Source organism: Triturus cristatus, chromosome 1_2 (genome assembly GCF_964204655.1).
Source record: "Triturus cristatus chromosome 1_2, aTriCri1.1, whole genome shotgun sequence".
Taxonomy (NCBI): domain Eukaryota; kingdom Metazoa; phylum Chordata; class Amphibia; order Caudata; family Salamandridae; genus Triturus; species Triturus cristatus.
The window spans coordinates 199,960,199-200,032,287 of record NC_140580.1 but is presented as its reverse complement, the minus strand read 5'-3'; positions in this window follow the sequence as shown (position 1 = coordinate 200,032,287).

The following is a 72,089-nucleotide window of genomic DNA, read 5'->3' as shown; positions in this document are numbered from 1 at the left end:
AATGAATTGAATAGGGCTCTGTTCCGAGGAACGGTATCAGATGTAGAGAAGGTTGTTGATGAAATTCAGTTTTGTTGCTTTGGTCCTGAACAAAACAGTGCAGAGAAGGACACAGTAAATGAGGAAGAAGTGGAAGAGAATGTAGAACCTTCTGTAAGTAAGACATTTAATGATCACATAACAAAATTTGCAATAGTCTCTAATGAAAGACCAAATGTTACTTGTATTTGTTGCCGCAGAACTCATTATAGAAAACAAACTAGGAATGTTGATCTCTACAGAAAGAGTGAAAATGAAGATAATTATAAGTGGAAGGATTTTGCCACATATATATTTCTAGAAAATTGTTTTGAATTGGGTGAAGATCAGCGTATTTGTAAATACTGTTACAACAAGTTAGAGGAAAATAGAATGCCGACCAGAGCTGTACATAATAATTTAGAATTGGATGCTATTCCTGCTGAACTTTCTGAATTAAATACATATGAGTCTATACTCATTCAATGTGTTCATCCGTTCCAGACCATAGTACGTATGGAGCCCAAAACTGGTAAATTACCTCCTTCAGATTTACTGAGAGGTTTAAAAGGTAGAGTGGTGTATTTGCCCTTGGATTTGAAAAAAAATATGGAAACTATTGATGCGGATACTTTGGAAACTGAACCATTAATATTCTGGTTAATGGTGTACCTACAAAGAATAAGAAGATTTGGCAGGAGCTGGTAGATGTGCGGAAAGTACAAAGAGCAAATTTGTATTTGAAAAAAAATAACAAATGGTATGAATCAATTTATATAGAAGAAGAAGAAGAAGAAGAAGAAGATTTTCAAGAAGACACAGAAACACCAACTGGACAAATTGAAAAAGTGGACAAGTCAAAGGAAGAAGAAATTTATGAACATTTTAGCATACATCCTCTTCATTCGAAAGAAGTTATGGGAGACAATATTGATCTCTTTCAGATGAAGAAAGCAAAAGGAACTCCTGTGAGTGTATGGGAGGAGAGCTTGGAAGCTCGATGTTTTCCTCAGCTGTTTCCTAAAGGAAAAGGAGGACGATACGATGAACGTCCAGAACAGATTCCAGCTTCAGAGTATCGGACTACAAGACTATATGCTGAAGATCCCAGATTTCGACAAAGTATTCCTTATTTGTTCCATCTTTTATTTGAAAGCGACTTGTCTGCACTGTCTTATGCAGTAAATCACATTTTAAAAAGTGGAGTACATTTACAAAATGTGTCTGCTAAGGATTTTATGGAGAAAGTGCAGCACCGAGATGATCATTTGGAAACACAACTGATCAATCTGATGGCTTGTCAGCGTGGGACAAATGAATATTGGTACCGACGCCATGGTGAACTAAAATGCATGTTACGGAATTTAGGAACACCAACATGGTTCCTTACCCTAAGCTGTGCCGAGTACGCTTGGGATGATTTACTGGATTTTCTACGAGAGGCCAATTCAAACATTAAAAACATCGAATACAAGACAGCAGGAGAACTGTGCTCATTGGATCCGGTTAATGTTTGCAGATATTTCAATCATAGATTTGAGGCTATGATGTCCTTCATCTGCAATAAAAAAAATCCACCCCTTGGAGAAGTAGTGGATTTCTTTTGGAGAAAAGAGTACCAGGCAAGAGGTGCTCCTCATATTCATATGCTGTTGTGGATCAAGGATGCCCCAAAGTTTGGAACAGATGCTGATGAAGCAGTGTTATCTTACATTCAAGAATATGCAACATGTGCTATACCAAAAAGCACAGAAGAGAACAAGTTAAAGGAGCAAGTTTTACGTTTCCAAAGTCATCGGTGTGGAAAATACTGTCGACGGAAATACAAGAGCAAAGAAAAATACTACACTAAATGTCGATTTGGATTTCCTAGACCTGTTCTTTCAAATGGAAGAGTAAACAGTTTTATGTCAGCTGTGAGACATACTATCACAAGAAAATCACCTAAGAATACCTACAACCTTAAAAGAAAAGAAGAATCAAAAAATATAAATGACTACAACCCAGTCATTTTATCCATGTGGAACGCTAACATGGATATACAGTATGTAGCTGACAATTCCATTGCTGTTGCACGATATGTAACGTCTTACATTACGAAATCAGAAAAAACAGAATTGAAGGAAATGTGGGAAGAGATTTCTCACGAGAAGACTGTCAGTAAGAAGCTGTACAGTTTCAGTTTGAAGATGTTATCGCATCGAGAAATTGGATCCTACGAATGTTCAGATAGGTTATCTTCTGCAAGTCTCTACTCGAAGTCAAGAAGAATAATTTGGGCAAGTTTAGGCCTTGCAGCAATGAGAAATCGGGTACTAAAATCTGTAGGAGAAATTGAATATTTGGTCGAGAATGACCCAGAAAGTACAGATATATTGAAAACAAACATGTTGGACACATATTATCCCAAGAGAAGTCAACATCTGGAGAACATGTGTCTCTATGAAGTGCTGCAGAACTACATTTATTCAAGGAAAGCCACAGAAGACATCAATAATGGAAAATATAAAGTCGTTGGTGAAGAAGGATGTTTGGTGAAGCAAACAAAAGGAAGTTTGATAAATCACCGGAAGCTGAGTTGCGACACTACTGACAAGAAAGAATTTTACTACTTGGCTCTTTTACAGTTGTTTAAACCATGGCGTACAGAGGATGAACTACTGGGAGAATTTCAAAGCTATGAAGATTCATTTAATGCTTGCAAAGACAGCATACAATGCAATACATTCACAACTTATCTGCAAATGTTAAATGAAGAAATTGAACAGGAAACTACAATTGCAGCAGAAATAGCTAGAGACAGTTCTCAGGACAGCCAAAGTTCAGGAACACACAGTCAAGATCCCCTAGGACAACCAATCATTGAAAATGAAGCATCAATAGCCATGAATGAAGTGGAAACGGCTATGAATCAAGCTCAAGAAGAATTTATAGACTTAGAAAATTTGGAAAGACAACTGAATCAAGAGCAGCAACAAATTTATGAAGAGATCAAAAACAAAATTGATCACGGATTTCTACATGTAAAAAAAGAGTGCTCATGCACATCATTTCATCCAATCAGGATGTATGTAAGCGGACAAGCTGGAACTGGAAAAAGTTTCCTAATAAAAGTCATCAGAAGCTACCTACAGCAAAAAACGGATTCTACTTTGTCTTGTGTGGTTACTGCTCCAACTGGGTTAGCAGCATATAACATAAAAGGAATCACCTTACATCGTTTGCTAATGTTACCAGTGGAGCATGAGAACAAAATACAATTCAACAAGCTAACTGGAGAAGCATCCTTGGAAGTTTCAAGAGTATTGAAGAAGATGCAAGTTCTCATTATTGATGAGGTGAGCATGGTATCAAACCTAATGCTTGCCTTTGTGCATTTAAGAATGCAGCAAATTTTGAAGACAGACTATGACATGTTATTTGGTGGAAAACACGTCATAGTTTTTGGAGATCTTTTGCAACTTACTCCAGTTAAAGGACAACCAGTGTTTAATACTGTGACACATGAAGACACGAAGAAGTCATTGGGAAGCATCGGAAATACAAATGTTTGGTCCTTCTTTGAGTACAAGGAACTTACTACTAATATGAGGCAAGCAAACGATGAAGAATATGGAAGTATTCTGAAAGATATCAGGATTGGACTATTGACAGAAGTTGGCAAAAAAGCATTACAGAGTCGGCTGCTACATAATTTATTTCCAAAGGAAGAAATAGTTGCAGAGAAGATATACAAGAACATTGCAGAAAACAAAAGTGTCATCTGCTTAATGCCAACTCTACGTGAATGCTCAATATTCAATGAGGAGCTTTTGAAATTGGAAAAGGAAGAGATCAGGAAATTGGAAGCAGTGGACAAAATTGAGGATGGAAGAATTACTGTCACAGTAACAGGCAAACTGAAAAATAAATTGGACTCACTAGAGAAGAACATCTCCAAAACAGCTGGATTAGAAAAAAATCTATATGTTTGCATGAACTGTAGAGTGTTTTTAAGGAGAAATTTGGATGTTGAGAAAGGTTTAGTTAATGGAGCGATGGGAAGAGTTGTGGGTTTTATTAATTACCAGAAAAAAGAAGGAGTTGAATGTTTAAAAATAAAATTTGATCAGATAGATGAAGTTAAAGATATTTGTCGTTGTACAGTTCGTTTTATGCTTGTGAAAGACTTATATGTACGTAGGAAGCAGTTTCCGTTTTCTCTAGCATATGCTGTAACTATTCACAAGTCTCAAGGATTGACTGTAGATTGTGCATTTGTGAACATTGGTTCAACTGTGTTCAAAGAAGGTATGGCATATGTTGCTTTGTCACGAGTCAAAACATTATCAGGTTTATTCATGATAGACTTTGATGAGTCAAAAGTTAGTGCTGATACAAACTGTGTAAAGGAGTATAATAGATTAAGAAGAAGCTATGCTCCTCATTTAGGTCAGTATCCTGTGTTGGAGAAACGTGTAGTTTCTCGTAAAAGAAAAAATGAGAATATCTGTAGTGAAGATGTAGAGAAGAGGAAAAAAAAGAGGAGTGATGTAATTGCAAGCAAAAAGAAAAAGGAAAATGAAGAACAGGTTGTAGGATGTCATTTTGAAAATAGCTCTGGTGTCAACTGCTACGCAAATGTAGTGCTGAATGTTGCATTTTATCTGGAAAGTTTGCAAGAGCAGATAATAGTAAATCAGGGAAAAAGATTCTGTTCAGAGCTGAGTCTCCTTTTTCAAAAGCTGAGTAAAGATAAAACTCAAATAGAAAGTGCTACTGACATTAGAAAACTTTTAGATGTATGTTCAGGACGAACACAGTTTTCTCAAAATGAACAGCAAGATGCACATGAATTTTTGATGTATTTTCTTCAGGTAGTGGAAGAAGAAGGAGTTCCCATTGACATTTTTTTTGGTCTCTCTTAAAAATGGGAACATAGTTGTGATAATTGTTATAATATATGTGGCTCTATTGTTGATAATGAAACGTTTATTTATTTGACATTGCCAGAGAGTAAAACAGTCACTTTTGCAAAATTAGTTAAAGATGCTAATCATAGCATGAAATGTGGTGAGTGTAATTCTGACATGTTTTCAACATTAATTTTAAAGGAATACGGACAGTATGTAATTTTAATGATGCAACGATGTAGAGCTGATGGTTCAAAATTGGATACTTTAATAAAGAAGTTTACAGGACAGCAATTATCAATTTCAGGAAAAACTTTTGTAACTGTTGCAATAATTTTCCATGATGGACCTACTGTTACTTCTGGACATTACACAGTTTATCTTAAATGTGAAAAAGGCTGGACACTGTGTAATGATTCCCAATTGATTTTCAAACAACGTTTGCCTTTTGATTTAGCAAATTCCTATCTAATCTTCCTGAAACCTAAATTTTAGAGAGACTTGGCAAGATCTGGACAAAACAATTTTACCATTTTACTGGATTACCATTGCAATTTTGTAAAAAAAAGATTTTTTAAATTATCATTTGGCCTAATGGAAAGATAACCAATTGTAATGTGGACTTTTTTAATTTTTAATGAAACTTTGAAAAACCAATAATTTAGAGATTATCGGTAACTTCTGCACATTTTAAATTTTGGAATGTTATTGGACTGCCATTGGAAATTTTTTCAAAAATGTTTTAAAAAATTACTATTTGGCCATGTGGAAAAGTAACCAATTCTATTGTGGACTTAATAAATTATTCAAAAAATTTTCGTGAACCAAAATGTTACAGAGAATCGGTGAGATCTGGACAAATTAAACTTTAGAATTTTATTGGATTACCGTTGGAAATTTATTCCCAAAAAAAATTTAAAATTACTATTTGGTCTAAAGGAAATGAAATCAGATGTATTTTGGAGTTATTTGAGATATAATATTGTGATTATACTTCTGAAACAAACATATCAGACGGTATTTTAAAGAAATAACTATTGGTATTAGATGATATTTTTTTACAATATTATGCATTTCTATAATGTTAAGTTTAAGTAAAAAAAGAATCAGGGCATTTTTAATACAATCTTTGTGATTGGTATTTTTTTTTGCCCGCTGTAAAATGATGAATGCAATTGCTTTCACAATTTATAGTGAAATGCAATATATTCTGAAAACAGCAAAAATAAGGCAAAAATATTTTTTGGAAAAAAATGTAAATATGTGTACTGTATTATAAAATGTTTTAAAAATATTAATACTTTTTTCTTTTTTTCCAGATAGATATAGAAAATTTTCGAAAACTACAAACATTTTTAAAACTATTTTTTAAAAAAACAAATGAATAAATATTTTTTCAGTGAGTATGGTAAGTCAATAATAATAATTGTAGTCTCTCAAGGACAATGTAATGTGATAAATGATTTTTAGTGTTTTTAAAAAAAATAAAAAAAAAAGTACGCGCACCGTACGCGTACGGTAAAAAAAAAATTAAAAAAAGTTTTTAAAAACATATGTAAAAAAAAGATGAAAGATAAGGTTGGCTCTTAAAAGAACCGTTGTGTTCATGCAGGGACAGAGGAAAGGAAGCATGGGAAAATTATTCAAAGCGACAAATGTGCTGATCTATTTTGTTGTTCACTAGGGAAACACTGGTCTCCCTATGGCAAATTAGATCTTTACAAAATGTGCAATGAATATCAACCTTCCGAAATCGAGGGTTCATTTCCAGAGGGCCAGCAAAAGGAGATTCTCCCCCCACAGATGAAGGGCTCACCTGACCTGCAGAAGAAGGAGTCAGCCCTGCAGATGATGGTCCAGGCTGAGCTGCTGTGGATGTACTGGCTCGTCTTTCTGAAGAGTTACCTCCAAAAAGATGACCATGTGTCCTTCTGTGTACATCCTGGAGGTGTCTCTTCATGGTGTGATTCCCAAAGGAATACTTCCTGTCAGGATTACCTCTAGAAAGTACACGCTTACACAGCCTGCAAGTAACTAAGGGTGCATTCACCTTTTGCTGGCCTTCAGGAAAAGTAAAATAATCCCATACATAAGAGGGCTTTTGTTTCCTCGCTCTCTGCCTCAAGACAGTGCTGCTAGTGCTAGCCTCACTCTCAGAAGAGCTCTGCTGTTCTGCCATCGTATCCCAAAGACAAACCAGCTCCTTCTCCCAAGGGATCACAAGCAGAAATGAGGGGAATGGGTGTGGTGTAGGAGAGTTCTAGAACTGAAAGTAGTTTCAACCAATCAAAAGTTGTGTTTCATGATCACATGACCTACCGTACGCTTACGGTACGCTTACGGTACGCTTACGGCAAAAAGTACGCATGCGCGTAAAAAAGACACGCGCTTGCGCGCATGCGCATAACAGTCACTACCCGACACTTCCGCGTAACGTGCGCGTGTGGCGTAAGCGCGCACGCGTCCCACGCGCAGTACGCGCGGCTACGCAAAGTGCGTAACTATACGCAAGCAGCGTAGATAGATTACGGACGTTGCGTAAACCGTACGCTTACCGTGAGCTTACGGTACGCGTACTAAAAAAATATTTTTTTTTAAAAAAAAGTACTGCAAATAAATTTTACATGTTTATTTTAAAAAATATATTTAAAAAAACATATTAAAGAATTTTAAAAATTTAATCATAGTCTTTATAAAAGGTAAGATAATTAAATTAAAAATATGTTAGAAAAAATAGAAGAAAAAAAAAACATTAGCATTTAAAAAACCTTGCAAATTCACTGAAAAAACCATGGGTTTCACACACGTTATAGTTAGGAATTAGCATTTAAAAAACCTTAGAAATTCAGTGAAAAAACCATAGGTTTCACACACGTTATAGTTAGGAATTAGCATTTAAAAAACCTTAGAAATCCAGTGAAAAAACCATAGGTTTCACACATGTTATAGTTAGCTGGACATTTTACTCGTAAAAAACCAATGAAATTGCCCCGTTATAGTTAGTTCAGCTAACTATAACTCGCGCGCCCGCAATGCACTGCTGATGACGTCACATATTACATCACTCATGACATGGTCAATGACATCACTCATGACATCACTGATGACATCTCAAATGACATCACTGATGACCTCACTGATGACATCATCCTTGTGATAGAGTGGCAGACCTCCTCTCACCCTAATATAACCTTTGACACACACATTCAAAAATAGAGACTAAAATTTTCAAAAACAATGGACATACCAATAACAGTTACAACAACCTCTTCAGTAATTCTAAGATCCACATACACATCCACTCATTCACCAACAGTCCAATACAGTCACTCATACATGTACTCACTCATCATATGTACTCATACACCTATACATCCTGTTACACAATGCCACTCATCCATAGAGTTACTCACACACATAGTCACTCGTGCTAATAAAGAATCAAACATACATTTACTTGCATATACAGTTATACACACACCACCATACTTACTTCTACGGAAACTTACACATACTTAGTCTTTTAAACAATCACTTATAGAAACACATACTTATTCATACAGGAACTCTTCCAATCTCTCACCCTTGCATATACTCACATATATACACCAATAGTCACATATACTAGTTTTAAACATATGTAGTTACTCATAAAGACACTATTGAGACAGTCATTCACTCACTAACACACCCATACACACACTCATCCACCCATGCAGTCCTGCACACATGGTCTGTTCAACACATACAAACAGTGAGTCACTCATTCATGCACCTATGCACTACGTAATACCCCCCACCGAACCATGCAGACACTCAGACTGATACTCAAAAAACCAACTAATAACCTATATAGACACCCATGTAGCTACTCACCAACCCATGCAGCCACTTATACACAAAGTGAGAGACTGATACAGATATATACATATTTAAACATTACTCACTAAAACATGTATTCACTATGATACACTTAATCAGTCAGTTAAACAATCAATATTTCAAAAACAAATCATCCATTTAGACACTTATATACCCATTTCTTCTTCCATCGACCTTGAGATATACATATATAAAACATATTTAATTTTCAGAAAAACCCACATTCACTGGATGATGTCATCAGTGAGGTCATCAGTGATGTCATTTGAGATGTCATCAGTGATGTCATGAGTGATGTCACTGACCATGTCATGAGTGATGTAATATGTGACGTCATCAGCAGTGCATTGCGGGCGCGCGAGTTATAGTTAGCTGAACTAACTATAACGGGGCAATTTCATTGGTTTTTTACGAGTAAAATGTCCAGCTAACTATAACATGTGTGAAACCTATGGTTTTTTCACTGAATTTCTAAGGTTTTTTAAATGCTAATTCCTAACTATAACGTGTGTGAAACCTATGGTTTTTTCACTGATATATATATATATATATATATATATATCCTACTGGTGGTTGCCTATAGGTACTTATAGTTAGGAGTAGTTTCCATAGGAAGAGCATATTTTCTTTTGCCAATAACTTCAGCGTTCTTTGACGAATCTTTGGGAAATTTTTAACTTTGTTCGACTCTCACTTCAGCTGCTGTCTTGAACGTTTTGCAGTCATCCGTCTAGTAGGGGCTGAGAAAAAGGGAAGCAAAACGCGTTTTGCCATCAAACAAAGCTAGAGCACAAACTGCTGAGCAGAATTACACCAAATTTGGCAAAAAGTTAGCTGTTGGTCTAGAAAGCAAACTTTTTGTTAAATGTTATAAATCTGTTCAGTAGTTTTGGAGTTATTTAAAGAAATTTCCAGTTGTATATATAGGGACACAGTGGATCCGCGACCCCTCCCGATCTTGTGCTGATATCTGATTGGCTGCCAACACATATAAAAAAAAGAAAAGGAGGCAGGGTAGAAGCACCCTGACCCCTAGGCCTCTTGGGCGAGTCTCACAGGAACACCGCAAGGCCAAAAAGACATCATTTTTTTAAATCTTTGGCAGGAGTTACGCTGAATCGTGATTCCTGCCAAAACAAAAAATTAAGCGGGAACTCCCACGCTTCATTAATTATCGTCTTCCAAGTGGACCAGGTCCGTGGAGAATCAGGTAAAAAAGGAGTGGGGCAAACGGCCCCCCTCTCCTAGGGCTTATTATGGACTACCACCTTCCCGGGGCTTCTTTAAATGTTAATGCGGGAAGGCTGTATGGCCTTCCCCGCTGCCCGAGGGACCACCACGTCCCAGGGACTTATGTCTTTTTAAATGGGGGGGCTCTCGGACACCCAAGCCCCAGGGGCTGCCACCTCCCTGGGGCTTTATTGGAAATCAATGTGGGGGGCCGTGTAGACCCCCCACATCCCGGGGACTACCACCTCCCTGGGGTAAATAGACAAAAAGAAGGGGGGCCACGCGGCCCCTGCATTTTGCCCTAGGGTCTGCCTCCCCCCAAGGACGTCTCTTTCAATGTCCTTGGGTGCCCAACCCCTGGACACTGCAGTTTATATATGGCTTGGCAGAAGCAATACTGCTCCTGCAAAGCCACAGCAAATACTGCTCCGCTTCTAGTAAGCGAGAGCAGACAAAATGCTCTTGCTTACTAGAATCAGAACAGAATTACTATTTGGACAGAGGGAGCTGCATGCTCACCATTATTGATTTCTTATGTGCAGAAAGTGACACCTTCCTGCACATAAACAATCATCCCTGCAACGCAGCCACCCTTGCAAAATGGCAACTATTTTTAGCGCCTGGGCAAGTGAAAACATAGGGTAGCACCAGATTCTTGTGAATACAGCGCATCCTTGCATTTTTTAAATGACGCATCTCGGAGCTGCAAAATTGCTCACAGCACCATGCTGCACTGTTTCCTAGTAAATATAATGTTTAAGTTAGAAAGGAACAAAATGAGGAGGTTCAGTTTGTCATAGAAATAATGGTAGGTGCTGTAGAAAGAAAAATTAGGACACATTTTAAGTGAGTTCTTAAATATCTTCCTCTTGTATTTCATTCAAACATTCTGACAGACAGCTTGAAACATGAACTTTCAACACCAGGAGCTGACTGCCAGGTAACTACCTGGTGATCAGCAGCTTTACTACAGTTTTCTTATGAGCAACTACAGTGCTAACATTCTGAATTTGTGCCAAAAGTGTGGCACTTCTGAACAGTCGATTGATGGAATCGAAGTAAACATCTTCTCAGTATGCTGTAGTAAATAAGGAAACCCAGGAGCTTCAGAACAAAGAAGTCTCCCAAGATGGCCACCTGAGAAAAAAGAGCCCAGATATATAGCACAAATGTCACCCAAATGTAGCCCAAGTAAAGCCCAAAGACAGAAGAGTGCAAAACAATTCATTTATTTGTTTTTTTTGCAGTTTTATATAGTGCAGACTTGACCCGAAGGTACAGGAGTGCTTTACATGAGCATCAGTTACTTTACACAAGGACACATGCATTTTGGTTTTAGGGATGGGGAGATTAAGTGATTTGCCCAGAATGATGGGATGTCGAGCTGACACCGAAACTTGTACCTGGTTCCCCAGCTGCAAAGTATGAGGCTCTGGCTGTAATGTTACATCCTCTCCCTTAACTGTAAAATAAAATCAAGTGATCTACTGGTTAAACAAAAACATTAAGATAGCAAATTATTTAAAAGTGCTTTGTCGCTATTTGAGAACTCAGAAAATATGCCCTCATTTCAGTTGTTTAAAGCACTAACCATAATTTCTATTAGAATAAGAACCTCTCATGTAAAACGGTGCAGAGGGAACAAGTTGACCACGGTGTGCAGGCGGGAGGGGCAGTAGCAGCACAACGGACACAGAGGTCAGGGAAAGGGGCAACAAACAAACCATGCAGTATATGCACAAGAGACTGTAGCAATATAAAAGACCATTGAGGGCAGAAGGAAGAGGCAGTGGGAATACAACCATACATGCCAACAGACCCGATTCAGGCAGGAGACTCCCGATGTTTTTAAGCCAGTGAGGTCTTTATTTTATCTGTCTCCTGCCTAAAATCTCCTCTTTTCCAATGTAACTCAATGGGGAAAATCAGTTCGTTCAGGCTTTTTATTCAAAATCTCCCTCTTACTCAGTCCAAAAAGTTGCCAAGTCAATCAATCAATCAATCAATCAGAGCATTTGTAGAGCGCACTACTCGCCCGTGAGGGTCTCAAGGCGCTGAGGGGGAGGAGTGGGGGAGATGCTGCTACTGCTCGAACAGCCAGGTCTTGAGAAGTCTCCTGATGATCAGCAGGTCCTGGGTCTGTCGCAGGTGGATGCGGAGGGTGTTCCATGTTTTGGCAGCGAGGTGGGAGAATGATCTGCCGCTGGTGGTCGTTCGGTGGATGCGTGGAACGGTGGCAAGGGCGAGGTCAGCGGAGCAAAGCTGGTGGTTCGGGGTGTTGAAGGTGAGTCGTTTGTTGAGGTATGCTGGTCCGGCATTGTGGAGTGCTTTGTAAGTATAGGTGAGGAGCTTGCAGGTGATCCTCTTGTTGACGGGGAGCCAGTGCAGGTCTCTCAGGTGGGTAGTGATGTGGCTGTGGTGGGGGATTTCGAGGATGAGGCTTGCGGAGGGGTTCTGTTTGCATTGAAGTCTTTTCTGGAGTTTGGCCGTGGTTCCCACATAGAGGGCATTGCCGTAGTCCAGCCTGCTGCTAACGAGGGCCTGGGTGACCGTTCTTCTGGTTCCGGTAGGGATCCGCGGTTTCGCCATTGTGCAGCAGGGTCCTGATGTCATCGGTGGCGGCGATGAGGGCGGTTTCGGTGGTGTGGTTTCTGCGGAATCCAGATTGGGACGAGTCCAGGGTGTTGTTCTCCTCGAGGAATCGGGTCAGTTGCCTGTTGACAATCTTCTCGATGACTTTTGCCGGGAATGGGAGCAGGAAGATGGGCCTGGAAGTTCTTGAGATCCTTTGGGTCTCCCTTGGGTTTCTTGAGTAGGGCTTTGATCTCAGCGTGTTTCCAGCTCTCAGGGAAGGAGTTGGTCTCAAAGGAGCTGTTGAGGATCTTCCGGATTTGGGGTGCGATGATGGCAATCGCTTTGTTGAAGATGTGGTGAGGGCAGGGGTCAGATGGTGAGCCGGAGCGGATGGTGTTCATGATTTTGATGGTGTCGTCGTCGTTGATGTGTTTCCAGGAGAGCAAGAGGCCGGTGTGGCTGGGAGGCAGTGAGTTTGAGGTGTCGGCGGCTGTCAGGGGGGTCTGGGTGTTGAAGCTGTTGTGGATGTCCGTGATCTTGCGGTGAAAGAAGTAAGCTAGGGAGTCGCAGAGTTCTTACGACGGCGGGATGTCGTTAGAGCTGGGGTTGGCGAGTTCCTTCACGGTGTTGAAGAGCTCTTTGCTGTTGTGCGTGTTGTTGTTGATGATATCCTTGAAGGAGGTCCTTTGGGCAGTTTGAATAAGTTCATGGTGCTTGCAGCTGAAGTTCTAGAGGCCTGCGTGGTTGTCCGGTGTCCGTTTGTGGCGTCACTGCTTCTCGAATCTTCGGCAGGTCTACTTGGATGCCTGGAGGTCGGTGGTGAATCAGCTGGCCCTTCTGTCAGTGTATCTATTTGAGGGTTTCTTGACCGGGGCAAGAGTGTTGGCGCAGTCGTCAATCCATTGCCTGAGGTTGCGGGTGGCTGTATCGGTGTCGGTGGGGTCGGGTGGTGGGTCTCGGGCGAGGGTGGTGATTACCTGATCTTCAGTGACCTTGCTCCAGCTGCGGTGGGGGATTCGTTGCGGGTGGTTGTGCGTGATGTGTTTCTTGAAGGAGAAGTGGATGCAGCGGTGGTCGGTCCAGTAGAGTTTGGTGGTGTGGCTGAAGGTGACGTGGTTGCTGGAGGAAAAGATGGGATCAAGTGTGTGTCCGGCGGAGTGGGTGGGTGTTATGACGAGTTGTTTGAGTCCGAGGTTGGCGAGGTTGTCGAGCAGGGTGGTTGAGTCGCTGTCATCTGCGTTCGAGGTGGAAGTTCAGGTCTCTGAGGAGGATGTAGTCTCTGCTGACAACGTTGGTGATGGAGTCGCTGAACTGTGGCCAGGGTCCGGGGGTCTGTAGATGAGGGTTCCTCTGAGGGTGGTGTTGGGATCGATGTGGATCTGGAAATGCAGGTGTTCGGCGGTGCTGAGGGTACATTGGGGTACATTGCATCACAGAGGGCAGGAAGAATGGACTAGGGACATGGACTAGGAGAAGAGACGGCAGGCGGGACATGGGCAGGGACACCAAACTGACCTTACATGGCAGGCATCAGCCGTTGCTGCAGCACAATATACCACACAGGGGAAGCGGGATAGCAGTGCAGCACAATGGACCATGGAAGGCGATAGGGAGGGAACAGTGTCATGCGCATGGACAACAGAGAGCAGAGGAGATGGAGACAAGGGCAGCAAGCTGACCATATCAGACAGACAGGAGGGACCGTTGCAGCATACCAGGCCATGAAGGGCAGGAGGGAGGGGGTAGGGTCACTACAGGGGTAACAGATAAGGTAGGAGGGAGGGAAAAGGAGTCTACACATGAAAAGCAGAGAGCAGGAGGCAAGGGAGCAGGGCAAAAGCAGCACGCTGACCATGGAATGTTGGCAGGATGGGCAATGGAGGCACAAAACTCCATGAAAGGCAACAGTGAGACTATATTGGCATACACACAGACAATGGAGGGAAGGTGAGAGGGGGTCAGGGGCAGCAAGCTGACCACACAGGGCAGGTGGGTGGGGCAGCACAGAAGACCATGCATGGCAGTGGGGAGGGTTAATGGCAGTACAATGACCATGGTGGGAAAGTGGGAGGAGAAGGGGCATGCCCAAAGGACCATGGGAGACAGAAGGAGGGGTATGGGCTGGACACAGACAAAAGAAGGCAGGGAAAGGGTTTCACAAAATAGACCACGCAGGGCAAACAGGAGGAACAGTTACAGCACAACAGAGTATGAAGGACAGGAGAGAGTGGCAGAAAAATTGGCCATGGAGGACAGGAGGGAGGGGATGGGGCCATGGAACTTAGACAGGGAAGGTGGATGTGGCAGGTACAGGCAGATTGATCCCTATAAATTTACTTGCCACCCAAAAACCCATACCAACCCTAAACCCTAAAAAATCCCGTACCACCCACAATGTCATACCCACCCGAAACCCTAAAAATGACTTTGCCACAAGTCCATGCCCACCATAAACCTTAATAAATCCCTTACCACTCAAAAACTAACACCCAATCTAAACCCTTAACATTCCCTTGCCACCTAAAGACCCATACCCACCCTAGACCATAAGACATCCCTTACCACACAAAAAGCCATACCTACCCTAAACCCTAAAAACTCCCTTGCTACTCAAAAACCCATACCCATCCTAAACCCTGAAAAAATACCTTACCACCAAAAACCCCACCCCATTATAAGCCCTAAAAATTCCCAAGCCACTCAAAAACCCATACCCACCCTAAGCCCTAAGAATTGTCTTGCCATCCAACAACCCATACCCAGCCTAAACCCTAAAAAATCACTTGCCACCCAAAAACCCATACTCACCATAAACACAAAACAATCTCTTACCGCTCAAAACACCACACCTTACCTTAACCCTAAAAATACCTTACAGCCCAAAAAGCCATACCAACCCTAAACCCTAAAAATTGCCTAGCCACCAAAAAACCCACACCCATCCTAAACACTAAAAATACCTTTCCACCCAGAACCCATACCCCCAAACCCAAACATATCCCTCACCACCCAATAACCCATACCCACCCTAAACCCTAAAAATTCCCTTGCCACCCAAAAACCCATAAGCACCCTAAAAAGTCCAGTACTACCCAAAAATCCATACTGAGCTAAATATAACGTATGCCCCTGCAATGCACTGCTTATGACCTTACATATTACATCACTCATGACATAGTCAGTGACATCATTGTTGACATCATCCAGTGAGTCTAAGTATTTTGTAAGAGATTATGATTGTTCAACATATATACTAAGGTACTACAAAAGTTAAATTAATATACGAGATGTGCTACTAATGATTGACACTCCTTATAATATATATTAGTGAGTGGCTGTGTGATTGTATGTATCCTTGTTTGTATGGGTGTGTGAGTGGCTGTATGGGTGTATACTTGGGTGTGTGAGTAGCTGTTTGGGTGAGTGAGATGCTGTGTGAGTAGCTATATTGGTGAGAGAGTGGGTGTTCAGTGGCTGTATCGGTGAGTGAGTGGTGGTGTGAGTAGCTCTGTGGGTGGGTAAGTGTGTCTGTAGTGACTGTATGGGTGAGTGAGTGGGTGTTGGCATGGCTGTATGAGTGCATTACTCGGTGTGTAAGTGGCTGTGTGGGTGAGTGTATGGCTGTTTGAGTGGGTGTTTGTTTAAGTGAGTTATTATATGAGTGGCTGTGTTGGAGAGTGGATCTGTGAGTGCCTGTATGGATGTGTGAATGGGTATATATGTGGTTGTATGGTGTGTGAGTGAGTGTGTGAGGGCTTGTATGGGTGAGTTAGTGGCTGTGTTGAGTGGCTCATTGGGTGAGCGAGTGGGTGTGTCCATGACTTTGTAGGTACATAAGTGAGTGTGTGAGTAGCTGTATGGGTGAGTGGGTGGTTAGGTGACTGGCTTTATGGGTGAGTGGCTGGTTACAAGAGTGACTGTATGGGTGGGTGAGTGGTTGTGTGAGTGGCTGTACAAGTGAGTGAGTGGGTATGTGAGAGGCTCTATGGAGGAGTGAGTGGTGTATGAGTACTGGTATGGGTGTGTGAATGGGTATGTGAGTGGTTATATGAGAAGTTGTGTGGGGGTGTGAGTGGGTGTGTGAGTGGTTTTGTGGATGTCATTTGAGATGGCATTAGTGATGTCACTGACCATTTCATGAGTGATTTAATATGTGAGGTCAAAAACAAGTGCATTGCAGGGGTATAAATTATACTTGGATTATTTTAGTGTCACACTCATGTTAATGGCTCAGGTAACTATAACTGCTGTATTTCACTGGTTTTCTACAAGTGACATCTGAGCCTAACTATAACCTACGTGTAACCTTTGTTTTTTCAATTAAACAAAATATATATATATGTGTGTGTATGTGTGTGTCTGTGTGTGTATATATGGATGTATATGTGTATATGTATACATTTCTAACTTTGGATGTCGGGAGATCAAGTTCTATAGATATATATCAAGGTTGTTCCTCCGAATCCTGTCTCATCTCACACCAAGGATTGGGATCGGGATCAGGGCCCAAAGAGACAAGCGGCACAGCTCCAGCCCAGTTTCTATAAAGTAACATAATTCTTTATTAATTCACAAGATAAGAAAATACATATATATATATATATTCACTTAAAAAACCATAGGTTTCACACATGTTATAGTTAGCTGGACATTTCACTCGTGAAAAACCAATGAAATTCCCCCGTTATAGTTAGTGCAGGCAACTATAACTCACGCGACCGCAATCCTCTGCTGATGATATTACATCACTGTATTTAGTCACTTATTCACCCATGTCTTCTTCCATTAATCTTTAGCTATACATATATTACAAATATTTATTTTTCATAAAGACACATATGTCATCAGCAGAGGATTGCGGTCGCGTGAGTTATAGATGCCTGCACTAACTATAAAGGGGGAATTTCATTGGTTTTTCACGAGTGAAATGTCCAGCTAACTATAACATGTGTGAAACCTATGGTTTTTTAAGTGCATTTGCAAGGTTTTTAAAATGCTAATTCCTAACTATAACGTGTGTGAAACCTGTGGTTTTTTCAGTGAATTTGTACGGTTTTTTAAATGCTAAGTTATTAATATATATATATATTTTTTTTAATTTTACCGTGCGCGCACCGTGCGCGCATGGTGGGCACGCGGTGCGCTTCGCGCACCGTGCGCCCACTTTACGCAGTTCGGACCGTGCCCGCACGGTGCGCAACGTTCGCTGAATTTTTTCCGTTTCCACCGTGCGCGCACGTTGCACACACTCCGCGATTTTTCGCAAAAAAAAATAAAACTTTTTTTGGCCCTTGGGGGTCCTTCTGGGACCTCCTGACAAATGCTAGGGGGTCAGGAACTGTCCAGCCTGCCCCCTTTTCACGTTCTCAACCTTTGTTTTTCACCCCCTCAGAGTGGGAGAGACAAAATGGCGGCCGACACTTCCTGGTTTCGACCGATTCAAATGTTTACTAAGATCTAACAACCAATCAGAATTGCGCTCGCGCACGGCAGGGTGCGCGCACCCAGCGCGCACGGTGCGCGCGTATAGATATATATATGCTTTTAAATGCTATTTTCTCAGGAAATACTAAACAGATTTACACCAGACCTGCAAAAGGCACTTCTTTGACCTTATGGCTACCTCTCTGCCAAATTTCACGTAATTCTGTTCAGCCGTTCGGGCTGTAGCTGCGACTAAAGTCCCTATGGAAAAATCCATGGGGAAAACGTGTTTTGGGACCACCCCTTTTTCTCGGCCCCCGCTTGACGAATCCCCCCGAGACTTTCAGGGAAGGAGCGGAGCGGAGCGCCCCATTAGTTTTGAAAATTTCGTGAGGATTCGTCAACCGGCGCCAAAGTTATTCAAAATAGAATTTTGAGATTTCCTATGGAAACTCGGTCCTAACTATAACTATCTACTGGCGACCGCCAGTAGATAATATATATATATATACGCACACAGACATACATACATACACACATATATATATAAATATATATATATATATATATATATATATATATATATATATATATATATATCTCCAATAGTTCAAATCACCCCAGTGAAAAGATGACGACGCCATGTCTTGCTCGATAATAAAATTTTAATCGTCAGCTGCTGGACGCGTTTCGCCTGTCCTGCAGGCTTGTTCACCAACAGTCAACAATAAAGTTCATCACCATTTTGAACACAGAAGGGTCATGTCACATGACTAAAACTACCACAATAGTGTATTCGAAGACAGACTCGTAGTCTCCACAAAAATAAACGCCTAAATGCATTATATAGCCGTCTGAAATACTGCAACTTCAATAACATTGCAAATTCAACATGTTATAAATCATACTTGACTCGTTTATATTATTTGGCTATTCTTGTTTTCATGTGAACACAACAAGAGAAAACGAGGAGAGAGTAGTTGATGCCTCCAACCATGCGTAGATACTCAAAGTTATAAACTTTGTTCCGCAAATCTCAAAAAGATTATAGATAACATTTGATGTGAAGCCCAAGTGGGCTTAGCAATGAGGGTAGATAATTAACAAACAGATAATTTGTATGTCCCTTCTAATGTGTTCCACCCTATGTGAAAAAACATTTTATTTTACATAATATTCATGTCATGCAAACGCATGCAAAATTAAAAGCAAAATGGTTAAAACAATAAAGGGAAGAAGCTAGCATCCTCTAAGAAATCTACAAATGTGTATGGAGATCATCCTCCATATTCAAACCTGCTGGTGCTTTGCAATTTAGTTTTATTATGTATGAGGAAACTGATGGCTCGTCTGAATGTCAGCTGCAGTCTTTGTTTAGACAGAATGCTTCTCACTTTTTTGATCTCGAGGGAGGATATTCTTTTTAACAAAAGCAACACCAAAAAGAAAAAGGAAAAATCTAATAACAATGAGTGCAAAATGATAACTACTTATAATGCCCAACACATAAAAGTGAGAAGCATTCTGTCTAAACATTGTGCGGAGTGACCCAATTCTGAGTAAAATTGTTCAAAAAAGACCGCAGCTGACATTCAGACGAGCCATCAGTTTCAAATAAATGCTGGTCAGCAATGTTTTAAAAACTCCCCCCAGCAAAATGGCAGCAACTATGTGGTTATTGAAAAGAGAAGGATTTGTGAAATGTATGAAATGCAAAGCTTGTGTACATGGCATCAACACTGCCAAGTACACAACCGGCTTGGCTGATAAAGAGTTCAAGATCAGAGGACACTATACATGCAAGACCGATCATGCTGTATATGTGTTACAATGTCCTTGTGGATTGAGATACGTGGGCAGCACGATTTTACCTGTACACAAGCTGGTGCTTCAACATTTAAGGGCCATTAAAAATGGCGACAAGTCCTATCCAGTAGCTCGACACTTTGAGCGATACCACCAGCAAAACATAATTGGGCTGTCATATTTTGTCATTGATTCTGTGAAATCCAGCATGAGAGGTGGGAACCGGTCGCCAGTAGGTAGTTATAGTTAGGACCTATTTTGCATGGGAAATCTGCAACATTCTATTTAGAATAACATTGGCGCCGATTGACGAATCTTCGTGAAATTTTCCAAACTTTTGGCCAGCTCCGGTCCGCTCCTATCACGGTGATTTGTCAAGTGGGGGCCGAGAAAAAAGGGGGGTCCCAAAACACGTTTTCCCCATGCATTTTCCCATAGGACCTGTTGACGCAACTATAGCCCGAACTGCTGAACGGAATTACACCAAATTTGGCAAAGAGGTAGTCCTCAGTTCAGACTCATGCCTTTTGCTTAAATGGTGTAAATCCGTTCAGTAGTTCCTGAGAAAATTAGGGTAAAAAAGTTAGTGATATCTGGGCGGAGCCTAACCACACATCTCATCGTGAGATCTGATTGGCTGTCAGTACTTCATCCAAGAAGTGTTGGCAGCCATCTTGGGACCAATATACATGATAGCACCTCATTAAAAAGCATTGCAGTTAATAGAAGGTTTTAAGACTTTAGTTACATTATAAATCATTTGTTGATGGTACCATACTCATTTTAGGAATTGTGGTGTGTTCTAGGTGATTTTCCCATGTGAAAAAGCCTTCTGCTGTGATATCATGAATCATGTTTGAGAGAAAACTATTTTCTCATGCTTTTCCCACAGAGGTTTGGAAGGTGATCTATAAGCTAAACTGAGAGCATATTTTCTGTAAATTCACATTATCTTTCTCAGTGATGTGAGAATGAAGTCTGACATTCTCAGTAAAACATGTACATCCAACAAGGGCAGAGAGTGTCAGTTGATTCCTTTGTGTTCTACTGCAGCTTCCCAGAGTGTTCTAAAGAACAACTAGAGCGCTAACAGTCCTACTTATGACAAACGTATTGCACACCTGAAGCCATCTTGATTGGAATAAAGTGGTAACTCTTAAAACATTTAATTTAAAAAGGAACAAAATGAGGGGGTTCATTTTGCCATAGAAAGTATGATTAGTGCTGCAGAAAGAAAAAATAAGGCACATTTTGAGTGACTTCTCAAATCCTCTTCTATTTCATTAAAAAATTCTGACATGCAGACTGAAACATGCACTTTCAATACCAGCAGCAGAATTCCCTTGTGAGCAGTAGCTTTACTATAGTGATCTAATAAGCAACTAGAGTGCTAACATTCTGAATTTATGGCAAATGTGTGACACATCTGAATGCCTTCTTGATGGAATCAAAGTAAAAAACTGAAAGTATTTCCTACTGAGGAGACTGTAGTAAATGAGGAAATTAGGAAACTTCATAACAAGTAAGTCTCCCAAGATGGTCACCAGAGACAAAAGAGCCCAAATGTAGCCCAAATATCACCCAGATGTAGCCCAAGTATAGCCCAATGACAGAATGTCCCAGAGTGTTCTAACGAACAACTAGAGCGCTAACAGTCTTACTTATGACAAAAGTATGGCACACCTGAAGCCATCTTGATTGGAATAAGGTGGTAACACTTAAAACATTTAATTTACAAAGGAACAAAATGAGGGGGTTCATTTTGCCATAGAAATTATGATTAGTGCTGCAGAAAGAAAAATTAGGGCACATTTTGACTTCTTAAATCCACTTCTATTTCATAAAAAAATTCTGACATGCAGACTTAAACATGCACTTTGAATTCCAGCAGCAGAATTCCCTGGTGAGCAGTAGCTTTACTGCAGTGATCTAATGAGCAACTAGAGTGCTAACATTCAGAATTTATGGCAAATGTGTGACACATCTGAATGCCTTCTTGATGGAACCAAAGTAAAAAACTGAAAGTATTTCCTACTGAGGAGACTGCAGTAAATGAGGAAATTATTAAACTTCCTAACAAATAAATCTCCCAAGATGGCCACCAGAGACAAAAGAGCCCAAATGTAGCCCAAATATCACCCAGATGTAGCCCAAGTATAGCCCAATGACAGAATGTCCCAGAGTGTTCTAACGAACAACTAGAGCGCTAACAGTCTTACTTATGACAAAAGTATGGCACACCTGAAGTCATCTTGATTGGAATAAAGTGGTAACACTTAAAACATTTAATTTACAAAGGAACAAAATGAGGGGGTTCATTTTGCCGTAGAAATTATGATTAGTGCTGCAGAAAGAAAAATTAGGGCACATTTTGACTTCTCAAATCCTCTTCTATTTCATAAAAACATTCTGACATGCAGACTGAAACATGCACTTTGAATACCAGCAGCAGACTTCCCTGGTGAGCAGTAGCTTTACTACAGTGATCTAATGAGCAACTAGAGTGCTAACATTCAGAATTTATGGCAAATGTGTGACACATCTGAGTACCTTCTTGATGGAATCAAAGTAAAAAATTGAAAGCATTTCCTAGTGAGGAGACTGCAGTAAATGAGGAAATTAGGAAACTTCATAACAAATAAACCTCCCAAGATGGTCATCAGAGACAAAAGAGCCCAAATGCAGCACAAATATCACCCAGATGTAGCCCACATGTAGCCCAATGACAGAAGTGTGCAAAAAACTTATTTTTTGTGTATTTGCAGTTTTATATAGTGCAGACTTGTCAGGTATTGGAGTGCTTTACATGAGCATTGGTTACATCACACAATATCAAATTAATTTTGGTTGTAGACATGGGGAGATTAAGTGATTTGACCAGAATCAAAGAATGTTGAGCTGAAGCAGAAACTCCAACCTGGTTCCCCAGTTGCAAAGTCTGCAGCTCTGGAAGTAACACCACATCCTCTTTTCTAAGTGCAACATTTAATCAAGTGGTCAACTGGATAAAAAAACATAAAGATTACAAATAATTTAAAAGTTATTTGTCGCTATTTGAAAACTCAGAAAATATGTCCTCATTTTAGTTTTTTAGAGCACTAACCATAATTTTGATGCAAATAAGACCCTCTCATATATGTAATTTCTAAAGGAAATGCTCTAGGTATTACAGTTTTGATTGCATCAAGATGACGTCAGGTGTTCCACACTTTTGTAATAAATATAGAATGTTAGCAATCTAGTTGTTCATTGGGATACTGTTGAGAGGCAGAGGCCAGGGGCACGGACTTTGAAAATTGAAGGCAGGTAGGAGAGTGCAGAGGCAACAATTTTACCACACTGGGCAGGCAGGAAGGACAGTGGCAGCACACCAGACTATGGAGGGCAGTGGAAAGGGGGGCAGGGGCAACAAACCAACAATACAGGACTGGCAAGAGAGGCTGTGGCAATATAATAGACCATTGTGGGCAGAAGGAAGAGGCAGTGGTAGTACAACCATACACGCCAACAGACCCGTTTCAGCCAGGAAACGTCCAATGTTTTTAAGCTCAAATGGGCTTTATTTGATCTGTCTCCTGTCTACAATCTCCTCTTTTTCAATGTAACTCAAAGGGGAAAATCAATGCCCCAGTTTTTTTTCAAAATCTCCCTCTTACCAAGTTCAAAATGTTCGCAAGTATGGTACATTGGATCATGGCAGACAGGAGAAATTGGGGGAGGGACTTGGACTCGGATAACAGAAGACAGGAGGGACATGGAGAGGAGCACCAAACTGACCCTACAGGGCAGGCATCAGGGTTTGCAGCAGCACAATTCACCACACAGGGCATGTGGGACGGGAGTGCAGCACAACAATCTATAGCAAGCAATAGGGAGGGGACAGGACCATGCACATGGACAACAGAGAACAGAGGGGAAAGAGGCAATGGTAGCTAGCTGACCAGAATGTACAGACAGGAGAGAAAGCTGCAGCATAACAGACCATAAAGGGCAGGAGGGACGGATCAGGGGCATTACAATGGAACAGACAAGCCAGGAGGGAGGGAATAGGGGTCTGCACATGGAAACAGAGGGCTGGGGCCAAGGGAGCAGGGCAGGAGCAGCAAGATGACCATGGAGGTCAGGCAGGATGGGCACTAGAAACAAGACACACCATGGAGAGCAACAGTGAGACTATGATGGCATACACACAGACCATAGATGGAAGGTGGGAGGGGGTCAGGGGCCGCTAGCTGACCACACAGGGAAGGTGGGAGGGGTCATGGCAGCACAGAAGACTATGCATGGCAATCGGGAGGGTTAGTGGCAGCACAATGGCTATGATGGGCAAGAAGGAGGGTGCAGGGGCTTGCACAAAGGACCATGGAGGATAGAAGGGAGGGTCAGGACCTGGACACGGACAAGAGAGTTCAGGGGAAGGGGCCTCACAACAGACCGCGTGGGGTAGGCAGGAGGAGCAGTTGCAGCACAACAGACCAGGGAAGGCAGAAGGGTGTGGCAGTAAAATGGACCATGGAGGACAGGAGGAAGGGGATAGGGGCATGGCATGTGGAAAGGCAGGGTGGAGGTGGCAGGGACAGGTTACAGTCATCTGACAATGCTATGCAGGTGGGAGGGGAGTGGCAGCTCAACAGAACACTCAGAGTAGGCAGGAGTGGCAGGTCCATGGAACATGGTGGGCAAAAAGAATGGAGCAGGGGCATGCACAAAGACATCGAAGGGCAGGGGAAGGAGAATAGGGGCAGTAAGCTAAGCACAGAGGCTAAGCAGGAGGTCAATGATGGGCCATAGAATTGGGCAATGGAGGGCAGGAGGAGTGGACTGGTACATCATGCTAAATGGAGGGCAGTGGCAGCACATCAGACCATGCATGGCAGGACGGAGGAGGCTAGTCCATGGGTTCAGACAACAGAGGATAGGGAGGAGGTGGATGGGGCAGCAAGTTAACTGTTCAGAGAAGGTGGGTATTAGGAACTTTATTGTTTTTAAAATGTGTGTCTGTGCGAACTATTTAAAATATGAACAAGTATGCAGCATAATCTCACTTTTATTCAGGAAGAAGAGGACATTTGTGACTGTGACTCCGGGCTCACTTGGCAGAAACACTCCCTGACCCTCCACACCCCATCGCAAAATGTAATGCCCGTGAAAAGGGTAGGTGGACGCAGTGTTATATAGAACATAGTCCTGCGAGCACGATTGAAAATGAAAACTAGATATAGTATATGGTATAAACTATGCACCAAAAAGTGTGATATAAGATGAACCAGGGCGTGAAATATAATATGCAATACATTGTGCGCAATGACAGATTCATTGGAGAGCGCGAGATAGCACAGGCACTAGCGCGTGCTATGCGATATGCGCCTTGGAGTTTAATATGCACAGGGCAGTGTTGTGTAACCTAACTAGTCTCTAAAGTTGAAATATAAAATATGTGCTGGGGAGTGTAACGTTGCATATGCACTGTGACAAAGATATGGATCCCAGATTGTAATATGTAAGGCATAGCGCTGTGCATTATAACATAGGCATCGAGGAAGGCACGTTAGATGGGGTAATATAACCCGTGCGAAGGCAAGTGTGGCATGACATATTCACGGGGTGGTGTCACAGTGCACATGGGCTAGAGAGTGTCATAGCATACGCACTAGCTGGTGGAATACAACACAGAGGTGTGTGGCACTCGGCGGGCACTGGTGGGTGTAACACAGCATTGGCCTCAGCCAGGAGCACACTGTGACTCTCAAGTGAGGTTTGTCTCCTTTCCAGAGAGTAAAATAAAAAGTATTACACATCCGGCGGTGGATGTGTGTTTTATTAACCGTGAGGGGGGTTTCTTGCATAGTTTGGTCGAATTTTTGTCGAATCCCCTTTGAATGGCTTGGTGTGCGTGTGTATTAAATGCGCCCGTCAATAGCTACCCATGTTTGTATAAATAAACGGCAAGGGTGTCTACTTGGAGAGTACCCACCGGCGGGGTGCCGTGATTAGGCACGGTAGGGCGTCAGACACGTCAGAGCTTCACTAGCAGTGTAAATACATTCCACGGGGATTCATTGTATGCATAGTCGCCTTTTAATGAATATCACGCAAATCGTCATGGTGGTAGGTACATACGGTTTGTCCAGCATGTCCTAGGTGTTTCTATAAATATATTTTTTTTTAAAATAATAAAAAACAAAGGCCGGCCCCGGGGATGGGGTCCTCGGACCATAAGTGACCTGAGTAGGGGGCAACGCAGCCCCCCTCCTAAAGAATAAAAAAAAAAAAGGCCATGACCCGAGGGTTGGGGTCCCCGGGGCCAATTAAGGCCTTGGGAGGGGAGTCACGCGGCTCCCTTCCAAATTAATTTTTTTCAACAAAAGAAATTAGGGTGCATGCCCTGGGGGATGGGGTCCCCAGGGCCAATAAATTAGAAAAAGAAGGGGGGCCACACAGCCCTCCTTCTTAAAAAAATAAAAAAAATAAAAGACCGGCATCGCGCCGGAGGCCACGCCCCCTCCTTGCAGCACTCTGCAAACGCACCCCCTGGCCAGTTGCAAGTTGTGGAATTAATTCCCTTTCTATACTGAGGGTCCCTGAGGGCCAACTAGCCCAACAGGTATCTCCAGTATGCACCAGGGAGCTGCGTTGCAGACAGGTGTTCTGAGGCCACGTCCCTTTTTACACCTCTATGCAACGCAGCTCTGTGGCGCTTACTGGAGGTACCCAGTGGGCTAGTTTGACCCTAGGGACCCTTAGCATTCAAGGGGACTTAATCTCTCAACTTAGAACGGCCACAGGGCGCGTTTACACAGTGATGAAGGGAGGGGACGGGGCCTGAGGTGATGTGTGCAAACACGCCCTCTGGCACGTTTTAAGATGGGGAAATAATTCCCTTTCAAACTTGAAGGACACTGGGGGCCAACTAGCCTACCAGGTGCTTCCAGTAAGCGCCACTGCTCTGCGTTGCAGAGAGGTGGTGCAAGCCGTGCCCCTTTTTACACCTCTCTGCAATGGCGCTTACTGGACGTACCTAGTGGGCTATTTTGCCCCTAGGGACCCTCAGGATTCAAGGGGACTTAATCTTCCAGCTAAAAACAGCCACAGGGCGTGTTTACACAGTGGTGAAGGGAGGGGACGGGGCCTGAGTAAACGTGTGCAAACACGCCCTGTGGCGCGTTTTAAGTTGGGGAAATAATTCCCCTTCAATCCTGAAGGACCCTGGGGGCCAACTAGCCCACCAGGTGCTTCCAGTAAGCACCACTGCGGTGCGTTGCAGAGAGGTGGTCTAGGCCGTGCCCCTTTTTACATCTCTCTGCAACACAGCTCTGTGGCGCTTACTGGAGGTACCTGGTGGGCTAGTTGGACCCTAGGGACCCTCAGGATTCAAGGGGACTTAATCTCTTAACTTAAAACAGCCACAGGGCGTGTTTACACAGTGGGGAAGAGAGGGGAGGGGGCCTGAGGTGACGTGTGCAAACACGCCCTGTGGCACATTTTAGGAGGTAGTTTTAATCCCCTGCCCTATTATATACTAGGGGCTTACAGAGGAGGTCTTGCTAATCACAGGGGGACCCCAACGCATAGTGTTCCCTAGTGTATGTAGGTGTTTTCACTGTATTCTGAGTGTCTTTTAACATAGCACTGGCTCTAGGACTGGTTAGTCAGACTCAGTTACCGCCTGTATCCGTCTGAAAAAGTTGAGGGTACAGGATGATTTTGCAACAAGGCTTCTTTCTGCTCTTCTGTTTGTTCTTTCTGCACGTTATCCTTCTTCCTGCACTTTTCTTCGTCTTTGAGGACTTCAGTTGCTTCTTTCTGAATTTCTTTTTTTTCTTTCTGTGCGTTTTTTCTTCTTTCTTCACATGTCCTATCTCTGTAGGCATAGTTAGAAATTTGTATTTAAAAAACCTTTGAAATTCACTGAAAAAGCCATAAGTTTCAGGCACGTTATAGTTAGGAATTAGCATTTAAAAAACCTTAGAAATTCACTAAAAAAACATAGGTTTCAGAGGCGTTATAGTTAGGTGGACTTTTCACTCGGACAAAACCATTGAAATTCCCCTGTTATAGTTAGTTCAGCTAACTATAACTCGCGTGCCCGCAATGCACTGCTGATGACGTCACATATTACATCACTCATGACATGGTCAGTGACATCACTCATGACATCATTGATGACATCTCAAATGACATCACTGATGACATCACTCATGATATCATCCTTGTGATAGAGTGGCAGACCTCCTCTCCCCCTAATATAACCTTTGATACACACATTCAAAAATAGAAACTAAAATTTTCAAAACAATGGACATACCAATACCAGTTACAACAACCTATTCAGTAATTCTAAGATCCACAAACACATCCACTCATTCACCAACAGTCCTATACAGTCACTCATATGTACTCACTCATCATATGTACTCATGCACCTATACATCCTGTTACACAACACCACTCATCCCTAGAGTTACTCACACACAGTCCCTCATGCTAATAAAGAATCAAACATCCATTTACTTGCATATACAGTTATACACACACCACCACACTTACTTCTACAGAAACTTACACATACTTAGTCTTTTAAACAATCACTTATAGAAACACATACTTATTCATACAGGAACTCTTCCAATCTCTCACACATACTCACTTATATACACCAATAGTCACATATACTAGTTTAAAACATATGTAGTTACTCATAAAGACACTATTGAGACAGTCATTCACTCACTAACACACTCATCCACCCATACAGTCCTGCACACATGCTGTCTTCAACACATACAAACAGTGAGTCACTCATTCATGCACCTATGCACTCCGTAATACCCCCCACCGAACCATACAGACACTCAGACACTCATACTGATACTCAAAAAACCAACTAATAACCTATATAGACACTCATGTAGCTACTCACCAACGCATGCAGCCACTTATACACAAAGTGAGAGACTGATACAGATATTTACATATTTAAACATTACTCACTAAGCCATGTATTCACTAAGATACACTTAATCAGTCAGTTATACAATCAATTTTAAAAAAAATCATCCATTTAGACACTTATATACCCATTTATTCTTCCATCGACCTTGAGATATCCATATATAAAACATATGTAATTTTCAGAAAACACACATTCACTGGACGATGTCATCGGTGATGTGATCAGTGATGTCATTTGAGATGTCATCAGTGATGTCATGAGTGATGTCACTGACCATGTCATGAGTGATGTAATATGTCACGTCATCAGCAGTGCATTGCGGGCACGCGAGTTATAGTTAGCTGAACTAACTATAACAGGGGAATTTCAATGGTTTTGTATGAGTGAAAAGTCCAGCTAACTATAACGCCCCTGAAACCTATGTTTTTTTCAGTGAACATATATATATATATATATATATATATATATATATATATATATATATATATATATGCAAAAAAGAAGCAGAGAACTCTGGGTAGTTCTCAAGTTTAGGTGGAAAGCAGCTCCTGTATGGAGCACTCTCAACACCAGCGACACTCTAGATCTGCTCACCTGAAATGACTGTTTTTCTATCAAAATCTTTAAGCATAGGATTAGCACAGTGCCATCCACGCCGAGATAGAAAAGGACAAAGTATTTTGCCATTTGTACAGCAAAGTCTTTAAGCATAGGATTGGCACAGTGCTGTCCTTGCCGAGCTGTAAAATGACAAAAGCCAATTACCACTCCAGGCACAGTATTACAGCTTTGAATTGGTAAAATACCAATCAAGCCAACCTGAAATGAGTATAAACAACCCCTGACACAGTGTTTCGCTCTAATTAGAGCTCTTCAGAGAGGTATAGCTTTGGCCAGACACAAGGGAGCACCCAGTATAAGTCAAATAAATACCCTTTCAGGCATAGAGTGACAAATAAATTATGCAAAAACAGAAGCAGAGAACTCTGGTGGAAAGCAGCTCCTGTATGGAGCACTCTCAACACCAGCGACACTCTAGATCTGCTCACCTGAAATGTCTGCTTTTCTATCAAAATCTTGGCCAGACACAAGGGAAGGACAGCATTGTGCTAATCCTATGCTTAAAGACTTTGCTGTACGAATGGCAAACAGACATTTCAGGTGAGCAGATCTAGCGTGTCGCTGGTGTTGAGAGTGCTCCATACAGGAGCTGCTTTCCACCTAAACTTGAGAACTACCCAGAGTTCTCTGCTTCTTTTTTGCATAATTTATTCGTCACTCTATGCCTGAAAGGGTATTTCTTTGACTTATACTGGGTGCTCCCTTGTGTCTGGCCAAAGCTATACCTCTCTGAAGAGCTCTAATTAGAGAGAAACACAGTGTCAGGGGTTGCTTTTACTCATTTTAGGTTGGCTTGATTGGTATTTTACCAATTCAAAGCTGTAATACTGTGCCTGGAGTGGTAATTGGCTTTTGTAATTTTACAGCTCGGCAAGGACAGCACTGTGCTAATCCTATGCTTAAAGACTTTGCTGTACAAATGGCAAAATACTTTGTCCTTTTCTATCTCGGCGTGGATGGCACTGTGCTAATCCTATGCTTAAAGATTTTGATAGAAAAACAGACATTTCAGATGAGCAGATCTAGAGTGTCGCTGGTGTTGAGGGTGCTCCATACAGGAGCTGCTTTCCACCTAAACTTGAGATCTAGCCAGAGTTCTCTGCTTCTTTTTTGCTTAATTTATTCGTCACTCTATGCCTGAAAGGGTATTTCTTTGACTTATACTGGGTGCTCCCTTGTGTCTGGCCAAAGCTATACCTCTCTGAAGAGCTCTAATTAGAGCGAAACACTGTGTCAGGGTTTGCTTTTACTCATTTCAGGTTGGCTTGATTGGTATTTTACCAATTCATAGCTGTAATACTGTGCCTGGAGTGGTAATTGGCTTTTGTCATTTTACAGCTCGGCAAGGACAGCACTGTGCTAATCCTATGCTTAAAGACTTTGCTGTACAAATGGCAAAAGACTTTGTCCTTTTCTATCTCGGCATGGATGGCACTGTGCTAATCCTATGCTTAAAGATTTTGATAGAAAAACAGACACTTCAGGTGAGCAGATCTAGAGTGTCGCTGGTGTTGAGAGTGCCCCATACAGGAGCTGCTTTCCACCTAAACTTGAAAACTACCCAGTGTTCTCTGCTTCTTTTTTGCATAATTTATTCGTCACTCTATGCCTGAAAGGGTATTTCTTTGATATATATATATATATTCACTGAAAAAAACATAGGTTTCACACATGTTATAGTTAGCTGGACATTTTACTGATAAAAAACCTATGAAATTCCCCCGTTATAGTTAGTGCAGGCAACTATAACTCACGCAACCGCAATCCTCTGCTGATGCTAATACTGTATTAAGACACTTATTTGCCCATGTCTTCTTCCATTAAATTTTAGCTATACATATATTACAAATATTTTTTTTTCATAAAGACACATATGTCATCAGCAGAGGATTGCGGTTGCGTGAGTTATAGTTGCCTGCACTAGTCAAGTCAAAAAAAACTTTATTTCGGCTTCAAGCCATAAAAGTTCAAAAAATAGTATTTACAACAGGGAAGAATTAATCAAGAATAAAACCATGGTGCTGAATATAAGTACAGTCCTTAATCCATAATACATAAGAGTAAAAACAGATTAAAAAGAAAGGAGAATGATTTCGATAAAATTACCTTAATGAGGTAGTAATTGCCTTCTGATTAGCCACATAGAAAAAAGAAATTTGGAGATCGCAATAACATAAACGGGGGTCGAATCGTATTTTAACAACCTGAAAAAATCTCTATGATTCGAAACCCCTAAGTTCTTAGCTAGCTGGATTATCCATTTTCTACGTGGGATTTTATATGCCGGACAGAAGATTATTGTATGAACCTCGGTTTCATCAATGGCACCGCACCCAGGACAGGATTGTGTGATTGAGCCAGCCCATTTGTTAGTTCTTGAATGGAGGGGAAGAGACCCGTATCTAAATTGTAGGTATAATTTTTTGGCAATTACCGGGTGAATCAGATCTATTGCGGGCTCAAATCGATACCCAAGCTTGGCCTCGAGAAAAACCGAGGTCAAGTTTGGAGTATTAGCCGATCGTATGATCTGAGTCAGCTTGTATTCCTCCAGGATTTTTGCCAATGCTCTTTTTGGGAGAGAGGAGCAAGTGGCCTCAGGTAAGAGCCATAGGTCTTCTCTCCCAATCTCCCTAAGAAATTTTTTAACATAGGCTAACCAGGGAATAGTGCCTGCCCTAGGTAGCAATAGAATGGACTTCAGTTCCTCCTGAAAGTTAACAAGTTCGGGAGTGCTCCATAATCGTCGCCAGTACATTACAGGTCTGGAGGAGACCATGTCCGCAATTGGTTGGATACCCAAGTCCATCCTAAGTGGCTGAATAGGAGTGCTTGTCGGTAATGCAAACAAATGTCTAAAAAAACGATTTTCTGATTTGGTTAAAATCAAAACTGGATTATGGCCCCATAGTTCAGCACCATATGCTGCCACCCCCCTAGCCTGAGATTTGTAGATCTCTACCAGAGGGCTAATTAATTTTAGATGACTATTCTTAAACATTTTTAAAATCCCCCCTGATATCTGGACAAGTTTTAAATTTACTTTGGAGATCTGGGTGGCCCAAGTCATTTTGTTATTAAGGGTCAAACCCAGATAATCAAAAGTATTCACCCGTTCCAGTTGCAGGCCGTCCAGTTTTGGTATTGGTCGATTGGTGGTTTCTGCATGGAACACCATGTATTTGGTCTTATTCACGTTGATGATTAGATTCCTTTTCTTGCAAAAGGAGGCAAAGCCATCCAGGACTCTAACCATACCCATGGGTGATCTAGACAAAAGCAGCGTATCATCCGCAAACATAAGTGCGGGAATTTTCCTGCCTGCGAGCTTGGGGGCGTCTATATCGTTTAGGGCCAAAATGTCTTCAATCAGTCCATTCAAGAAGAGGGCAAAGAGAGTTGGGGCTAAAACGCAGCCCTGTCTGACTCCCTTTTCTACCTTGAATAGTTCCGTCAGTTCTCCATGGAGTCCAAATCTGACTCTGGCGAAGGTGTCCTTATGGAGACGTTCAAATAGGTCGCAGAGGTAGAGAGGGACACCCATCCCCTTTAGCAACTCCCAAAGTTGGCTGCGGTCAACCATGTCGAAAGCAGATTTTAGATCGACATACGTAAGGTAAAGGCTGCCCCCTTCTAGGATTATGCTTTTCCAATGGATCATTTGCAATCTAAACAATTGGTCCACAGTAGACATCCTAGCTCTAAATCCCGCCTGGAGAGGAGTCAAGATTTTAGATTCCTCCATCCAGGTTTGTAATCTTGCCAGGAGGATGCGGGCAAAGATCTTCTGGGCAACATCTATTAGGCTAATGGGCCTGTAATTAGCCGGATCGAGTGGAGATCCCTTTTTGTGTATCGGTATGATCTCGGCTCCGGCCCATGTTGGTGGTAGCGGCATCCCTAGTAGTATTGCGTTGAAGAGACCAAATAAGTATGGAGCCCAAATATCAGGTTCACTTTTAAAAAGGTCGCCGGGAATTCTATCTAAACCTGGGGCTTTGTTAGGAAGAATTTTAGTAAGGGCAACTCTAACCTCATTGAGGGTACACATCGGGGGTAAGGCCTGGGTTGGGGTTGGGCAAGGACTCAAAAGGTGGGGGTGAGTGCCCAATTGTGAGGTTTTCGAAACATAAAGTTCTTGGAAGTATGTACGCCATATTTCCGCCCCTAGGTTGGGTTGGAACGCTCGGGACGAACCAGACTTCCCGGATTTAACTAAGTTCCAAAAGGTTTTTTGATCCCTATTCTTTAGTGCATGAGAAATTTCCTCCCATATGCTAATTTCCCACTCTTTTTTTGCATCGGTGGTAGTTTTCTTAAAGCGTGCCCTTGCTTCTTTTATGTTTATCTTAGAGCCATTTCTAAGAGTTAATAAAAGCAGGGACTTTGCTTCCCTACAAGATTTGTCAAACCAAGTAGCATTCTCCCTTTTGGATTGTACATTCCTCTTGATAGCCTGGCTAAAGTGAGTCTCAAGGGTGGCGCATAATTCTATATGTATTGCTCCGATCCGCTCTAAATCAGAGTATGCCTCTAGTGAGGTTTGCGCTCCATGCACCAACTTTCCTGTCAGATAGGGCAATCTTCTCCCATTTAACTCTTCGCAAACCATCAGTTACAATCAAGGGGACTACACTAAATGAATCAGTGGAGGGAAGGTGGTGATTTATAAACCCCTCCAAGGTAACAACAATGGGGTTGTGGTCACTTTCACTACGTTTAATGACTTTAAAATCCAGGATCCTTGGCCATAATCCCATGCTAAGCATCAAATAATCAATAATGGAGGTTTGGCCGTTTCTTTCGAATGTTGGATTGGCTGGATTGTCTGCAGGAAACCTACCATTGCAAGCCCTTAATGAAAAAGTAAGTGTAAGTTGGGTAAGTTGAAGCACCAATGGCGTCCAAGCCTTCGTGGGGTAGGTATTAGAGGGCGGTATAGCCCACACCTGGTCCTCTTCCTAAGATACAGGAGAAATTAACCCGTTCAGGGGTTCGTAATGGCAATTGAAGTCCCCACCGATTATGAGAGAGTCGGCTTTGCTAGTCATACTCAAAAAGGCATCCAAACTGCTCAAGGTGGTGGACTCCTTGCCATAACACACAGGACGGGAATATATATTTATAAGGGTCAGTACCTGATTTTCCAGTGTAGACATAACTAGGCACATGATATCCGGTGTGTCAGTGTTAATTCTCCTAAGTGCACATCCCAGATGAGATCGTACCCAAATAGTCATCCCTCCAGAAGGCCTTCCCCCATTTGGCCTTACTGCTGATTCCTGCACTAACTATAACGGGGGAATTTCATAGGTTTTTTATCAGTAAAATGTCCAGCTAACTATAACATGTGTGAAACCTATGGTTTTTTCAGTGAATTTGCAAGGTTTTTTAAATGCTAATTCCTAACTATAACGTGTGTGAAACCTATGGTTTTTTCAGTGAATTTGTACGTTTTTTTAAATGCTAAGTTACTATACGCCATTCGTGGCGTGCGCGCCCACTTAACGCAGTTCGTTCCGCTTCGCACACCGCGCGCCCACTTTACGCAGTTAGTGCCGTGCACGCACGGTGGGCACGCGGTGCGCTGGATGGGCCATGTACGCACGATGCGCTTCGCGCACCGTGCGCACATGGAGGGCATATTATGCGCTTCGTTGTGCAAGGTAAACTTTTACATTTTCATTGCTTATATATGCCATGCACAAATGGTGACCTTCGGGCGCCATTTTCACACGGGGTGGGGAGAGTATGGTTAATTTTTTTTAAAAAAACATTTCCCTTTTCATAGTTTTGCTATGCCATGCACAAATGGTGTCCTTCGGGCACCATTTGCACACGGGGTGGGGAGAGTGTGTTTAATTTTATTTTTTAAAATATTTTTTACCGTACGTAAGCGTAATCGGCGATTTTTCGAAAAAAAATTTTTTTGATTTCTTGCCCTTGGGGGTTCTTTGGTGACACCTTCATCAAGGCTAGGTGGTTAGAAGCTGTCTAAACAGCCCCTTTACATGTTTTTTCCCTTTGTTTTTCCTCCCCCCCTCAGAGTGCGAGAGAGAAAATGGCGGCCGCCGCTTCCTGGTTTCGACCGATTCGAATGTTTACTAAGATCTAACAGCCAATCAGAATCGCGCTCGCGCACGTCACCGTACGCGTACGGTAAGCTTACCGTAAGCGCACGGTAAGCGCACCGTAAGCTGCCACAGATATATATATTGATTTAAATGCTATTTTCTCAGGAACTACTGAACAGATTAACACCAGACCTACAAAAGGCACTTCCTTGACCTGAGGACTACCTCTCTGCCAAATTTCCAGTAACTCTGTTCAGCCGTTCGGGCTGTAGCTGTGTCTAAAGGTCCTATGGAAAAATGCATGGGAAAAACGCGTTTTGGGACCCCCCTTTTTTCTCAGTCCCCGCTTGATGAATCCCCCCGAGACTTTCAGGGTAGGAGCGGAGCGTAGCGCCCCACCTATTTTGAAAATTTCGCGAGGATTCGTCGACCGGCGCCAAAGTTATTCCAAATAGAATGTTGCGGATTTCCTATGGAAACAGGGTCCTAACTATAACTACCTACTGGCGACCGCCAGTAGGTAATATATATATATATATATATATATATATAAAGTATCACCGTCCCGTCTGTTCTCGAAATTCCAGAAAAAACAGGTACAGACCACAGCGTGTTGAAGATTTCAGTGCAGTTTATTGCTCAAAGTTATCAGCAATTTTGGCTAAGTAGCAGCATTACGCGTTTCGACAGTAAACAACTGTCTTGATCACATGACATGCTTGCGGCCAATCAGAGCTTTTATATCGGTGACCAAACAGTGAAAACAGACACTAGTTGCCGCCAATTTTTGAAATCTCAATTGTAACCACAATACAAAATATTATTTAGCATATTATTGGAGATTTTACAAATACGTATTTGTATACGGACAAATGTGCAAGGATCGCAGTTTACAATAAAAGAATAAATATGTAAACATAGTGAAAGTGCAAGTGCTAAAAATTTAGTTTATAAAAGATTAAATTCCAACACCGATAGCAATGATTAAAATACATGTTGATAAAATATCCATATTAAAATCATATGAAAATTAATCAATGTAGAGAAGCTAAATGCCTATGCTGTGCATTTATGTATTATATAGGAAACTCATACAATGGCAAAACTGGAAATGAAGAAAACAAAGGAATGAGACTGAACATTGCTCATATTCTATCAACCTCCTGTGAGGTTGTGATATATACTTCACATCCAACTGTATATCTCATATAAAGTGCTAGTGCTAGAGAGATATGTTTTGAAGTTGATAGTATAGTATGCCTATAGAGAGTTTACAAGTAATTAATACGCACAGATGAAAGCAGATGCTAAATAAGTATTAAGCCAAATATTTATGCCTGTATCGGCGATCATGTCATTAATAGATTGTTTAAAATCTTAAGTAAAACCGGGGCCCCAGTAAAACTTTTGATAAAAAACACATCTAAAAATTCGATAAAAGCCTGATAACATAGCACAATATAAAGGTTTAAAACATGGATGGCAGATATACATCAAGGTAGTAAGACAGTATTTAAGTCCCAGATAAAAAATACAGGAATAAGCTATAGGAAATGGTGCAATTCTTCACTGTTATTCAGACCATTAGGCATTTTGGAATCTAGAGTCAAGATGTAATATGACTCTAGTTGCCGCAGTTTTTTCTCCCTATTGCCCCCTCTGATGGATTTGGGTATCATACCTATGACGAAGTAGCTAAGGTCATTGAGATTGTTGTTATGCACATGTTTGAAATGACGTGCTACCGGGTAACTGGGGTCTGAATTAACTATTGCTCGCAAATGCTGTAGGATCCGATTGAAAACTTGAAGTTTAGTACTTCCTACATATCTGAGTTTACAAGTACATTGTAAGACATAAACTGCAAACTCAGTACGGCATGTGAGCATTTTTGAAATTGTGATAGGATTAGATGTCACCATTCCTGTAACTTCCTGAGTATTGATGCCGAATTTGCAGGCTCTACACGAGCTGCATTTAAAGAAGCCTTTTTTGGTAGTAGTTAGCCAATTGCTAGTGGCTTTGGTAACTTCTGGACTTGATCTTACTAATGCGTCTCTCATGGAGGGAGCTCGCCTGAAAGTAATATTAGGCAATTCGGGCACTAATTGGGACATAGTGAGATCTGTTTTAACAATAGGCCAATTTTTGTAAATAATCCTTTTGATTTGTTTATTTTGTTGACTGTAGGGTGTAATAAGTCTAATGGCATTTTCAGATTCTGTCTTTTTAGTAGTGGAAACTGCTTCATTTTCTTCTACATTAGCACTGCATGTGTTTGCTTTGTTCATAGCTATGAGGAGTTCCTTTTTGTTATACCCTCGATGGATGAATCTATTGAATGCCTCACTTTGGCATATCTTGAGGTCCTCATCAGTATTACATATTCGTTTGATCCTCAAGAATTCTCCATAAGGGATGCTTTTAATCAGATGATAGGGGTGAAAGCTCGTAGCATGTAATATGGCATTGCCCGCAGTGCTTTTTCTATGTAGTTTAGTATGAATAGAGTTGTCCCTGATGTAAATTTCTGTGTCTAAAAACTGTGTGGACTTGTCGTTTATATCTGTCGTGAAATTCAGGTTTAGATCATTGACGTTTATAGTTTCAACAAATTTAAGAGCTGATTCTTTGTTACCCCTCCATATGACAAACACATCATCTATAAAGCGCCACCATCTAATGACATGAGTGTCAAACAGCTCCTTGTGGGTGGCTCTGAGGACACGCTCCTCCCACCAGCCTATGTGGAGACAAGCGTAGCTGGGGGAAAAAACATGCCTCCATCGCCACCCCGCGTAGCTGCTGGAACACTTCCTTGTTGAAAATAAAGAAGTTGTTTGTTAAACATATGTTGATCATGTCAAGTAACATAACATTATGTTGATAAAACATACTGGGGCGCTTAGATAAATAATATTGATTGGCAGCTATGCCATCGACATGTCCAATGCTTGTATATAAGGAATTAATGTCCATAACCAAAAAAATATATTCTTGATGCCATTCAATGGTTTGTAGTTTGGATAAGAAATGGTTGGTGTCTCGAATATATGAATCCAATTTTTCCACGTGTTCGTGTAGAAAGAAATCCACATATTTGGACATATTCTCTAGGAGTCCCTTTTGAGCTGATATTATAGGTCTCCCTGGGACTGGATTGATCATTTTATGTACCTTAGGGATAAAGTAAATTACCGGGGTAATAGGATGATCATTTTAAAAAAAATCAAATTCATTTTTAGTTAGCAGTCCCATTCTTTTCCAATTGGATAGGTCTTTGAATACCTTTTCTTTGGTTTTTTTCAAGTCATTGAAAGTTGCTTTGACATAGCATTCATTATCTCCCAAATGTCTGTGTGCTTCCGCCATATACATTTGCCGTGGCCATAAGACAATGTTACCACCTTTGTCCGATTTGTTAATGATCAGGTCTTCATGTGATTGAAGTTTTCGCATCAATTTGGAGTATTGTACTTCCTTATACTTTCTTTGTTTGTTTGTGCGTAAAGTTTTTAAATTCAATTTTTTTAGATCTTCTGTAACACAGTCATTGAAAATATCAATCGCATCCCGGGGCATCATCGGGATGAATGATGAAGGTGGTCTGAAAGGTGTTGGGATAATTAAATTGTCTTGTATGCCCATTGCTAACATATCTTCTTGTGTTGTTTGAGTGGTGTTAAGTTCTCCTTGTGCTAGGGCGTGTACGGAGCGGAGTAATGGGATATCACACACTTGAAAGAGTGCATCAATGGAGTTGGTAGTTTCAGTGGTGGTGATTTTTTCCAACACCTTGTTTTGTTTGAAATGTTTTTTCAGTTTCAATTTTCTTATAAATTTAAAGACATCAACTCTTGTTTGTGGGTATTTCAAACGTTCGCCTGGACAGAAAGATAAACCCAGTGAAAGTAGTTGTAGTTCTGCTACCGTTAGTTCAATGTTGGATAGATTTATAACGGTGTTATCTGGGGCTGATTGGTTTGGTTCCGTCATTACCATTTTCTCCCCCTGCTCCCTCTGCCTCTTCCTCTGCCTCTGGGCTTTTCTCCTTTGTTTTCTCCTGATGTTGTTTTCCCGGCATTTGTTCTCTCGGGATCGTGTGAGTGTAATGTGTGGCGGCGATCGTCTATGAGAAACCCCAATTCCTCCGAAGGAGTATAATCTGTTGGGAGTCTTGTTAGATGGCTGTTTGAGGCACTATCATCGGAATCACAATTACTGCTTACAGGGCTGGTATCAGTACTTGGTGTGTTGTTCCTTTCTTGGACTTCATTGTTAACAATAGTATTTTTAGCAGTCAAAGCTTGTCTTTTGGCATTGTCGAATTTTCTTGAGAAAGTGAATACCCTTCCGGTTTCATAGTCAGTTTTGTCCCTTGAAAATTTCCATATTTTTCTTGCTTTGATTGTTTCTTCGTGTTTGGTTAGTCTCGTTTTTATGTCCTCACGATATTTTTTAATGAAGTCCTTCTGCTCATGTGCATCCAATGTGCTATTTAAAGACTCAATTTTCTTTAGGATCTCATTTCTATCAATCTCTGCGTACTTTATTAAGATTGATACCATATTCATGGATGCTTCCAGATTATTGTTAGCCCATTCTTTCAGCATTGAGGGATTAGGGCTTTCAAATGAGGGTGCAGTTAGTATTCTGAGACCCCGTGGGACACGGCCCACTTCTCTATATTTCTCCAGGCTTTTTTTCTCCCACCATTTGGTCAATTCAGTCTTTAATAGTTTTTCTAAATTTTTTAACATCGTTTTAACGTCATGATCGACATCTGAACCATCCTTGTTTCCATTGTGGGTTATGTCGGTAATAGGAAGACTCGCAAATAGAGCATCTGCTATAGCTTCTCTGGCTCGCAGCGCGTCTGCTGATGTAGCCATTTTGTAATATTAGTGTTGCTGTGTGTGGCAAAAAGTATCTGCACTCCTGCGCTTGTTTGACGTTGTGAATATATTGCACTCAGCGCTGATGATGTTACAAACACGGATCTCAATCACCCGCTTGTGAGCCACTTGTGAGGTGTCGCTAATGCCGCTTACCCTTCCAGAGTCACTCCTTCTTCTCGCCGGCGTCCTCCGACCTATATATATATTGTATGAAAATTATTTATGATATATTTGGTGATTTTATTTGTCTATGGTGGTTTAAGGGGGGCTTGCTTTAATATTGTTAAATATTAGAATAACAGTTTTGGCCATTGATATTTTAGTTTGTTGGTTGTTATGTTTAGTCTGTTTGTCGTGGGATTGATAGTTTTTCTATTTTTTTTCTATTTTCTTTATTTTCAGAGAGAAACAAATATAGAATATACATATATAGTAATTACATAAAGAAGCTACAGTACATGATACATAGTCAGTCAGTCAGTCAAGGAAAGCTTTATTCGACTGCATTTTTTAACAATCATAAAAGCTTGAAACATTCATAAGAATACATACAATTCATAATATTACACATAGAAAAATAACAAAAATATAAAATTCAATATAAAAGTTAAAAACAACAATGATAGGAATCAATCTAAAAAATGTTGATTGCCCATTCCATAATAATTCATCATGGTTATAATTCATAACCTATCATACTTGTTCTAAAATGCAGTATTTTCTTCAAGAACATTGCCATGCGCCAAGCTACATGTTCGTTCTCCAAGGACTGAAGTTTGACCAAGGCCGGGTGGCATTGCCTTAGCCCCAGTTGTTTTAAAAGTGGAAGAATCCACACTTTCCTTAACGCTATATAAAATTTACAAAATAAACCTACGTGTATGGAGGACTGCTCAGCCTGATTGTCACACGGACAGGGTTGCAATGTCCGTGACCAATCTTTCTTTTTTGGAAAAGTCACTAATATATGAACAGTACCTAGCCTGAACTAAGTTAAAAGCCGCCTATCAAAACCACCCGGTACAGATTTTAATTATGGTTCAATTTCAAAAGAGGTTAAAATGAACTGATGTTGTTTTAGGCTAAGCTTTAAAATCTCTTCTGACATTCTTAATGTACCCAGGTGCTGGAGACCTTCCTTTCTTAATTTCTGTCCGGGGATTTCTTGCCTGGAGTTTGGGTCAGTAAAATATTCTGCGTGCCATAGATCGATCATAAAATTACCCACGTACCTAACCCAAGGAGTTTTTAAAACCCCCTCTAATTTAAGGCAATCTTGTACTATATATCTATTACATGATACATAGTCAATTTGTTGACCTGCAATTAATTAATCAACTATATTAACAGAAGTACAAAGCAAAAAGCAGGCAGAATGAGAGAACAAAAAGGTATCCATTTAAACTTGATCGTAATCTTCTACAAGTATATGTTGAAACTGTAATATCTATACAATAAGTGCCTTATAATATATAAAAGTTCCCCATTTAGTTGAGCCTGCCCTTTTATCTTCATCTGCTAGTAGGCCATGTGGTCAAGGCACACCTGAGGCCCCGATTGCAGAGGTTCGAAGTGGGCATGCTCCTAGCAACAGATGCTGAGATGGAAGAGGAGACTGAGCCTCTTCCTGACCTCCTGTCTGCCCAGGAGCAAGATGGGTCAGTGGACGGAGTAAACTTCTTTACTGCCCTGACCCCTGAGCAACAGAATGACTGCCACCAGCTGTTGGGGCAGTTTTCTGATTTGTTCTCCAAGACCCCTGGTGTCACTCAGTGGTGTGTCCATGATGTGGACACTGGGGACAGTCCTCATGAAAAGCACAAAACTTACAGAGTGACTGACAGGGTGAGAGCTTGCATCAAGGAGTAGGTCTCCAAGATGTTTGTCTTAGGGGTGATTGAGTCCTCGAACAGTCTTTGAGCCAGTCCAGTGGTGTTGGTCCCAAAGGCTGCCGCACCGGGTGCCACGCGAGAACTTCGGTTCTGTGTGGACAACCGAGGACCCAATTCAGTCACCAGGACTGACACACACCCCATCCCCAGAGCTGATGAGCTCATTGATCGGTTGGGGGCTGCACGGTTCCTCAGTATGTTTGATTTAACGTCTGGGTACTGGCAGATCACCTTAACTGATGGGGCAAAAGAGAGGTCAACATACTCCACACCAGATGGGCACTACTAATTCCAGGTTATGCCCTTTGGGATGAAGAATGCCCCTGCCACCTTTCAGAGGTTAGTCAACCAGGTGTTGACTGAGCTGGAAGATTTCAGTGCCGCCTACCTGGATGACATCGCAGTGTTCAGCGCCAGTTGGGAAGAACATCTGCGCCACCTCTGGGAAGTGTTGATAGCGCTGCGGAGAGCAGGCCTCATGATCAAGATGAGTAAGTGCCAGATCAGGCAGGGTTCTGTGGTGTACTTGGGACACCAGGTGGGTAGTGGCCAGGTGGCACCCCTACAGCCCAAGATTGATACCATTCTGGCTTGGGAACCCCCCAGACCCAGGCAGAGGTGAGAGCCTTTTTAGGACTTACAGGATGTTTGTCAAGGGGTATGGCAACATTGTTGCACCCTTGACAGAGCTGACTTCCAGGATGCAGCCCAAGAATGTGAACTGGACTGATGTTTGCGTTGCCGCTGTGGTGCGCGTTCTAGGGCCTGCCCCCACTGTGGTACGATGTAGGAAACTACATTTTCCTGTTGCTAAATGGTGGCTGTGGTGTCCTGTAAATGTACATTAGGAACTGCAATATGTTTTCTTTGTATTTTCCTTTCATTGTTCATTTTCCTTTATATGTTCTCCTTTTTCCCTGCTGGATGTAACTATAGGGGACTACATATCCCAGAATCCCCACACAGCAGTCACTTTGGGTGTGGTTGCCTATGGGTGTGGTCATATCCCAGAATCCCCACACAGCAGTCACTTTGGGTGTGGTTGCCTATGGGTGTGGTCTGCCTATAAAAGGAGCCACACCCATTGGGCGTGGCTCACTATTCTGGATCCTGTGTGGAAGCAGCCTCTCTCTCTTCTGCTGACTCGTGAGTTCATTCCAATTTACTTTCAGCCTGCAGGTAAGTCTCTGTTGTTTGAAGGCAACAGAGTAACTTCATTTCCCCGTAGGGATTCGGTGCGCTTTGGAGCTCATTTGCTGCATTCAGTGTTTGGCAGCACACTATCGTGCGCTTTGGGGCTCATTTTGCAAACTACATTTTGGCAAGCATACAATAGTGCACTCTGGAGTTTCTTTTGACTATTGTCTGATTACACTCACACTTCTGATTACGTGTTTTGGAATTCATTAAAACATTGTGTTGTCGAGCATTAGGTCCAGCAATTACGATTTAGAGCTCTGGCTCATTTTTGTATATTGAGTTGGTGAACATAGGGACTAGTGCTCTGGGTCCATTTGGCATAGTGTATGTGGAACTTTTGGATTAGCCCTTTGGTGCTTTTGGTATGTTGATTTTTCAAGCGCTTGGGCAAGCTCGCACAGGGGCTCATTTGTGTACTGTGTCATAGTTATGAGTATATGCTTTGTATATTATTAAACTTCACTGTTAGGAAGGTGTGATTGTAACACATTCCTTGGAAGTGTATTTTCTGTATAACTTGAATCACGGGCTCGTGATAAAGTAGGGACTCATTAGCAATAAGACTCCGCGTAGCAGAGTCTGGTACCTGAGAATTATTTATACTGATTCTTATTGTTTGTATGTTTATCTGTTTGTTTTACAGGTCTCCCTCCCAGCTGTTCCCTTCCTCAAACCCTTCCCCCCACTTGGTCACTCTAACTTTCAGTGCTGTAGTAGCATACTGAATTGGAGGTACCGAGATGTTGGCCCATAGAGCAACGTACAGACTCCGAGGAAGTGGCGCTCTGACAACTGATGCCTGCCAGAAAGCTTTTGATGCCCTGAAATCTGCCATGTGCATGGCGCCCGTGCTTCAGGCGCCCAACTTCTTAAAGGAACTAATTGTGCAGACCGATGCTTCAGAGCATAGCGTGGGGGCTGTGCTTTCACAGATGAATGAGGAGGCCCTAGACCAACTTGTAGCCTCCATTAGTAGGAGGTTACGTCCACGGTAACAGAGGTGGAGTGCAATTGAACGTGAGGCTTTTGCTGTGGTCTGGGCACTGAAGAAGTTGAGTCCGTACTTTTTTGCTACTCACTTCTGGGTTCCGACAGATGACAGGCCCATCAGATGGTTGATGCAGTTGAGGGGTGAGAATCAAAAGCTGTTGAGGTGGTCCCTTTCCCTACAGGGGATGGATTTCACGGTGGAACACTGCCCTGGTACAGAACACGCCAATGCTGATGGTCTATCCAGATTCTTCCAATTTAGTGAAGAGAACTCCCAAGGGGTGGGTAGTTCTCCCCACATTTCAGCTGGAGGGGAAACGTGTTAGACTTAGCACCATTGGCGTGAGTCTCCCTTCCACTTTTTTTTGCTGTAGCCTCATCTGTTTTTGTTGGTCTAGATGCTTTGGGCACTTTGCCACTGCCGATCAGTGCCAAAGAGAAAGTGCTCCCTCTTGTAAAATGATGTAATGGATTAGTGATTCCATGATTGGTTATTTTATTTACTTTCAGACCCTAGTACAGTGCACCATGTGTGCCGAGGGCCTGTAAATCAAATACTGCTGGTGGGCTTGCAGCACTGATTGTGCCACTCACAGAAGCAGCTTGTAAAATATGGATCAGGCCTGCCATTGCAGAACCTGTGTGTAGTCTAGGACTACCATGTCGATTTGGCAAGTGCACCCACTTGCCAATCCCTAAACCTTCCCTTTTCTACATATTCGTCACCCCTAAGGTAGGCCCAAGGGCAGGGTGCATTGTAAGTAAAAGGTAGGACATGCCCTGATGTGTGTGGCATGTGTTGATAGTGAATTACAGCCAATTTCGTTTTTCACTATTGCAAGGTTACCTGTTTCCATAGGCCAGAATGGGCATTTTGATTATAACATCTTATAATCCTAACTGACCCAGGGGACAAGGTAGAAATTTGAGTTTAGTATGCCTGAACTCAAAATGTTAAAACATCTTTTAGTGAGGGTGATTTTTACATTCTGTGTTTGAAAATACCACTTTTAGAAAGTAGGTATTTTCTTGCGTAACCATTCAGCATGCCTCTGCTAAGTTTGCGTATTCCATGTCTGGTTTGTGAGTGACAGGAGGCTAGAGAGGGCCTTGGCTCCAGCACTCTGATGGGTCAGGGCTGGGCTGAATAGGACCTGCATTGAATAGAGAGTAGGGGGTCGGAGATTTCCTTTCACTGACCCGAGCCCTCATAGAATAGAGAGTAGAGGGAGGAGATTTCTTTTCAGCTACCTGGGCCAGGTCTGCTCTAAAATAATGCTATCTCCACCTCCTGCCAGGAAGCTGCACTCAGGAGGACAGAACTGGTTGACTAGGTACAGACACTCTCTGCCTTCAGGGACAAAGGATTTGTGTGTATAAAAAGGGGGAGCCAGACCCAGAATTTTAGATCACTTATGGAAAATCAAGAGGCACCTTTGTCAAGGAGAAGAAACCGGAGAAGCTGAAGGAGGATTGCTGCCCCTGTGCTGTTTGCTGTCTGGGGTTGGCCTGCAGTGATTACTTGTTGTCAAGGAAAGGAGAAAAGGACTTTGCTGTTTGCTTTGCTATCTTGAGGAAGATCTCCAAGGGCTTGAACTGAGCTTACCTCCTGTCTGAAGTTTCAGGGACACAAAGACTTCACCACCAGCTCCCCCTAAATTACCTTGCTGGGAATTCTACCTGCAGTGAGGGACCTGCTGTCTCTGAGAGACTGCGTGTCGCTGGGAGCTGGAAGCGCGACGCAACGAGGAAAAGCCTGTCACTGCCACAGCAGTTGCCGTCGCATTGCTGAAGAAGCGTGCTGCCGCAGCTGTTCGCCACCGCATCGCCGACGAAGCACGTCACATCACCAGAGAAGCGTGCCACCCCCGTAGAGGTCGCCGTCGTATCACCGGAGAAGCGGGTCTCAGGGCCTGTAGCGGCTCCAAAGATCATCGATTTTGCCTCAAGGCCTTCGGGCATGAACGCACCACATCCACATTGTCGCATCGCATCAAAGACGCCATTTTGTCGTATCACACCGGATCATTGCATCGAGGAGCCATCTTGTTGCATCGTAACCAGAACGCAGTAAGAAACCAACGCATCACCTCCTCTCTGGTAAGGAACCGAAGCATCACCTCCCCCGCGCTGCAGTACAGAACCAACGCATCACCTCCCCTGAAGCAAGGAACCGACGCATCACCTTCCCTGCAACCCTTTTGTTTGTATTGCGTGACGCATCCAAGGTACTTTGAGAGTAAATTGTCGCATTTACCATCTACATTGAACTAAGCTATTTCTACCATTTTAAAGTCATATTTTTATTACAGTATTGTGGATTTTTGTCATTTGATCTTGTGTAAAGCCTAGTAAAGATTACTTATTTTTCTAAACTGGTGTGGTGACCGTTTGTAGTGTTTTCACTGTATTACTGTATGTGTTCACAAATGCTTTACACACTGCCTCTGAGATAAGCCTGTCTGCTCGTGCCAAGCTACCAAGGAGGTGAGCAGGGGTTATTTTAGGAGTGTATCCCCCTTTCCCTGACTAGAAGCAAGGGTCCCTATTTGGACAAAGGTGCAAGCCATTGCCAACTAGAGACCCCCATTTCTAACAGTAACCAAATCTTGCGCCCTCTAGTTTTAGAGCAACTACCCTTACAGTTATACAAAGCGATTTCTTGCAAGAGGCGACCAAACCATGCCTGATATTTAGGAGGTTTTGGATCCTTCCATTTTGTTGCAATCAGCAGCCGAACTACTGCCACTGAAATAAAGATAAAATCCCTTTGCATAACATCTAATTCTACCCGACTGTCATATTCATAAAAGCATCATGGGGAAGACTAATGTACACCTCCTTTTCTATCACATCTTGCAAGAAAATCTCAATTCTTGTTTTTAAAGGTTGACGTTTTTCACAATCAAAGAACATGTGTACTATTTTGTCTGGTCTCCTTGTGCATCTAGGGCATTTGTCATTCTCCCCCTTCCCTCAATCAAATAACGTTGCTGGTGTTAAATACAAGTTAAAAGCTGTTGTATAAAGTTAAGCCTTCAAATTAGCTGAAAGGAAAGTCTTCATCCCCCGGGGGATTGACATATATAAATCTACATCCCTATCCCCAAGCCTCCTGATCCAATTGCCTTCTGCCTTTTCTAAATCATCAGGGAAGGTAACATGTAGGATTTTTTAAATAGACTATCTTAGATCCACCTGAACAGTTTCCAGGAGAGGGATATTATTTAAAATTACCGACTCACTGCGAAGTTGGGTAAATAATTCCTTCACCTGGACATACTTAAAGTAACCCCTGGAGAATATCCTGTAATCTTGCTGTAGAAATAAAGATGAGCAACATTTGGATGACTTACGGATGTCCCCAATCCTACTGATACCTGATTTTTCCCAATGTCTGCCAATTACATTGTAAAACATATCCAGGAAAGGGGGAGATCTCCATAGGGGTGTATACCTATTATATCTCAGGATCTACATTAGTCAGCCAACCTTATTCCAAACTTTCTTGGCTGCTGTTAGGCATTTAAAGCATTTTTTTAATAGCAACTAGGATCCACTTGTCAGGAAAGAACCCCATATGCAACTTTTCCTATAGCCATTTGATATATGGAAGGGAGAGCAGAGCAACATTCCTGCCCTTCGATATTAACACTATGTGCTGTAAACACAACTCCCATCTGCTGAAGAAGAGCAGACCAAAAATAGAGTAACAAATTAGGAACAGCCCACCCACCCCTTTCCTGAGGAAGTATAACATGTTTTAAAGATCAACTTACTTTCTGGTACTGCCACATGAAGTTAATGAACAAAGGGCCAGATGTACAACCATGTCCTTTAGCAAGTCGCATATTGCGCTCAATTGCGAGTCACAATTTGTGACCTGCAAAATGACATGTACAACAGTGTCAGAGACACTGTTAGCGATTCTCAATGGGGTCGCAAATTGCATGCCTCATCAATATTCATGAGGAACTCGCAATTTGCGACCCCATCGGCAATTGACCTCCTTAAAGGCCAGCCACAGTTTGAGTGACGTATGGGCCTTAAAGAAACTCTCCTACCATGGGTATACTTATTTTTCTTGCCCACATCAAAAGCTTTTTCGGCTAGATTACTTCCTGGTTTCAACTACTATCTTGGGTAAAACCTGGTTTAAAAAACTACAGGGACTATTTTCAGATCACTATCCCCTATTTTTGGATATGTTGGGCTGGATGGGGAGGCTAAGAATCAGGTAAAATGGACCTTTGATTGAAAACGTCTATAATGAGACATTTACGGAGTATTTTAGGCGATGGACAATATAATTTTTTTTATTTAAATCACTATAGTACTTCTTGTGGTGTTGTTTGGGATGCTTTTAAGGCTGGATTGAGGGGGAAGTTATCAGCTTTATGGGGGTGGAGGTAGAGGTAGAACAGCGTGAATATTAATGTGCTACATTTAAAAAGGCTCTAGTTGCTGTATTCTAAGGCACTTTGTATTTTTAACAGAGCTCTCATCATGTTCCCACTCACCTCAATTAACTCAGTAAAATGTTTTTAAGAAAAATATTCTTCATAGAAACAAAGCATAAGAAATCAGTGCTGTTGCAAATTGGAACAAGTACAGGTACAGGGCTCACGGTGTGTGCTGAGGCTGAAAGCAGGAAGGACACGATCATGTATAAACAGATACATGCAGGCAGCCCTGGAGATAAAAGCGTAGTATACCTAAAATCCCATGACAAATAAAGGGAGTGGGTTACCAGACATTTCCCTGTAATATAAAATAGGTGGTAAGACTGTTAAACAGCTGAGATGAGATGTGCCATAATCCTAATGATTACAAAACAAAAATAATGGGATACTGAAATCCTTTCTGTGAATACTAGGTAAAGTAATGTTAAAGAGTTGAGTTTGATGTAAATCAATTTATGGACAAATCTTACAGATCAAGAATTTATGTGAATGAAGTATTAACTGTGTTTTCATTTTGGTTTTAAATAGTGGAGCACCCTTCTTTAGGTCATGATAATGACAGACAAGACTGTAGGTGAAATGCAAAATAGGTCATAAAGAGTCCTAACCCCGCTTGAGTGTTATTCTGTCTGTGAAGTACAAGGTTTATTCAGAAAATAAGGAGACAGGAGTAGGCACCTGGACATCTAGACTGCCACTTGCCAGTGACCTTCAGTTCCTGCCTGTTCCAGCCCGAATTAGTTGCTGCCTTTCGACCAAGTGACACCACCACTGCTCAGGTTTTCCTGCCCGGGCTTTTTCTGCTCACCATTCTTCCCTCCCACAGAGGCCCCACCCTCCCCAGGACCTATATAATGCAGGCAGCAATGAGACTCCACAGTGGCGTGCCAAAGGCAATCTCATTTGCACCTGTCTGTGTCTAGACCATACCTAGCGCCTAGAACCCTGGTCCCACGACAATCAAACTAAACACCAAAACCACAAACACAGCAGCAACCAGAGCCAAGGAACATCACAGCTTCTCCTACACCATCCTCTGCAACCTCAATAACACACACCGGCAAACAGAGTGCTCCCATGCATCTCCCAGCACCAAGGTAGGACCTTTCTCAAGCACCCATTGAGATTACACCTGCTACACCTGAGATGCTGACACCACAACCAATGCAAACTACCAGCCCACGCCAAATGCCCATCATGCTCCTCCGATTACTTGGGAAACAATCGACTGAAATCTGGGTCCTCCTCAACAGCAACACACCCACTTCCTGACCGAAACATGGCCCAAACCAGCCTCCTACCCGAACATCACAGCAGACATCCCACCTGCCCACAAAAACATACACCAGGACCAAACCCAACAACTAGATGGAGGACTTACGATCATCTACAAAAACATGATTCATTGCACTACCTCCACAGAAGTGGACACCAACCTCATGGATAACCTCCACTTCAAAAAACGGATGGGCTACAATGACACCTTTAAGGGAACCCTCACCTACTCTCCCCTGTGACGCCAAACTAAATTCTGTAACCACTTCACAGACTTCATCGCTCCCCTCTCCATCAGGTCAACCAACTACATCCTTCTCAGGGACCTCAATTTCAACCTGGAAGACACCACAGACCCTACCTCCACATCCCTCCTTGACCTCCTCAACAACACAGCTCATCCAAAGAACAACCAACACAGCAGGCCACACCCATGAACCTATTTTCTCCTCCAACAACCGTATCACCCCCACCCACACAACCCTGCTTACATGGTCCGACCACTACCTCATAAATTTCAAGGTACCTGCCCAACAAGGCACCCCACCAGAAAAACCAAAAGGACCATCAGGACACTGTTGCAAATTACCTGAATAAAACTGGACAAAGACCCTACAGGAACACCCACCCAACCTCACCGGAAACCTCAATGTCGACACCAAACTCTTCAATAAATGGCTCGCCGATTGCGCCAACTGCACTGCTCCTACCAGTAACAAGATCTACATGAACAGCAAATGGCCCAGTCTGTACACAAGTGACCTCAGGGAGTCCAAGCACCACTGCAAAAAACTTGAGAGAAAATGGAGACTTGACAAAAACACCACTGCAAGATTCACATCCAAAGTCCCCCTTCAACCTTTAACACAAACTACTACAAGATACAAAGAAAAACGCCAAAATTCTCGGACTCAAAGCCTGCTCCAACAATGGCAAAGAACTCTTCACCGTGGTCAAGGAATTCTCCAATCCCCCAGCTGCCAACAACAACATCATCCCATCTCAAGCACTCTGCAAATACCACTCAAACTTCATCGAACAGAAGATTGCCAAGATCTACAACACAATTGATCCACAGCATACCGATATAAACGCCTCGACCAACCAGACACCTCCTTCATCACCAAACAGCAGTTAAGCAACTACAAGTCCCTCTCAAAAAAAGAAACCACCACCCTTATGAATACAATCCACTGAGGAGCCCCTCAGTCCCATGCCCCCTCTTCATATACATCCTTGGAAGAACCATCATACCTCCACACAAGCTTTCATTAATATATTTATAACACCTGCCACCTTTCCATCTTGCTGGAAAAAGGCAGAAGTCAATGCTCTACTGAAGAAACCAACAGCAGATCTTAACACCCTCAGCAGCTACAGGTCCATCTAGCTCCTGCCTTTTCCAGCTAAAGTCAATGGAGAAAGCCATCAGTAGCCAACTTTCAAACCATCTAGAACTTCATCAACTCATAGACAGCTCTCAATAAGGCTTTCGACCAACCAGAGAACAGAGACAGCCCTCATTGCGGCAACGGATGGTATCCAAAGCATCCTTAACTGAGGAGAAACAGCCGCACTCATCACCCACGACCTCTCTGCTGCGTTCAATATGTTCTCCTACAAGTCTCTCATAAGAAAGTTTCAGCACTTGTGTATTGCGGACTGGCCCTCAAGTGGATATCCTCCTTCCTCACGGACAAAGCTCAACAGGGTAGACGTCCCCTCCGAATCCTCAGAACCCAAAAAACGAATCTACGGAGTCCCTCAAGGAACATCACTATTCAACTTCTCAAAGATGCCTCATTCGCAGACATCATCAGAGCCTACTGAATCAACAAAGTAGCCTACACCAATAACACACAGCTCATCCTCTAACTTACCAACTCAACCAGCACTGCCAAAGCACATTTTCTAACTGCATGAGCAATGTTATGGCTTGGATGAAATACAACTGCCTCCAGCTCAACACAGACAAAACTGAAGTCCTAATCTTTGGCAACAACTCTTCCCCTTGGACACCTCTTTGTGGCCCTCTGAACTTATACCCCCACCCACCCCTTTAGGACCATGTCAAGAACCTCAGGATCAACCTTTCCATGAGCAGACAAATCAAAGCTGGATCCTCCTCATGCTTCCACATCCTCCGAATGTAATGCAAGATTTTCAAGTGAATTCCACTGAACACCAGACGAACGGTCATCTACGCTTTTATCACAAGCAGACCTGATTATGAAAATGCCCCCTACATCGGAATCCCAGCCCATGGCCTACGCCGACTCTAAACCACCTCAATGCCACCACCAGACTCATTGTGAACATCCCACAAAAAAACATATTTCTCCACACCTCAACAGTCTCCACTGGCTTACAGTCCAGGAAAGATGTAATTTTAAGCTACTCATGCATGTATAGTATGCTCTCCACAACACTAATCCAGCTTACAACAACTACTGCCTCAACTTCTACCAACCCACCATACACCTTCGCTCTGCATTCCAAGCAAGAGCACACCTGCCTTGCATCAAGAAGACCAGAAGCAAAGGAAGCTCCTTCTCATACCTCACAGACAAGACTTGGAACAACATCCTGAAACATCTAAGAACCTCCCCCTCCATCATGGTCTCCCGAGGGAACCTCGAGACATGCCTCTTCCAGGCAAAACAGGCATGATCTCCTCCCCTGCCCCAGTCATGCCCTTCTCAGTGCATGGATACCCTCACAGGTGATTAGCCACACTCTACAAATTTAAATAACATAACATAGCATAACACATTCGGGATGTGGAAGAGGAATCCTGCCATTCATATTAGGTGTGCGTCTGCACCTTATTTTTCAGGATAATCCCTGAAACATGTAGCAGATTTAGAGAGTTAGATTTTCTTTATATTGAACAGCAATTTAGATCAATTCCCTCCTAACCAGCAATTGTCTGTTTTTACTTTCCAAAATAAAGAATGAAATTCTTCATTGCTGAAACAGAAACAAACTATTTATGGATTTGAAAGTGTGCATGCAGTATTACTTTGTTAAATAGAACATTCTTACTACACAACATCTACTAAACCTTATGTATTACTTATATTGCAGTGAAAATTAAGATGTTTCTTCTATTTTCAATGCAAATAAGTTTCTAAAATAAGGATTTAACAGACTTAAGTCTTCCATGGGCAGAAGGGTTCTGCATTGAGATTCAATCCTATAAAGCAAAGCTCATTGTCGTCAGGCATCGAATACTCTATGGCCTAGACTTAATGGAGAGCCTTTGATTCATATTGATTCCAGTTTTTGGGTAAACTTCTTTATCTTCAAAACAAAATGTCTCTTCTGTGGATTTCTTTCCAGGCTCCAGCCAAGTCTTTTCTTTCTCAATATTTAGCGGTTGAGAAGAAGAATATGAATTTCATGTTAACATGAGGGCCCAGATTTACTATGATTTATCATTAAGATTGTGTTACTTGTGTTGTAGCACCAAAGCAAAATCATTTTTGCCATTTACCAAGCCAAGCAAAGTTGATTTGCGTGGCTTTTTGTGATTTAGCAAATGTAAAGTTATAGCATAGCACTGACTTGCATTACACTGCCACATGTTTCTGGATAAAGATGCACCAGGAATAATCACATTATCTAAAAACACATAAGATTACTGGGGACATTTCTACATGCTCCAAAACACAGCTGTAGTATAGAATACACACTGGACATTTACCCAAGTAGGTAGCACTTAGCAACTAACCAATAGAATGTACTCTACTTGGGTAGATATTTGTATGAAACTGTAGACTCCTGTTGAATGAAAGGGCAGGTGCAGTTCACTGTGGCCGAGTCACTCACACAGATAATGTTACAGACACTTACCCACTCACACACCCACTGACAGACCTACTCAGACGCTGATATACCCACTTACAGACCTACTCAGACACTCACACACCCACTCACTGATACACTCAGACACTTACTTAGACACTCATGTACCTACTCATAGACCCATACAATCACTCACAGACCCATTCATACACATACACCCACTCACAGATTCATTCAGACATTCATGGACCCACTCACAGACCATATAGCCGTTCATAAAGATACTCACCGACCCACTTAAAGACTCACATAACCACTCACAGGCCCACTAAGACACTAACACACCCACTCACAGATCCACTTACACTCATGCACTCACTCACAGACTGAGTCACATACTCATGGAGGTACTCACAAACCCACTCAGACACTCTCACACCCACTCACAGACCCACTGAGACACTCATGCACATACTCACAGACCAACTCAGAGACTCACACACTCACTCACATAACCAGTGAGACACATATGTAGCCACTTTCATTCTCATACAGACACTCACACACCCAGTGAGACTCTCATGCACTCAATCACACATATATTGAGACATTCATGCACTCACTCACACACTCAATCTCAATCAGTACAGGTTACAGTTAGGAAATACATTTTGAAAAAACCTTAGACATTGACTTAAAAAAACAAAGATTACAGGGGTGTTATAGTTAGTAAAGCACATTTAAAAAAATCTTAGAAATTCACTGAAAAACTAAAGGTTACAGGAACATTATAGTTAGAAAACAGTACAAAAAAACATAGAAATTCATTGAAAAAGCCAAAGGTTACAGGGGCAGTATAGTTAGGCCCATATTTCACTCCTACAAAACTAGTGAAATTCAGCAGTTATAACTAGCTGAGCTAACTATAATTTACGTCTCTGCTATGCACTGCTCATGACCTCACATATTACATCACTCATGACATGATCAGTGACATCACTGTTGACATCTCAAATGACATCACTGATGACATCATCCACAGAAGTACTCAATCACCCACACACCCACTCACACCCTTATACAACCTCTCATACATCCACTCACACACCTACAATAAGCTTAACTATAACATCCCTGTAATCACCCACACACCCACTCACACCCTTATAAAACCTCTCATACATCCACTCACGCACCTACAATAAGCTGAACTATAACATCCCTGTAATCAGTGAATATATATATATACTGAAAAAAACAAAGGTTACAGGGATGTTATGGTTTGGAAATGGAATTAAAAAACCTTAGAAATACACTGAAAAAACAAAGGTTACAGAGACGTTATAGTTAGGCTCAGGTTTCACTTGCACAAAACCAGTGAAATTCAGCAATTATAGTTAGCAGAGCTAACTATAACTCACACCCCTGAAATGCACTGCTTGCGACCTCACAAATTATATCACTCATGATATGCCTGTATGGATGATTCAGTGGGTGCATGGCTGACTGTATAAGTGAGTGATTTGGTGTCTCAGTGAAGGTATGGGTGAGTTACTAGTTGTGTGAATGTCTGTGACAGTCTGTCAGTTGGTGTCTAAGTGGTTGTAGGGGTGTGTGAGTGACTGTATGGTTGAGTGATTGGTTGTTTGAGTACCTTTATGGGTATTTGAGTGTCTTTGTGGGTGGGTGAGTGCCGGAAGGGATGAGTGAGTGGGTGAGTCAGTGGCTATATGGGTTGGTGAGTACATGTGTGAGGTACTGCATGGGTGAGTGAGTGTGTGTATGGCTGTGTGGGTGAGTGAGTGGATGTGTCAGTGGTATATGGTTGAGTAATTGGGTATGTTAAAAGCAGTATTGTTGAGTGAAGGGTACATGAGTGGTGGAATAGGTGAGTGTGTGTTTGTTTTAGTGACTGTATAGGTGAGTGAGTATGTGTTAGTAAGTATCTGTATGAGTTACTGAGTGGGTGTGTGTACGTATCTGTATATGTGAGTAAGTGGCTGTATGATTATCTTTATGGGTGAGTGACTAGGTGTGTGAGTAGCTCTATCGGTGACTGTCTCAGTGTGTGAGTGGCTGTATGGGTGTATGAGTAGATATGTCAGTAGCTGTCTTAGTGAGTGGGTGAATCAGTGGCTGTATGGGTGAGTGAGTGGATGTGTGTGTAGATCTATTAATTAGTGAGTGGGTGTCTAAGATCTGGTATGGGACTGTGAATGGGTTTGTGAATGGTAGAGTGGGAGTGGGTATATGAAAGGTTCTATTGGGTCATGAGTGGGTGTGTCAGTGATTCTGTGGATGATGTCATCAGTGCTGTATTTCAGATTGGCAGGGTATGCTCAGGTGTGAGTCCCTTGCTCACTTTGCCACTGGATTCAAGCAAGCCTGGCTGATGACGGCTGAAATGCCAGAAACCGGTCCTAGGAAGCTTGTTTCCGGTCCAGGGAAGACATGGCTTGGCAGTTCGGGCTGGACTGTTCCCATGAGGCACAGGGTCAGACTGATTTGCATATGGCCATGTCTGAACTGGGGTGGCAGAGTGGGCTAAAGAATGGTGATGGATTAAACCCAGATCAGTTGACTGGAGGTGAGTGCTTGCAATGTTCAACACTCCGTCCATCATTTCCTTTGGTTTTTGCCGTATTTCAGATTTCATCAGTGATGTCATCAATGATGTCACTGACCATTTCATGAGTGATGTAATATGTGAGGTCATAAGCAGTACATTGCAGGGGGGCGACTTATAGTTAGCTCAGCTAACTATATCTGCTGGATTTTACTTGTTTATTACGAGTGAAACTTGAGCTTAACTATAACGCAGACCAGCTCTCAGCAATCCCTCTGTCTGGGACTTCCTGGAGGTAACAGAAGGGGTTTCTGGCCCCCAAGGACCCTTAGCACACAAGGGGACTTCATCCCCCAACTAGCAGTGCACCAGGAGGTGCATTTGCAGGGTGGTGGAGAGAAGGGGCTTGGCCCCCAAAGTCCTCTCAGCAATCCCAGGGTGTGGGGCTTACTGGAGATAACAGGCCCCAAGCACCCTCTGGTGGAGCCAAGGGGACTTAATTCCCCAACCAGCAGTGCACTAAGAGGCACGTTTGCAGAGTGGTGGAGAAAGAGGGCATGGCCCCAGAAGTCCTCTCATCAATCCCGCTGTTTGGGACTTATGGGAGGTAACAGGAGGGCTTGTTGGCCTGCAAGGACCCTCAGCATTCAAGGGGACTTCTTCACACAACTAGTAGTGCACCAGAAGGTGAATTTGGGGAGTAGTGGAAAATGGGGGCATGGCCACTGACCACCTCTCAGAAATCCCGCTGTGTGGGGCTTCCTGGAAGGAACAGGAGAGTTTTCTGACCTCCAAGGACTCTTAGGCGGCAAGGGGACTTCAGCCCCCAAGATGTAGTGCACCAGGAGGCATGTTTGCAGAGTGGTGGAGAAAGGGGTCATGGCCTCAGAAGACCTCTCAGCAATCTCGCTGTGTGTGACTTACTAGAGGTAACATGAGGTCTTATTGGCCCCAAGGACCCTCAGCAGCCAAGGGGGCTCCATCTCTTAACCAACAGTGTGCCAGTAGGTGTGTTTGCAGAGAGATGAACAGAGGGGTCGGGGCCTCTGGCGACTTGCCGATATTTTATTATTTTTTGCTATTTTTTATGTATTCATGGAGGGGGGCCGTGTGGCCCCCTCTTCCATGGGTCAATGTTGCCCTCAGGGACCCCATACCCTGGGGCCATGCCTATTGTGAATAGGGGAGGGTGGCTGGTGGGATATATGTATCCCATCCAGCTTGATTTTGCTAAGTAGAAGATTTCCTATTCATAAACTCTTTCTGATATTCCTTTATACATTTTTCAATGTGCACATTATATCCATTAGTGTATTTAGTAAAAACATTGCATGGTTATGCAGAACAGTTTTTGACTTACTTACGGCATAGCTGTTACATTAATGCCCTTAAGCACCTTCACCCTCACACATGTAATACATTTGGACAGATTCCATATATGCCTGCAGTGTGTGTGTGAAATATTGCATATCTATGAGCCACACATCTCTGAATGCTTCTCCTACATTGCTATGAGCTGAGGTGTTATCGGGCAGGACTTGCCATATTTCCTATTCGCATTCCACTATTTGTGTCTCAAATAGTGGTAGAGCAGGTATACAATGCTGGTGCCATATACCATCAATATGCAAGTTCATTTCACTACCAGAGCACCCAGGATTCACTCTTGTTTGCAGCATTTGTGGTTTAATATTCTCATTAACTTTTTGAGCCAAACACTCAGAGACAGACCAATACAACCTTTTTAAAGCCATCACTCTGTTTGTCTTCTTATCTGCTCTCTATTCTCTGTGTGTAATAAGAACATTGTTATTTCCAAAATAAATACATTATCCCACAACCCTGGGATAGAATCCGGAAAGATAATATCACCTTCAAGTACAATATAAAATGTAAAGCCCATAGACATCAAACAGCCAAACCAGCACACTATTTTCTAAATCCAGGTACGCTATGAAGGGCTAACCTATCGCTAGCCTTTTTTATTATATAGTAATGTTAATTAATATGTAACCCTTCTGCCCACATTAATACTAATTCTATAACACTCTGTGGTCGATAGTCAATTGAGCTCAAACAGGCTTCACAATAACTCACGTATACTGATTAATTCTCTCACACTCACTTAAGATATATCTCAAATGGGTCTTGTCCATTGCCCAGTGACATACAAGTACTTAAATAATCCGTCTCCAACCGAATAGACATGCAATAACTGAAGAGCTCTGTCACATACAGCTGGCCAATTTGGAGTACTCTAATCTAGTCCACTACTGCAGGTCCCAACTTGCTATATATACTATGATCGCTTCTTTACATCTCACAATTACATTCAGCTATGGAGTACCAGTAACAGAGTTCATCACAGCAGATCTCCAGTCCATTTCTTTCTCCAATTGTGTCTGTTCAACAGGGTCAGACTGCGACAGAAAATAGGTATAGGCACCACAATAAAAATGGCCTCATTAGTGTATTAGAAAGCTAAAAATATGTTATTAAATTGGGACAGTTTTGAACATGTAAAGACGCACTGTATCTGTGTTTTGCAAGGCATGGAAGACCTCCTGGATTTGAGTTTGCTGCAGGTCATGGTTGTTTTAATATCTGTGAACTCAACAGTGAAAAGCAGCCTGGCAGACCATAAAGCAGGCCCACAAACAGGCAAAAAACACAGCCCACACCCTGATCTGTCGGACCAGCCCAGTAGGCACTGCCTGATTGTCCTGTAGGTCAGTGTGACTCTGCTGCTCAAGACTATAAACTTTAAACAAAATATCAGGTTGGAAATATCAGTGCAGTAAGCAACTGAATAGGCTATGATCATAGGGAAAATCATAAAGGAACATATAAAGCTGCAGGTTTTCTGAGAATTAAACTGCATGTCTATCTCTCACACCTCTCGTCAACTTCAATGCTAAGGACTGCATCCTATAACACGATAACTGAACCTCAATGGTCATCACTCATAACATGGAATCACTTCCCACATGGAATCAAAAGCAAATTCAACTCCTTCCTAAACACACAACCTACACACTGTAGCTTGATGCTGATGAAGGCTAGTGCTTCATTACTGATCCTGGGGTTGGACTCAAAGGCCGCAGATGTTGCGCCTAAATCTCTGAAAGGAGCAGCAATCCTGTAGCCCATTTTCTACGTCCATATTAAATGCATTTTTAATGCAGATGCAAGTTGTAATTTGTTTTATGTTGAACATATGCTCATAATTGTATATTAAATATATCTGTATATAATTTGAATCTACTAGACAGAAAACAGCTGGGTAAACCTTACATTAAGTGCAAAATATGTAGGACTGATCCAGCAAGCACAAATTTCAGAATGATTGCGAAAAAGATAATAGAAACCTAAGGAGGAGATATTAATTGTGTCAGTCTGTGCTGGAGGCCACTGTACCAAAAGCTTTAAGGGCTTACTTCATTCAGAGAAAACAACAGCTCAATGAAGATTTTGCCATATTGATTAAAAGACCATCTAATGCTTTGATCCTGGATGTCAAAGATGGCTGAGGAATTGTGTGCAGAAAAGTGCAATAAATCAGTCAGGTATATATATTCGAAGTCCTTTAAACTCTACAATATTTCAGTACCAAATTGAAAGAGGCACCACGAGGCGAGCAGAATTGGGATCACACGAGACATCTCTAAATCAACCGATATCAAGGTGTTGCTAGGAAACTGGGCATAGCAGAAAAAGAAACGAAAACATGAGAAAATCCGAGCACACTGTAGCATCATTTATCAGTGATTGTTTAATCCTTCACATCAAGCAAAGGTGATTATGAAATGTCGGAGATTAAATTAGGGACAATAAAGTGTAGAATTCAAATTAATGAAGTAGTAGTTGTTATAGGCACTCCATGAATTTCGCTAAATTGTTGCGCATTGCAAACCATGGTTAGCCAATAATTGGTAAAGTCTGCTGTTGAAATAGTGGCTCACCATTACTGAATCGCGTCGTATACGACACCACCTTCATGCTGCTGGCAGTAAAGTTCAGGTCAGGTCTGTCTAGAGTGGCACATTAGGCGAAAAACGCTGGACTGCAATGCGGCCTGAGTGGTCACCTATAACAGAGATACATTCAATTATACATTCGTCCATTTGCATTTGTTGCTTTTCACACCTAAGTGTGACAGTTATGCACAGACATGAGTCCTGTGATCACTGTGCCACAGGAACTCAAGCTACGCTACCTTGACGAGGCTTAAGTAGGACAAAACCTGTTTGGAGTTCCCTTTGATCCGGTCTGGAGGTGTCCTCGACCGGCAGTCTGGGCTGGGCTACTCAGACTGGAGCAGAACCAAGACAGATTTAGACATGTTAAGTCTCTGTTGATAGTGGCACAGTGAGTGAAAAAATGATAGACTTCACAGTGGTCTTGTGTGATCGCCACTGGCTGAGGTGAATTCAACCATTCCCTTCATCCATTGTTGTTGGTGGCTTTTGGCGAGTTTGTCTCCTGATTGTCACCACAATTCTCATGCATCCACAGTATTGCCTTTATCATCCCTTATGACTACATCCCCTTGCCTCTGTTCACATGACTATTTCCTCCAGTCCCGATCAGTGAATTTGCCCCTATTCCACTGCTGCTTGACAAATTATAGGCCTCAGAAAGGCGCCTTACAATTTACGGGGCATCAACCAGAGACCCATTTTAGAAGTGTCTCTGACATGCAGGGATATTAACCCAGCACTTCACGAAGGCTTTTATGCCGAATTGTGACAGATTTATGTATTTTTATTTATTTTAAACGTTTTATATAGTGCTGGCTAGACCGGGGATATCAGAGCGCTTTACATGATTAAAAAGTATAGTACAGGAGTAACAAAAATTGTACATAAAGAAGAATTCAAACAGGCTAGGGTAAAAAAAGAGCAAATAGAATAAATACAATTTACATATGTCAGAGAGGCAAAACAGAGCTATCTACAAAAAAAAAAAATGACATTGATACAGGCAAGACCGAGCAATCTACATCAATGACATGGATACAGGTAGTCGCTTTTTGTACAGAGACACAAGATGGATGTAGGATCAATGATAGGAGGGTAGGAGGTGGGAGGGCGAGGATAGTGGAGTAAAGAATGTATAAAGGAAGGGGAGGTAGGAACTACGGGGAGAGAGTATGGAGGGTCAAGAAAAGAAAAGGCGAGGAGGGAGAGGGAGAGGGAGAGGGAAAAGGATGGGGGAGAAGATAGAACAAGAGAGGAGTGAAAGGATTATGGACCCCTATATTTGTTGAGCAGGTGTAGTTTTAGGTCTTTCTTAAAGCTGAAGTAGGAGGGGTTACAACAAAGGTCTTTGGGGAGGGTATTCCAGATGTTAGGGCGTTTCCGGAGAAAGAGCTAGATTGTGTGGTTTTCTTTTTTAACCGTGGAGGGACCAGGAGGAGAGCGTTGGTGCTTCTCAGTGGACAGGCGCAGCCCGCTTTGTTAAGTTTATTAGTGAGATAGAGTGGGGCATTTTAATGAAGGGTTTTGTGTGTAATGCATGCAATCTTATAGGTGGATCTGCCTTCGATGGAAAGCCATTTAAGGGCTTTATGGGTTGGGGAAATGTGGTCAAAACGTTTGCAGTCGGAGTTTAGGCTGGCCGCAAGGTTGAGCACAGATTTGAGTGGGGCTAGGTGAATTTTAGGAGTTCCAGAGAGGATAGCGTTACCATAGTCAATGTTTGAGATGGCAAGACATTGGACAGCCGATTTAAAGTCGTTTGCTGGAATGAAGGGTTTCATTTGCTTAAGATGGCGGAGAGTGAAGAGTGCTCCTTTGGCCGAGTTTTTTATGTGGTCATTAAGTGTTAGGCAGTTGTCAATGGTGATACCAAGCAATTTTACAGAGGTGGATAAGGCGTGGGGACAGTTGAGGGCGTTAAGGTCAGAGATCCGTGTTTGGATAGGTAGAGGATTGTTTTTTGGAGAGAAGAGAATGGTTCCAGTTTTTTTAGAGTTGAGTTTAAGATGATTTGAGTGGAACCAGGATTGGATCTTAGACAGGGTGTTGTTGAGTTGCAGAACATAAGCGTTGGGATTTAATCTTATAGTAAAGTTGAGTCTCATCAGCATAGAGGGGGTAGTTGATCCCGGCTTGTTTAAGAATGAGGGTCAGGGGTTCCATAAAGAGGATGAAGAGAGATTGATAGGGAATAGATCACTGGGGAACACCTAGTGAGACAGGCGTGGGGTTAGAGAGGCAGTTGAAGATTTTGATTTGTTGTGTTCTATGTTGGAGGTAGGAGGAGAACCATTTGAGGACGGTACCATTGATGCCACAGCGAACTTTGAGCACGTTAAGTAGGGCAGGATGGTTAACTGTGTGGCTGAGAGGTCGAGCAGAATAAGTGGACAGGTCTCGCCATCATCAAGGGAGTGGTGGATATCATCAACTATATTTAGCATGGCAGTTTCTGCACTGCAGCCTTTTCGGAAGCTGGATTGCAGGGAGTCCAGTAGGTTGAAAGTTTCAATGTGTTTGTCCAGTTGGAGCAGGGCACATTTTTCAAGGGCTTTGAAAAGCAGGGGGAGGTTGGAGATAAGGCGGAGAATGTTCAGGTTGTTTGGGTTGGCATTGGGATTTTTAAGAATGGGAGTGATTTGTCCGAGTTGGAGGGAGAACGGGACACATCCTGTGATGAGGGAGGAGTTGATGATATTAGTCCAATAAGGGGCAATGATGTGCTTTAGCTCATAGACAAGATTATAAGGGAGGGGGTCTTTGGTGTGAGAGAACAGTTTGAGTTTGGAAATGGTGTTAAAGACTTCAAGCTCAGTTATGGGGTGGAAATTATGCCAGGAGGCATTGAAGCTGGGAGTTGGAAAGGCTGGTAAATGGCTTCCACTGCACTTTATTGTAGAGGAAACTGATAACAGCCCAGAAAGCTTAAATCAGTGGTCACCCTGCAACTACACTGTAGTGTCCCTCAATTGAGCACGTTATTGATAAAGAAAACAAAGCCTCTATCTCTGTCTTTTCATATCCTGTAAATGATGACTGTCCCTTTAATGCTCATCTAAAAAATAGGCACTCTGTATTGATATTGGGCAACCTGCATAATTCTGATACCCAAAAAATTAAAGACTAATTCACAAAGGTTTGTTGTGAGTAGTCTTGACTGCTATCGGAGTACTACTGGCTAACTACTAAATTCCATAGATAAAACAAGAGTAAGGGCCCGATTATGACTTTATTTTTATTCATTTTGCAGAGTTTTATATAGAGTGAACTTGACCCGAATCGGGTATCAGAGCACTCTACATAGCAGCAGTTGCATTACATGAGGACACATTCATTTTTGTTAGGCTCGGGGAGATTAAGTGATTTGCCCAGAATCACAGGATGTTCAGCGTCAATGCCTAAACTTGAACCCAGTTCCTCAGATTTGAGGTCAATCGCCCTAGCCGTTGGGCCAACCCCTCTCCCCCTACTCTCACTTTGGTGGCCCTCCGCATTACGAGGTAACTGCCGGGCTGGTGGTGTTGCAGAAGCGGTGCCACAGCTGGGGCATGCTTCGTCTCATAGAGAACCTGCAGCACATGCCGCCATCATGGCACCTCCTCTTGCATGTCGGTGCACTGTGTAGCATGCATAATGTTGTGCATGTCACACAGTGCATGCACAACAGTGCAAGAATAGCGGGCACAACATGTGCCTCCATACACACCCACCATGGGCTACAACACACTGGGGTCCTGTTTGGGACTCCTTTTTCATTGCGGGGACCCAGGGTCGAGTGTCAATCAGTGACACTTCATCACAGAGTGGGGTGTGGTCAGCAGTCTCACTGACCCCATCCCACTCTGTGATGACTTTGGGACTGCTGCCTTCCCTCATTGGCTGGGAATGCAGCAGTCCCAAGCCTCCTAGAACCTCCGAGGCAGAGCTGCCTGCAGATAAGTGTTTTTTTTTTTATTTTAAATTAATGTTTGGTGCGTGCATGTACGTATGAATGTTTGGTAAGGAGTGTTGTGAATGGATGTGTTTCAGTGTGTGTGTGTGTATGCCTGGTTGTGATTGCTATGTGTATGTGTGCACATTTATGTGTGTGTGTCCCGTCCACCTACCTCCCTCCAAAACTTACCAGCCGCCACTGGCTCAGGGACTGTTGAATACAGAGAATGTCGAATACGGCCCTCGCAGTACATGATTCAAGTACGTGTTTTATTTCAACCATTCTGTAGCTGAAACAGCGTTGTCTAAACTAATAGGTTAGGCTTTGTGTTTGCCATAAACATTTTGTGTTAGTTGTAAAAATACGTTTTGTGTGTAAGATTAGGAGGGAGCAAGATAGCTGCTTGCAAGTAACGGTACTGGTGATGTGATTCACAACCAAAATATCATAAGGTCATAATGTGTTGAAAATATGCTTAAAGCATTTATAGTGCAGGAGAAGAAACAGAACTCAAGACATAACAGATCATTTGTGATACTATCCAGAGTCAGTGGTTGTGTTACTGCAACAGGTACACTTCATATTAGCAAAGTTAGCATTAAATAGGACTAAGCAAAATGTTATTTCCACATTTGAAGGTGAGATGTTAGCACTGGTTCTTAGCTGGTGCCAGAAAACCTATTTAATCTGATTAAAGAGTTGATTCGCATAGATTTATACACGCAGTTTCAAATCGGTATTAATAAAGAATTTCAGACATGGGGTTATTTTTTTTAAATGATTGTCTACTTACATAGTATGTATTTATCAATGTTCGTATTCGACTTTCTGAGCCTTTAGAGGCGACATATTGTGCCTAAGACAAATACATATGTAATAAAATATCTTCTCTTTGCAGCTAAGCAGCAAGACCGGATGCTTCAGCTTCTTGTCAGTTTTGAAGCATGATGAATTTTTCAGTCAATGGCCCATTGTTAATAACACGCCTGGCCGGTTAATCCTGGAGACTTTGTGACATAAGCAATACTTCCATGTCTATCTGTGTGACATTATCTACCGCTTCCCAAGTCTCCAATATGCCTCCCGGCATCTGTGTAACAGTGCATGCCACGAGTTTCAACAAATGCATTACAAGATCAAATTGTGAAAAAGTATTGGGGGCAGGGTATTAGTACATATATGTTTCTATCACTGCTGCAATAAGAAGCACTTTACTGCTGCCACAGTAGCCAATGGTGTTGCTAAATTAAGCAAGAAAATCCAACAATAACCTATTAGCAGTAAAATGGACCAAAACACTCACCACCAATGATGGAAGTGTTTCTTCTTAGGAGGGACAGCACCAGGAACGCAACACCCATAGGGCTAAAAGGGCTGCCCCCCCCCCCACGTCATGTTTCTCAGCTCGGGCTGCTGCAGCTTGAGCTGCTGTGGCATGGGCTGGACACTGTCTGGAGTCTTTTCTCAGCCACACCTGAGTTTTTCACAGGTCTTTAAAAGAGCATTTGCATGCCTTTTGTGAACTGGTTAATACAGCTTTGTTTGTTATTTTCACTGGTTCCAGTAACCTCTGGGTCCTCACTCTGCCTATTCTTTACATTTGTATTTTATTTGCACTGCCACAGTGGGAGAATACATTTAGTGAAAAGGCATCTCAGGAGTAGGAATGCCACCTTTCCAAAAGAAAAATATCAGCCATTTTGTTGTTTAAAGTGTCTGCAAAGGCCTGGCCTTGACATTAAACAAGGTTGTAAATAAAATAGTATGCCTTCATTTGCAACATGACATTTCTGTCTTTGTTTCCTTTAATTATTAGTCACGGATCATTAATACAGCCCTAGAACACATTTACAAGTGCTTTCTATTCAATCAATCAATCAATTTAAACTTTATTCGGTTTCAAAAATGTAAAACCATAAAAGTTGTCATCACATAAAAATTACATAAAGATAAAAACAAATTCCCCACACAATTAAAACACGTTCCGCGGCAAACCATAAAAGTCGGTGATTTAAAATACAAATTTAATTTACCAATAAGCAGAGACCATACATTATAAGCCTGCAAACAAGATTGCACCATCCCAGGCCTTTGACTGAGTTTAAAAACAAACTTAAACCCTGGCCCATATTTGTTTTTAATCGAGACAATCCCTAGATTTTACCACCAAGAACAAAAAAGATACACTCTTCATTCAACAATTGTAAATACAGGATCAATCAATCAATCACAATAATTTGTAAAGCACGCTACTCACCCGTAAGTGTCTCAAGGCGCTGAGGGAAGGGGGGGTCGCTACTGCTCGAACAGCCAGTTCTTGAGTTGTTTTCTGAAGGAGAGGTGATCCTGGGTCAGCCGTAGGTGAGTGGGGAGGGAGTTCCATGTATTGGCTGCCAGGTAGGAGAACGATGTTCCTCCGATGGTGGATTTCCGAATTCTAGGGACGGAGGCGAGGGCGAGGCTGGCGGATCGGAGCTGGCGGGTGGGTGTTGAAGAACCAGAACCAATTGGGCCTGGCGGCGCAGGGTACGCCTTAATCTCCTGGGTTCTCCTGCTTTAGCTAACAGAGACACGGGGACACTCTGTTGGCGTAAAAGATCAGATTTTATTAGCTGCAGCTAGTACAGTTGTCCTAGAAGTACACACGGTATGTTCTCAGGAGACTGCCACTTCACTCCGTGGCGCACAATCTTTTATAGTACATAGGTGGCATATACATTAACGAAGGACACACCTAAGACATACATGAAAAACCAGTAGGAATAGCCCAAAAGAAAGTCAGAGCCAATAGAAAAAGTCGGAAAACAAAAGTATCGAGTAACTCGAAGAAGCCTCTCCTCCAACTGTGTTTGCCACCCCTCCCACAGGTTAAGGTATTAACATGTCTGTAACTGGCTTGCAGGTGGCGAGATACGTTTGTGTGTTTTGGAGGACAGTTGTGAAATGAGAGAGTACGAGCGGAGGACAGCGAAGGCCAGAAGATGAGATAAAGTCAGAAGAGAATAGTGTGAACCAACAGATAGTTAAGACAGGGATTAGAAAAACCAGACAGGGATTAGTGTACTCGGCCAGTCTCTAACACCAGCTTTGTAAACAGAGGCACAAGGCTATTTTGACACAGTATTGCAGGAAAAGCAGAAAAGACTTCGTTCGTCGTGCTGCCTGAGTGAGGGCAACACAAAATGGCGGCGGAGCACAAAATGGCGGCTCAATGCGATCGTGATCGAAGATTGAATTTCCTCAGACCCTCCTTTTGCCAGAACCCAGGCAAGTTACACAGACTCCTGTTAATCTGAGTCGATGTCGATGGCAATGAGGTCATCGAGTTGTTGCTGTAACATCATTCTAATATTCTCTGTTCTTTGTGTCTTGGGTTTTGGAATGCACATAGTAGCACAAAGGTCGCAGATGGCGGGACCACAGTGCATACAAAGACAACAAGAGAAAACGATGGCTAAAACCATACCAAGGAATGTTAGCACTTTCCAACCCCATTTGGACAGTAGTCCCCAAAACCATCCCAATAACGACCAATCTCCTTCGTCCTGATGAATCGACTCAGAGATTATATGTAATTTAGAGATGGCCTGGTATACTGTCAGAGCGTCATCAGGTATATAAATACAGCAGCTCGATTTGATCAATTTACAGACTCCACCACGATCTGCAAGAATAACATCTAAGGCAACTCGGTTCTGCAAAGTCATAAGGGAGGGAATGCTCGCCATCAGTTCCTGGATGTCATCAAACTGTCTTAAACTGAACTCTGAAAAGACGGAGGTGATGACATTCGGGAAACTGGAACCTGTTTGGTCTCCCCTATGTTGGCCTGATGAGATGGGACCACCACCAGAACCTGTCACCAAGGTTCGTAACCTTGGAGTGATCTTTGACGATAGACTGCTTTTCCACCACCACGTCAACTCGGTAGTCTCTACCTCCTTCTTCACCTTGAAGAAGATCAAGAAGCTCCTCCCATATCTTCCTACATCATCTGGTAAAACTTTGATAAGCACCCTCGTCTTTGCTAGAACTGACTATTGTAATGCTCTTCTTCTCAATGCACAAGAAAACGTCCTTAAAAACCTCCAATTGGTACAAAACGCCTCAGCCAGAATTTTACTGGGCATCCCTAAGTTCGCTTCCATCACCCCGTATCTTCGACAGCTTCATTGGCTTCCTGTTAAAAGCCGCACAAAATTTAAGGCACTGTGCATTGCTTACAAATCTATTAACAACTCAGGACCGCAGTTTCTCAAAGACGCCTTCCATCATCCTGAAAACCTTAGAACTCTTCGTTCATCTTCGGCAAAATTGCTCTATGTCCAACGCACAAGGAAAGCCAACTGGGGTGACAGATGTTTTGTGATTTCCACAGCCAGACTATGGAATTCACTCCCTCTTACCATCAAAACGGCCCCAACTCTCCTTAGCTTTAGGAAGAGATTAAAAACTTGGCTGTTCCCACGTTAAAAAATCTGCCATAGCCATCATCTGTTCAGTTAAGCGCCGAGACACCCCTGGGTAGTTACGCGCTCTAAAAATTGCCAAGACATAAACATAAACATAAGACGATCCGCCTGTAGTTCCGCTGTAATATTACTCAAAGCTCCTACGGTGATGTCTATGGTAGTCTCTACAGCACGAACCAGTTGTCTCATATTCCTGCTGTTTGCCATAGGACCCCAAAAAGGAAGAAATCCTTTTAGGAAGTCTCCTCCCTCTTGACCTGCTGTGTCTTTGGAATCAATAATTCCTCTGCCATATCTGTTTTTATGGAAATTTGAAGAAGCAGTGTATGTAGGGGGAAGAAGAAAAGCTATATAGCAAGTTCCAGAAAAACCAGTCGGCAGCCACGTATAGGCTCTATCATGACAGATGAAATACGTGCCCAGAGATGGCACTAACGGTGGCGAATTCTGAGATGAGTGGATGTAAGTATGGGAACAAAAGCTTTTTCTCTGTTCGGGGTCAGTAGTTTGGTCATTTATTTGCAAACAGAAATTGCCTTGATGAGGTACAGTCCAAATTGGTGGAGATCTTCCTTGTTTAACCTTATCACTAAGGCTTGTGATATAATGAGTGACATTCCAATTAGTATATGCTTTTCTCTCATCAACAGAAATTTTACTATTTTCCATGATTTTAGCCATAGCTACCATTCCCTTTATCAATGAACTATGACTGAAATCTAGTCCACCAATATAAGAACTGACAGGTCGTTTAAATCGGCTTTGATAGGCGTTAGAGAAAATTACAAAATAAGCCCAAGCAGAACCTTCATAAGAGAACGGAAGGACTAAATATGGCATCCCTTTTTCTGTGGTATGAGGCATTAGTCCACATACCCAACAATCGGTTGTATTAATTACTAATTGGTGTTGATGTAATAATTGAATAAAGGAATTATTGTAATATTCAATTCTTCTCACGAGTTCATGTTGAGGAAGTGTATGAAATAGATGTGGAGAGATAGTAGAATAAGAAGTCACAGTAATAGAAGAAGGGACAACTTTTTGCTGCATAGCATAAACAATCCATCCTATACACGCCAATAAAATACACAATAATATAAAAACACATAAAGTTATACCACAACAACTGTATATTATTTTACAATGATTGTCTTTCATTTTGTTCCTTCTCTCTCTTTCGCCTAATGGTTTCTATCTTCTAAATGGATGCTCACGGCAATCTTCTTTAATCACTTGGTCACGATTGTCTGCCGTCCTATGACACTGCAAGTCCTGCAGGCCTATTGCCACTACTCAGGTCACAACCAAGACTCCTACCGTGACCCTGCAACCGGGATAGAAACTACATAGAAGAGAGAATCTCAAGTTTTCTTCTTCAGTCTGGGTCTTAAATTGTAATGAGCCTTATCAGGTACAGTCTGATCCTTAAACAATGTTCGTGGATTTGTGGTGTTCAGACGAAAATGTGATGGTACAGCTTCTTGGAGAATGTCGTCGTTTTCTTTCTCTGACAATGTTCCATTCAAGCGTGCATCACTAAAAGGTATGAATCAGGGAACCTTCTCGCTCTCGGAGTCACTTATACCCTTACGGACCCACTGATCAAAGGGCAAAGGCAAAGGAACCTTCTTGCAGTGCACACCGTGAATCCAGTTCTTCTTTCCTTCAACCTTTACTGCTGTACGAGTGGTCAAAAGAACCTGACGGGGTTCTCTCCAGCGAGGCTCCAAATTCTTCGTCCTTTGGAAATTCTTCACACAAACCCAGTCACCTGGTCGAATGGAACGACCTGAGTCTGTGGAGCCATCTGGCAAAGCGCTCTGAACCTGTTGATGGAGAACACGCAATTTAGTTGTGAGGTCGTGCAAATATTCAATCAACATTGGGTATGGCAAGTCTGAATACTTTTTAGGGCGAGGGACTCCCCATATATTAGCTGGGCGTCCGAAAACTATCTCATAAGGGCTAAGTCCCAAACGAGAATGCACAGCCGTTCTGGTGGATAGAAGAGCCAAAGGTAGTGCATCGGGCCAACTAAGGCCTGTACTAGCCTGTATTTTAGCAAGTTTGAGTTTTAGAGTGCCATTATAGCACTCCACTAGGCCCGCTGACTGTGGATGGTTTGCCGCATGGAACTTCTGTTTTATACCAAGACCTGCACAAACTTTTTGCATGACTTGGCCTACAAATTCGCTCCCATTGTCACTCCAGACAATGCGCGGCAAACCAAATCTAGGGAAAAACTCTTTTAGAAGTACTTTGGCTGTAGATAAAGCAGTATTGTCTTTCAGGGGGTAAGCCTCTATCCATCTGGAAAAGGCACATACCACCACTAGAACATATTTGAGATTGTTGCATCGTTCCATGTGAATGTAATCGATTTGCAACACTTCAAATGGATAGGTCGGAGGAGCAAAATGACCTGCTGGCGTTGGGGTTCCCTTTCCCGGGTTGTACATTAAGCAAATAATGCAATGTTTTACTATATTGTCTGCACACTTCGGGATTCCTTCGTTTTGCCACACTGGAGCCAGAAGCTTGCATATTCCTTTCGCACTTAGGTGGGCTGGACCATGCGCCATAGTAACTACAGGTAGTACATAGGCATCTGGTAACAGCCAACGTTGGTGCTCGGACAATTCTACCCAACATCCCATCTCATCTAACATTCCTGTACTTTCTTTCCACCTACTTAATTCTTTCTCTGTAGCCTCTTCTTGAATTGATTTCACACTTTCTACTGTATCCTCATACATTCCTCTTTCTCTGACCCAATTTGCAGGGCCCGCAACATCAACGCAACATTGTAGCATCTCTGGCTGTCTTTTTTGCTACCTCATCCGCAAATGCATTTCCGCGACCAACATCGTCAACAATCTTCTTATGTGCACTACACTTCACAATTGCTATCTGGGTAGGCAAAGCAAGTGACTCAAGAAGGTCAGTCTCCAACTGACCATGTTGTATCTTAGTGCCGTGGGAAGTAAGGAATCCCCTTTCTTTCCACAAACGTCCAAAATTAAACGCCACACCAAAAGCGTATTGGCTATCGGTGTACACGTTCACTCTTTTTCCTTTGGATAACACACACGCTCTGGTTAAGGCTATCAGTTCAGCTGCCTGAGCTGAGTTATG